Source organism: Lates calcarifer, linkage group LG16_LG22 (genome assembly GCF_001640805.2).
Source record: "Lates calcarifer isolate ASB-BC8 linkage group LG16_LG22, TLL_Latcal_v3, whole genome shotgun sequence".
Classification (NCBI taxonomy): domain Eukaryota; kingdom Metazoa; phylum Chordata; class Actinopteri; family Centropomidae; genus Lates; species Lates calcarifer.
This window is the reverse complement of record NC_066848.1, coordinates 13,376,594-13,448,307: the sequence shown is the minus strand read 5'-3', so window position 1 is coordinate 13,448,307 and position 71,714 is coordinate 13,376,594. Positions and strand designations below refer to the sequence as shown.

Here is a 71,714-nt window from a genome sequence, read left to right as displayed (position 1 = left end):
CAATTAGTCGATTAATTGATTAGTAAGTAAGTAAGTCGACAGAAAGCTAAATGACAACTATTCTGACGCTCAAATGATCATTTTGATAATTTCTTAAGCAAAAATCCATGACATATGCTGGTGGCAGATTCTCAGAATTTCTGTCATAAACAATAGTACACTGAATATTTTTGGATTCTGAACTGCTGAATAAGACATTTTATGACACTGTATTGACTAAAAAATGAATCAATTAATAAAGAAAATGACTGAATAGTTGTTACAATCATGTTCATAACCAATCATACTTTGGTGGCTTAATCCTCTACAGTATGTTGTCACATTGTGCTGTTGTAAAGCTTAAATCCTATGTGAGCTTTATCCTTTGGAAAAAAAAAAGAATTAAAGATTGTTGTGTTTGCATACTGATGGGTGGTGTACGTTACTTTGCATGTCCTCTTACGTTGCTCTGCTCTGAGGGGAATGCTCCAATGCCCACTCTGGTGGTGTACGCCTTGACAACCCCGTAAACCTCCCCGACGTTCTGAGGCGGCATGCCGAGGCCCGTACACACCCCGCCCACCGTGCAGTTGGATGATGTCACAAAAGGGTACGTCCCTGCAATGACACGGGGGAGTGAAGACTGATCATATTTTGTCTTTATACTGTGAATACCGGTTGAACAAACGTGCAACCAAGAAAAAAAAAGTGGAAAGATCTCACCTGGTGCAGAGGTTTTCGTAGCTTTACGCTAATCCTTGCCAACAGTACAAGAACATTTTTAGTGCAACAAAAGAAAAGTTAATCATTATGGGGTTTTTCCCTCGCTATTTTTCTTTGTCTTAGTTTTATTTGATATATAATCATCACAACCAAGGTTCCCATGATTCTTTGGGTGATGCTGCTATGGATTCCAGTGAGTGTGAAGAAAACTTAAAAATGTGATGATACTCAGGCAAGTTCTGGAGTTATAAGGACCTGTCCTTTTTTCTGACTTCTAAACAGATTTATTGGGCTTTTATTTGCACTGGACATCTGAGATGTTGATATCTATGGTGGTGGAGAGGAGGTCCTTGTCACTCGTGTTGTTCATATATGTTCACATCTATCTACGACTGAATGTCAACGTACCACTGTATCCCTTCAGCCTCTGCTGCAGCCATCAACCGCGTTGCCCGTCAAATCAGCAGCAGGTTATTTTCTGAACACCTGCATGCACGTTTGAAAACCCATTTATTTCTACATTTTTCACTAGCGGTAGTGTGGGCTTGCAGTTTTCAGGCAAGGCACTGTGTCATGATAGAATTGGCCGACTAGTCCAGCTTGAACATCTCCTAAAACTGACAACTCTGACCTGCTTCTTCCTTCAATCACTGAACAACACACCTCATTAGACAAATACCTTTGGACACACTAACTGGTTCAAAACCTGCAAATTCACACAATTAAGCAAAATACCTGAGCAGCAAATATGTGACCGAGTTTGACTTGAGGCTAAATGGCTTCTTGATAATTGGTCTGCCTTAAAAGAAAGAACATTCAGTGAGGTTGAAACCAATTTTACCGGTCTGTCTTTTGTCTCACCATACCTGAGGATTTCCTTGAGGTGATAACCGCTTGCAGGCTGGCATGAGCACCAAACCCTCTACCTCAGACATTCAAAAAATGCTATGCTTTAGAAAAATGTGTCTCAACCACTATAATAAAGGCAAACAAGAACTGAGTTTCCACGCCTAGAAGCTGGAAGCTGTCCACATGCAGATCATCCCAGTGTTCAGAGAGACTGTTGTGTAATAAAAGAACAGGTTCGATGCCTGAAGCAGCCAGTGTGTCCATCAGCAGCCATGTCTCCTGTCAGAGTGCTCTTTGTCTAAACGCTGATGTCGTACATGCTCCCAATTTCTAAATAAGTCTGGATAAAAGTGATGATACAGGTGAAGTTAAGGCCTGATGCCACTGCCATGATTTCTAATCAAGTGTAGATACAGCCAGTCAGAGAGAGAGACTGTTTGCCTATCAGTGTGCAGGACACTGTGCCCTGACACTACCACAGTTATTACAAGCATGGTGTTAACCAATGATAATAACCAGCGATTGACTATAATTTAATCTGCTCTGTGCCGTCACTGCTTTCAGTAATGACAGGTCTGGTCTGTTACAGTGACATACTAAAACATCTAAAAGATCAGCAACCACTGAAGCATATTCAGGATTCAGTGATTCTGTAATTCTGACTGCCTGACTGACAGACTGCTGATACAGGGTGCCTTCGTGGTCATGCACAGACAGGTGGTGTTGAGTGGTTTTTAACTCGTGAGCGTGCGCGTCAAGCCTGGATGCCAGAGCACATCAGCAGCAGTTAGCGAACTTACCGTCATTCCTAGTCTGAGCTCCAAGCAGGCTTTTGTAAAGAGCATCACAAAGCTTAAGTGTTTGAGGGTAACATCACTGTAAATGCACTGAACAGCTCTTTGCAAGGGAGATATGACATCTGTTCTCAGGTTAGCATGAAGACGTTGGCTTAGTAATTGGAAAATGCACAGAAGCAAACATGTTAAGAGTAAGTCGTGCTCAATTGCAGCGCACATGCGCATTTGCACATGCGCACACACACTGATGCACTGACCAAAGTCTATGTCCAGCAGCGCCGCGTTGGCTCCTTCCACCAGGATCTTCTTAGGAGGACCATGAAGAGCCTCGTACATGTAGTGCACACCGTCTCTCACCATGGGCTTAATCCGCTCCACGTAGTCCTAAATATCATACAAATGTTACTGCAAAGAGGACAATTTGATATATCCAGAAATATTTTTCTGTTTAATTTATTTTACCTTTAATTTGACCAGCTCTCCCTCTATGTCAATCTCGAGAGTGGGGTACATAGACTTGTACTGCTGGGCCAATACTTTATACCTGAAATGGGTAATATTGATCATTTTCCTCACACTGTCATTCACTCCACCAACTAGCCTGGTATGATACAATTCTACATCCAGTTGCAATTACATTATAAACACATGAGGTTCACACAACAACATATCTTGCCATTTCTAGAGAGTCATTGGTCCATATCAACCACAAGTCCCTGGAACTAAACCCTTGAGCAAAATGGCATTTATGAGGATCCCTGTTTGTGCTCCCACCACATCTTGAGTGCTTTGAGGATTATGCAAACTAGACCAATAATGGAAAAAGTTGTTTTCAGAATGCTATACTGTTTGGTTTGACCAGTGATCCATCAGAAAGCACTACCCCTGGAGGAGGCACTTTTTGGTGTGGAGAAATTCCTGGGTTATATTAAAACCAACTAGCCCCTTGTGTTGTTTTCTGGTTAAAATGCACATTCGTGAGCCCTTAAAAAGGTTCTTGGAAAAGTTCCTATGGTTATGTGAGGTCAAAATGCAGGTAAGGAAAGGGGAATGGAATAAACATTACTCACAGACTTTAATTACTTAGCAATCCTAACTCATTGTTCAATGATCTTTGGATAGCATTAACAGTCTGAGCAAACTTGCTTAAATACAGATTTCAATAGAACCCCAGAGATATAATTCTCCACTATTGGAACAGACCTTTCAGAGAACTGAGTGAAGTCAGCCAGCAGGTCACATATCCTGAGGCCGCTACGTGCTGCCTTGGCCGAGTACACTGGACCAATCCCCTTCTTTGTTGTCCCGAGACTGGGCAGGGCCAAGGGAGGAGGGAGGGAAAAATAAAAATAGAAGAAGCATTAACATGTGATCTCAATCTACAGCGTGCCCTTTTTTTTACAGTTTCAAAGTTCATCATGCCATCACCTTTTTCCTGTGAAACTTCTGGACCCAGGAACTATCCTGTAGTTTAACTGTTTTTAGAGCTGTGCTTTGACTTTAAGATAAAACATGAAGAGGCGACAGTGGACCTTAGACCTTCAATGTCTGATTGAAGAAGCTTTTTCACAGCACAAAAATGGGTGCAAATTACAGTAAATCCCAGACCAGTAAATCAAATGTTCACACTGATGTCTCACTTGAAACTCAGTTGACTTTTTACCAACACAGTATGGTCCCTTGATGCATGACAGAGTAACAGAGAAGGACTACTCGAATAACATGTTAAACTAGTTAACCATTTACATATGACACTCAACATGTACCTCCTGTAACTATTAAAAGGAATGCTTGGCACAGCAAAATGTGCTCACCCCGCATTCAACCCACAGAATGGAAATAGCCAAAGATCCCCTGTGGTTATTTGGTTTCATTATTAGCACCAGTATCCAATCACCATGTGTGTACAGTGCATGAATGAACAGTAAACACATTTTTCACATGTGGAAGAAGCACTCAGATCCTAAGTAAGTAAAAGTACCCATACAAATTACGTTTTACATTCAAAAGTTTACTGTAGTATGAGTATTATCAACTAAATGTACCTAGTTACTTAGTAACAAGAGTACAAGTGTAACTTTGTAGTCAATTTATAACTACTGCTGAAAGATAAATGCAGCAGAGTAAAAAGTACAGGATTTTCCTCTGAAATGTAGTGGAACGGGAATATAAAGTAGCATGAAATAGAAATAATGTATATAATACATAAGACATTTCAAATTTAAATTGCTGCAACAAAAATGAAAAACATACCATTACACTTTGTCAGAGAAAGAATGGATACACACACACACACATGCAGAAATATAATATACTATGTATCTTTAAAACCAATATATATGTTTTCCTAGCACATGTGACACTGATCTTAGGGTAGAGATGGAACCAATTATTAATTAATTATCTCTTCTGCAGTGAAATGAACACATTGTACACTAGGAACAGATATAACTCAATTAGAGCTGCTGTGTTCTGTTGTTCATGCATTTGTAACTAAGGATATTTTATACCTGGTTTTGTTTGTGTGGATGTTTCTATAGCTACTAGAAGAATGGTGATGCTGTGAATGATCTGAGTAATGCATCTACTATCATAAGTTGGCTTCAATTGTTCTTTAACTGTGACCAAATATTTCCAATCTTAGTGGAACTACAGGACTGCAAATCTCTTGGTTTGTTTGTTTTTAGGAACCAGATATGTCCTCTTTCTGGTAGAGAAACCTGAGTTTACCTTTTGTAAATTGCACATTTGACTTTGTACTTTAAAGTCAGTGCTTGCAGGTCGTCTCTTAGAAAATGAGATGGTCAATTTACTTGGCTCTGTAAAACCCATTAGTCACTTCTAATCTTCTAGCTAGCAGCAGTCTAGTTATAAAAAATAAGCCTTCAAGAGTTTAGAGGCAGAAGCCGTAATGTTTACACTTTAATTAAGCCTGAAAGCTGTTAACAGGTACAAACTTTAATGTCCAAGTTTATAAAACAAAGAACACAAGGACAAAACTATATTTTCAACCACATCTTTTTGACTGATAAAATATTCCATAAACCTAGACTGTGTGACGATATTCTGCTCTGATTTCCAGCAGCAGAGCTGTAAATCCACCATCCTGCCTGGCAATCTGGTGGAAGCTTATAATGACTGTGCCATTAAGGCACCCTGGTGAAAATGCATTCTCTCCCCTAACACACACACACATACACACACATGCACACACAGTAGCTGGCTGGGTGTTTGGGGCTTTGGTTGTTGAGCTGGTAAACACAACCCAGCTTTGAACAGGAATACACTCGGCCTCTCTTGAGCTTAATATTGCCAGTTCTCTTCAAGCTCGGCTTAACATTCCTCACATACAAAATGGAGTGGAATAAAACATACTGCATACCATAAAACACACCACATTTGTGTCTTTGTGAAGTCTAAATATCTGACATTTAAATCTGGCATATTCAGTCTCTTAGTGACAAAGCACTGCTTGTCTCTCTGGCTGCTGTTCATTACCTCTACCTGCTCAAGTGCGGCTACACTCTGTCTGCTCTCTGACCTTGATGCCTTCCAGGCAGAGCAGTGTAGAGATATACGTCATACGTCAGTTTTTGGTGACCTAAACTTTTTTATTTATTTATTTTTTTTTTTTAAACAGACCTCTGTAACATTTAAGGTTATTCCCTAGACTTGAACTGCTCAAATTTCAATAAAAACTGTCAACAGGATGTTATACAACATCTGCATTGCTCAATTAAGAGAAACCTGTGACCTCTGTTTTTGGTCTCCACCAACTCCTGAGGGAATTCTCTCACTCTTTATTTGCTAAGTATTCCACCAGCTAGTCTCTAACTGTGTCGGTCCTTGAATGACTTGCGGTAATATTTGGATACCACCCTTATTTTATGTTAATTGTGCAGCCTTTAGCGTATGATATGAGGCACAGTGTTGTTGTAGCATGGCTCTGTGACAACAATAATGAATAATCTAAAATTCACATTATGACACTGCTAACATAAATGTTTTTAAAAAAGCTAACAATCAAAGCTGTGGAATGCAAGAAGTGATTATTATCCATGACCTTCTTTTCTCTTTTGACAAACTAAATATTTGATGGTGAGACAAAATGTGGCTCATTAGGCGTTGCTGGTGACTCATAAGAGTCAAGATAAGTCCGGGAAAATTACTCAACTTATTTCTCTGAGAGACGCAACAACTGATCTGTCATCTCTCTCCATGTTTGTGGACATGGTGTGTGTGTGTGTGTGAGAGAGAGAGAGAGCCATTTTTAAAGCAACACATTTCTTACTTCTTGCCTGCTTGCTCTTGTCTCTGCTGTTCCTGAACGCCATCGACTGCTTGGTGGAAGTCGAACACTGCGGAGGGGGGAGAGAGGGGACACACACTCTCACACACCTCAGAGAAAGCAGGGCTCACGCATCCACACACACACACATTTTTTTGCAGGCATACATTCAAACATTCACACACAGATTTAAAAAAAAAAAAAAAAAAAAAAAGAGTCCAGGGTTGGACCTGGGAGGACTTACCAATATGTGCTCTGTCTGAGATGATCAACCTTTGCTCCCAGCCTTTTAGACCTACACACATTAATAAACTTTGAGTCTCCATACTGTACATGAAAACACAGTCTTGTTTTATGCTGTGTGTACATCACTCACTTTTCCCTTTGCGTTCGTTCTTTTCTGCCTCTTCAAACAGGCCTGGAAGGTGGATCACAACACCGTTGCCTGAGTTAAAAAAATAAATAAATACATAAAACAGAGCAATACTGAGTTTGATGGTTATGTGCAGTACACCTTTTTTATACAAATTCACAATGAATGTTTTAGGGCAAATTTAAAATGATTTACCCAACTTTCTGGCCTGTGAGTCCCTAAAACAAATCTACTTGTGATCTCTCTCCAAATATTTGAAGAGGTAAATTTATCAGTGGAAGAGGTAGCCAGATTCTTTTTCTTCACTGTATCAATACCAAAGTACAAATTCACTCTGTTTTACTTAAGTGAAGGTCATAGAAAGTAGTAGAAGTATCACCAGGAAAATATATTTACACTATCAACAGTAGAAGTGCATACTGTATAAAATCTTACAGAATAACCAGTAACTATAGCTGTCATATAAATGTAGTGGAGTAAAAAGTGCTAGCTGGTAACTGGTTGTATATTCTTGTCCGAATTAGTTGTTAAATGTATTAGCTTCAGTCATTTTTCAAGTAAAAATGGCAAACATTCTCTGATTCAAGCCCCTCAAATGAGAGAATTGGCAGCTTTTCTTTACCATATCTAACTGTAAACTGAACATTTTTGGGCATTTCTTCAAACAAAACAAGGCATTTTGAGGTGTGGCTCTGCCACTGAATAAACCATCAATGAAAAAAAAAAAGGCAGCTTAATCGATAATGAAGACAACTGTTACTGTTATAACTGTGTGTGAAAAGACAGAAGCTGTGTGTCAGATATCATCTGTATGTGACAAAGATAGTCTTCTGTGCTGTAAAGTGGTGATGGGGAGGAGTCCTTTCATTATAACTTGCAAACAGACAAGACCTCAGCTCAGCGCCAGAGGCCATGAATGTACTTTCACACACAGGGAGGAGAATGACAGTGAAATAAACAAAAGCATGTGTCAACTCTGGGATGGTAAATTAGTTATGACAACGACATGAATACAAATAATAAATGTTTTTCTGTTCTTTTGTCTCACTATGGGAAAAATATATTCATCCAAATGTACAACCAAGAGACACCAATAATACTAACTGCTTATCTGTGGCTGCAAGAGCAACACAGATTTTTTTTTGCAAAGTAAACCAGTGCACTGACTTGAGTGAATTCTTTGGCCTGGTGGTGCTTTAAGTTAAATGCTAACGTGCTCATAGTGGCAATGCTAAAATACTGTTGCTAAGCAGGTATAATGTTTAAATTTAAGAAGACTGCACATAAAGCCCAAAGCCGTGGTGGATTACCATCTGGTGCAACCAATGTGGTGGAGCTACCATCCATAAAAATATCCACAAAATTTCCAGTTTGGAAATTTTCAGCTTAGTCACTGCATTCAACAGTTGCTGCCCCCTGGAAAAGTTCAACATGCAGAGCATAAATTAGCTGAGAGAGCAAGTGCCCTCTCAGAGCCGGGCACTTGAGGATAAAGCTTCCATCAAAATGAAAATATTGTCATAAAAATGCTGTGCACAGTGTCTGCTGCTGGGGTTAATGATTGATTGAACAAGAACAGCTCAGAAAACACTTCTTGTGATAAAAAGGGAAGTGAAATAAGCGAATAAGTAGTTGATCATGCAGTTCCTTGCAGTAAACACTATACTTGGCTGCAGTTTAATAAAGATTTTTTGTACTATTTCTCCTATTTCCCTTGTTATTCAAATATTCAAAATAAAGAGATGAATTAACAAAACTAAAACTTGTGCTGAAACACCATTGGTCCAAGTATATGTCATATCTGGTACAGTCTGCTCCAAGTTCCTCTAAGTGTTCGAGCAGAAGAACATTAATGTGCCATATTCCAAACAGGGAAAAAGCAGAAATGTGATTAAGTATCGACAGATCATACATCTATACATGCAGATGTTAGGAGCCAGAAAGAAAGAGTAAGGCACCATTAGCTAATGAAATTACTGCAGATGAGTGGATATAATGTAGCCTGCAGTCTGGCTCTGAGTCAAGCTGATCGCACTCTCGGTAGCAGTCGTCAAAATGGAAGCTGTGACATCAATGACGAGCGCCAAGCTAATAGGAATCTCCACCATTTCATCAAGAAAATGGCGAAGAAAGACGGCCTTGGAACTGTGTGTAACTGTGTGAGAGAAAAATGGTGTGTGTGTGTGTCTGTGTGTGTAAGTGTGACTGTAAGTGTTTCTGCGTGCTTGCATCTGTGCGCATTACACACCAATGAAGGCAGTGACCTTGGGGTTGATGATGCCACTGGGGAGGAGGTGAAAGTCGTACTCCACCGAGTCCACCACCACCGTGTGTCCTGCGTTGTTGCCGCCCTGCAGAGAGGAGACAAGAGAGCTGAGTTGAGAGACAAACAGAGGCACAGGGAGGCATGAGACTAATGGAGGCTCTGCAACTGTGTTTGGCAGAGCTGCAAGGCGGGCTGAATAGTTTGGCGAGTAGCAACAAGCAAATATACAAACCGCTGGCCACTGTCTGTTAGTGCTGTATGTCTGCTACTCTGTGCCGTTGCTTAGAGACTCCTGCTCACTGTGCACTCAGATCTGAAGTAAAGGTCTCGCTCCAGTGTAAACTAACTGACAAATATGGCAACAAAGGAAAAGTACAATAAAGTCCTGGTGCTGTGGATTGAACATAAATCCTTCCTTTAGTCCCTGCCTAGAACCTGTCCTGTCAAGAATGGCTGCTCCTGGCGCCTATGCTAAAAAGACTCTAGGACTGATTGTGCTTCATAGACAATAAATGTCTTATAATTTAGGCTCAAAGCCACCAGCCCTCATCATACTCCAACAATGGACACGTAGCCGGAGGAATAATGGTTGGTAAACAAACAGCTCCAACTGGTTGACAGATGACAAGTTACAACATTTCGCACGACAAGTTAACCATCCAGATATTCGGACAAGTTAGAGAGAGTGTGTAATAACCAGCCAGACAGCGGCTCACTCCTGAACCGTGGCTTTACATTCACATCCACTGCTCATTGGGAACAAAGTTTTCAAACAGGAGAAGACTAAAGACTGTATTTAACACTGACAAGATGTGTTTACTCAGTGCTAATCTGGATGCTGCATACAGGCCTGTGCATGATTTAGCGCAGCTGACAATAGAGACAAAAATGCAAAAGAGCGCATGCAAAAGAGCCCAGAAAAGGGAACAGTGAGTCCACGGATGAGAGAGCCACAGCCTGACCTGCTTACGTTCAGCTTTACGTCAGAGAGGTTGCACTCTGCAGCTCATGAACAGAAGATGATATTAGCAGTGAAAAGAACACAAGCAGAGCACAAAAACAAAGGCGAGAAAGGAAGGGGCAAATGAGTGAAGGAAAATATTTCAGGTATTATTTTTTGCTGCAGTGATAACACAGCTGCAGATCCGTTTGTGCCTCTGCAGCCTGCGTCAACGCTCACTACCTGAGGTGCCATTTCAACTTAGTCTGTCCTGTGACCAGGATGCGTGCTGTAGCCCGTGGATATAAATCAAGCCCCAGCATGTGCTTCGACCGCATGGGGTTATTCCTGGCCACGGCAGTACCCTGAAGGTGGTGAGGGGGAACAGATGGGGGGTGGGTGGGGGTCAGATGCCTCTCCTTTTTAGATACTTTTACGATGCATCCCATCCCCCACAGAACCTAACTCCACTTCTCATACAGTTCCGTGATCCGCCTCTTATTCCCATCACGAGAAACTCAACTTCTGACGTGCAATCGCCTGCTCTTGTACTGTGGTTTGCGCACTGTTGTGGCAGCAATGATTATCCACTGTGTTCTGAAATTGCAATAAGAGGTCCAAAGTGGTCTAAAGTGGGGGAAAAATACATCATTGAAGGGTCTGGTATGACACCTGAATGACATGCTAATACCTCCTTGAGAATAAAGCAAGGATCCCCCTGCTTTGGTATGAAAGGGCAGACATGGGCTACTATTATGGCTCAAATGTCTGGCTGATCCACAGAAAATCATTAATAATTATTGCCCTTGGCTCTGTGGAGCTTTTTGCACGTTTCAGCACATTGTTTTGGTTTCACTTGTCACTGTTCTGGTTCTCTCTCACAATTCTCAAGTGTATGAAATGAATGATAATGCTGCTCCCTGTCTGCAGTAGTCTAGTGATTTATTCTTGTGCGTAGAACACCTTTGTGCTCATTGACTAACAACCAGATTGAATGTCTGTTCATTATCCTGTAACAAACACTGTGTCTCTGAGCAGTAGGGAGCCAATGGTAAAAACAGAAACTGCCTCTTGAATAGGTTCAAGGTCTTAAGTTCAAGCACCGATGCTGGCCAACCACCTGTGCTCTTTAAATATTACCTAAAAAGAAACTGAAGCTACTTTTGTCAGTAATTTCCAGAGGGTTGATCCGTCACTGTGTGGGTATTCCTGCAAGGTGGGTTTCTGTATATGATATATAATGTGTATCTGACCAGAGACACATCAGTGAGCCAATTGTATTGGCTGATTTAAGCTAACTGCAGATAAATTGGTATCAGCCCATACGTAAGAAATTTAATGTAATGGAAAAGTGCTTGAGGTATTTTTCTTTTACCAACATCACCAGAGAGCTCTACCACGCCAATATTTGCAACACACTAGTTCACCGGACACTTCACAGCTCAGTTCTGCAGAGAAGGTCAGTGTTTCTTCATAGTAAGGTGCACTACATTACTTACACTTCTGATACTAATAAACCACGCCCCCTCATTTCTCCTATTTAAGAAGCTAAACAAGCTCTCTCTTTCCTCACTCATCAGTATAAAACGTGCTTGCAGTTAATGTGTCGTTAAATTAGTTAGCTACTAATTTAGCTAATGCCATTGCTTGTCAGTGGAAGACAGCTAATGAGCCATTAATGTATTGTGTTATACTCATTCTGCCTAAATGACATAATGGTAAATGGTGCACTGGAAACACGTCCGATTTTCACTGAAGATATTATACAAGTAGACTGCCTGAAAAGAGTAAGGCTGAGACACAGTGCCTTTTCAGGTTAAACGCTAACCCCTGTAGCTAATGTCTTGTCACATTTCAAAACAGCTGGTTAGAACTGGTAATATCAGAGGGATAATTAGACCTTATCAAAACTTTTTATGTTATGTGTTTCTGTTAAAAATGTAGCCAATATACGGTTATCAGATTTTTTTTTTTAATCCTCACAAATACCAGCATCAGCCTTAAAAATCCTGTATCAGTCAGGCTCCTTTTAATGAACCCTATTAAGTCTCAAAAGATGTCATGCACACAACCTCTGTTTGTACCAAAATATCCAGTGAAACACGGAAATAACCAAGCCTTGGTTTTAGCAAACACGTCTGTAGTAACCCAAGCCCAGTGAAACGAATCTGTGTGTGGTACAGGTGCCTCATAAAGCCATACATCATTACGACACAACACATGGCAAATAAAGTGTCTCCTGGCAGACAAATAGAAAATACTGACTAAGCCCACAGTGTAAACATGACAGGGCTTCTCAGAAAGTTACTCCTCTGGGTAGGACATAACTTGTTGCACTAGTTTCTCAGCCTGTCTGTCTATTTCACATATTGTCCTTAGAATAATGTGCATTATTATCATAGTTCACCACTCAATTCTTTGGTTTCCAGCTGTTGGTTATTTTCTATATTAATTAAGAAATTGTTTTGACTCTAAAATGTAATTTGTAATTTCTCCATTCTGTTTCCTTGTTTAGTTTGGGGAACTAACATATCATCTCCTTTTTTATCGTGGTGAAGCATGATACGGATATATGATATTTCACAATAATGACTACTGACTGTTCTGCCATCAGTGACCTGAGACGTGTTTTACAGCTACACATCCCCTTTTCCACGTAACTCCAGCTGTGACTTCTAGGATCTTGTAGGTCTGCACTGTAAGGAACACCAAGCAAGACTGCTGACTAAGCCTATTTTATAAAAAGATTAACACTATCAGCTCCAGCACTTTACAGCTCAGTCACACATCAACAAGCCCCTAACTAACGTAACGCACACACTATAATGTAAGGAGGGGACGGAGTGTAGGACTAGAGCCAGAAAGCAGGGTATTTTTACACGTCTCCTGCCTTGGCAGGGCTGTGGAAACAAGGACGCTCAGAGACCCAAGAAAATCTCTGTTATGTCAGCTTGTTAACAACAGAAACAACTAATAGTCCTCTGAACTTCACGGAGTGAGCACGAGCAGGCAAAAGATTAGAAAGACTGGATGTATTATTGAGGAGGCTAATTAAGGTGGTGTTAAAGAGGTTATGCTGCAGTTAGATCTGCAATGATAAATGAACTGACAGAAATTAAAAAGAGAGTATGAGAACTTCTCAGTTGTGCTGTGTTGCAGTGATGGCACAATATGTGGTCTACTGCACACAGAGAGACAGAGGCATGTGGCCTATTAACTAATGTTAAGTTAAAAAATATCATATGTGACTATAAACAAATTGTCTTTTGGGCATTTTGACAGGTCAAAGGATTAATCAAAATAAAAGACCAACATATGAATTGATAATAAAAATAATTGTTTGTTGTAGCCCTAAATGTCAGCATAGCTTGCTGAGGCTGATGGGAAGTGGCCGGCCAACAGACAGACTGCCATCCTAAATGCCAAATGCCAAAGATAATTTAGAAACTGTCTCCATTACACAGTTTGTCCAGCAAAGAACACCAAGCAAAATGAAACACATCCTGCTTGGCTCATATAGGGGGGGATCCACATAAAAAAACTCCAATGGATCCCATTTCTCAAGCAAGTTTTGGAATCTTTAAAGTTACCTTTACTGATATTTTACAATAACAGGGTATTAAATGACAAAGTGAAAGGTGGTTGCTACTATAGTGATGACCCTACAGAGAATTATCAGCTGAATCTCTCTCTCTCAGCTTTGTGGTGAGTTTTGGCTCATCGTTTAGCTGTCTGGACCACGCCTTCACTGTTTATCAGTAATATCAGACTTACATTCATCAGGTGTTCGGAAACACGACTCCAAATCAATGACAATGTTGCTCTGTAACTGCTGGATAATTACACACCTGTTTGCTAACTATCAACTTAAAAGGTGTTTCTATGTTGGTGCTGGGTTATTTCTGCAGCCTCCAAGTGGCTGAAAAAAAAAAAATTATGGCAGGTTTAAATTTTACTTTCATACCATGCTGAAATGAATGGAAACCAGTGCTTTCCTACCAACCCAAACTGTATTGTGAATGCAGTAACGTTAAGTATTGACAACCTAAATTTTTGGGTTAAACATAGTTGTAAAAACGTCGCAGTCACCTGCCTTTGCTTTAGCACAGGTCAGTCTGTTTCCATAGTGGGAGGTCTTCCACTACCATACATGCACAGACTCTACAGCAGGCAAAGTGTCAACAGAAGCTCCTGAGAGCCACAGAGCTGTGAGTGTTTGAAGTCCAGGCAACAAAAATAGGAAGTACTCGACATTGCTGCACCAAAACACAGCCAAACTGAACTTAGCTGAGTTGCTCACAATTGTTTTGTTGTCTGGACAAACTACTGCCAAAGCATAAGGTCACTATTGTTTCAAGTCCAGATGGGCTGACTAAATGCACTGTATACAGTTTTACATCAGAGACCAAATATGACCAGTATTCTCCAGGCTGCCTGGAGTTCTGGCTTCTTGGAGTAGATGCGGTTTAAGTATGTGGCTTGAGGCCATCACAGCAGTTGCTTTTTTAAACATTTTAGGCAGTCCGCACTCTGCTGCTTTCACTCACTGTCTCACCCTACACATGTTCAGGGACACCAGGGACAAGGATCCTCTAGTACACAGTGGGGAAACGAGTCTCCAATCCACTTGTTTTTAATGAGGAAACCAGAGTGCATGCAAATTCAGCACAGAGTTGAACCACTGAGCCAACGTTCGCACCAAGTCCAGATAAAGAGCTAGTGGAGGGGTCATGTGGAAATTACTAAAATTACAGCTTGATAAGATAAAACAACAACAATCGTGATCGCACTGTGTCTCATAAGTCCACAGCACCTATAGAGGATTGTTCATAATCAATTTAAGAGGAAACTTCACTGTACACACCCTTTTAATTCTGGGACTAGATTGGCTTTGCCAAGAAGCAACTGCATCTGCTTGTACACGCTGACGTAGTTAAGTATATGTTATCATCATGTACTGTACATACTCTCACTGTTGTCTTGTTTCGTACAATACTCCCTCCCAGTCTGTCTGAAATGATAAGACAGTGTATGTGCAGGCCCTCTAACGCAAGACACTGTGTATAGTTTATACATAAGTGAATACTGGCTTACGTTCAAGTGCAGCCTGCAGATTTAGGACAATACTGTTTTGTATTAAAAAAAACACATATAAAGTGCACATAGTTATATATAATTGTCTGAACTGAGCAGAAATGATGGCCACTGACAAACCCAAATTTTACAAGATATACACCAAATGTGATGGCATTTCTGTAATATTCAAACTCATTTAGTGGTGGACTCAAGCAAGAAATACCACAGTAGTGATGTGGATAATGGACAAATACAGGCAAACACAGTTTATTTAATTCAGCCACAATATAGTTCACATTCTATAACTTTAATAGGTTCTTTCTGATAAGGCTCAATTTGTAATGGGTTTATATGCTGTAATTGATAGACTTATCAATGCTAAAACACCTACTAATCTACTAATACTTTACAGATGAGTTATAAACCAGAACAACTTTTGAGTTGCCAGGTTGTGGATAATCCTCTTTCGACACTTTGTATTTTTAGTTATTAATTCATTAGGGAGACCCCCTCAATTGACTGTGTGACCACTGGAAAAGAGCTGCAGGACCAAAATCCATTTATAAACTCTTTTATCAATGTCATACTAAGATTTAAAACTGCCAATCTGATGACTTACTAAAAGGTGTGAAACTGTAAGTGTTTCTTAATGGTTTCAACTCCGCTTGTAACTGATCTAAAAAGCTTTATTAACCACTAATAAAAGCATTAATCACAAATTATGGACCTTAAAACAAATGATGCCTTATCAGACAGTGGTACCCTGTGATGCAGCAGGATCCTGCAGTAACCACAATCCCGGATGATATCAGGATAAAGTCGACATGACTCTGTATTTAATTAAACTTATCATGTAATGGACTGTTCAGACAGAGTGAATAAAAACCCAAGCTGCTGCCTACATTTAGTCGAGTCCAAATTTTTGCTAGCGAGGTTAACCCACTTCAACGCACTAATGGTGGCCAGGGAAGCCTGGACTGAGGTGATGCACCTGGTCGCCTCAGTCAGGAAAAGGTACCTCTAGCTACCTTGTCATGTGCACGCGACAGGAGACGATTCATCCCAGCATTGAAGGTGTAAGCAGCTAGCAGGAATTCAAGGTGACATTAGCAAAACAGTGACAACAACACAATGACTGATATGCTGGTTAGCTAGCAGACCTGTCGTTAGCTCTCTGGGTCTGACATCTAACTTAACACCGGTGGGGGTTTTTTTTCTGGACGTTACCTGCGGAATTTCCGGTACCTAGCTTAACCAGGAACGGGCGCATAACAAGTGAATGCAGCATGGGGGCTAACCGACCTGACATCTGCACACCATATCCGCGTCTTGTGCCAGGAGATCCACAACTTTTCCCTTCCCCTCATCGCCCCACTGAGCCCCGAGCACCACGGTCACTCTGTTGCCGACGGCCGGTCGAGGTGCCCGTGTCGCCGGGCTGTCGCTGCCGTTCGGGGCCCCGGCGGCTTCCTGGCTCCCACTCTCCGACATGACAGCTGGGTCCCTGGCTGACTACACTGTGCGCCCTTTCACACAGTGCTGCGCTGCTGCACCAAAGACAGCTGACAGGACTGAAGGGGCGCTGAAGTTAGGTTATGGTTCGACAGTTAAGGGAACTATAACCAATAAGGGGAGATTTCACAGTTGTTTTTTCAGCATCTAGACCACATCAGACCAGGTCTGGATCAAGAAATCACCAGACTTATCCTTAGCTGAAGACTGTTTAAAACACAGTTTCAGATTCGTGAGACCTTCATTTTATTTGTGAAAACACAAAAGGGGCCATTTCACTGCTTTCCTCCTCCATCCAGACTACATCAGACCAGTTGTATATTTAAAAAGTTTCAAATTTGTTAAGCATTTGTTATATTTGTGAAATCACAATGTTTTTCCCGTCAACCAGACCACATCAGACAGATTTTTTTCTCTCATCCATTGATCCGGACCAGGTCCAGATCAAAAAACACTGTACAGTACTATACTTTAGAGAAGCTTAAAACACAGCTTAAAACACAGTGAAATCGCCTTTTGGTATTTCGCTTTAATAAATAAAATAATGGTTTCATAAATCTTAAAGCTGTTTTCAAACAGCTTTTATTAGGTGTCACTTAAGTTTCTCTTAACTTCCCCCTTAACTGTCGAATCGTAAACGAACTTCGGAGTCAGTGAAGGCGCTAACTCCACGGCAACGTTAGACGCTATCACAATTTGCACATGCGTATAAGCGACTGTAATTACTCTAAGTGTGAACAGGAAACACTTTAAATTGCATCAGCTTTGTACTTCAGTCAAATAAACCATTTTCAGTCTTAATTAGGATGAGATGAAATGATAAATGCACCTCACATGTAGCATCATCCTGATGACTTCTAAGTTTGAAGACATTTATATTGTTTTTATTTATGTTATTTATTATATATCTTGTTCATATTTTTCTGATTTGTTGTTTAGAGGTGTTTTATCAAATCTGGTTTAATTTTTTTCTGTATGTCAAGTACTTACCACACAGAAAACCTTGAGCAAGGGAAGTTTATTCCATCACGAGAGAACTGTAATATGAACTGAATATCTTTTCTGGACTTTACAAAAGTAGAAATGTCTTTATTTTATTAGAGCCAGACGTAATGTTTACATCATTGCAGTTGCTCCATGATGGTTCATCACAATATTGCTGCAGTAAGATGAATAAATAAAAACATCCACTAACAATTTTTGTATGCACGGTCACACAGAACTTAAGCCTTGGTTTCTGCACATCTTTTCTCTGTTTTATGTGATAAGCTGTGGCGTCACTCCACAGGTAATTCCAGTCCCAACTCACAAGCTGTTTTCAGGGATTGCAGAATGAATGCAGACAAGCAGCTTGAACGTGAATAAAGAGAAGGACATTCATTTTTTAACAGTGTTGAAACAATTTTAATGCCCTTGTCATTTATCAAAAATTATGCAAAACTCCCTAATATGCATCCTTAAATGTGTTACCTATGTTTTGGCAGGTACTGTATATTCAAAAAGTACATTCCAGTATTAGAAAGTACAGTCTAGACCAGCTGTGTATGAAAAGTGCACACACCTACTGAAGCTTTAATTGGGAAAATATTTTAAGCGGTGTGTATGTGTTGTATCTTGAATTATTTGGCTCCCTCTGGTGGTGATTAAATGCATGTAAGTGCCCTGTTGCTCACATTATGCAGCATTATGTCCAAACGGTGCTGCACCTGAACTTGAGTCACTTTAACATCATTACACTCCCTCCTTAACAATGGCTCCATATTAAGAGGTAACATAAAGCAGCAAGCAACATAAAACAATAAAACCCAAAGATTTTCTGAGAGCAGCACACAAAATAATGTTTGTCGAAACAAGAGGAATTAAAGGCTGATGATCCATTAATTCTCAGTCATTATAACTTTTTTCTTTTTTGCAGACTTGTCGTTTCTGTTTGTGTACCTGCTGCAGATGGAGCTGCACAGTGCCAGGTACAGCTCGTGTCACGACTGTCCTTTCATCTCCTTTCAGCTCAGTGTGGGACAGATGGTCAAGTGGGTGGACAAGAGAGAGCGCAGGGAGCAGTGGGCACAGGTCACGACTCAGGCTCCTCTTGAAAAGGGTCTTTTATTAACAAACTGATGTCACATCTGCAGGCTTTTCATACCTGTGATGATTTATGAAAATGGTCAGACAAGGTCTATGTCAGTTTATACCAAGTAGAGGAGTGCTCCAAGTCAAGGTAAAGGTCATAAGGTGGGTTTACCTTGGTGAAAATGTACGGCTGTGTTTGAATACCTGTTTTTATGTGTCTGTGTTTACCCACCCAACAGGCCAATGATGCACTGAACTCTTTACAGCTGATTCACGACCAGGTTGCAGCACCTGTAAGCTGCTTTAGAATCAGGCTGTTTGTTCTCTTCTCATCTGGTTTTCACAGAACTGTCAAAGGAAACTGGGAGTATGGGAATTTAATGTTTGCTGCACTGTTTTATTTGCTGCCTCCATCCCTCCCACAGATCAGATTGTTTGTGAGACCTGTCACCTGCTTATGTCACTTCTATTGTTTGATCGTGAACTTGTGTTGTTGTTGTTGTCTAACAACTGTGATTCTTTATTTGCCGCAGATTCCCACTTTCATTTTAGCAGCTCTCTTAAAAAGGACACAGCACTTGAATACAATACCTGAGTAAATGTACCTATGAACAGATTTGAGGCACTTGTACTAGAGTCTTTTCCTTTCATGCCACTTTCTGAGAAATATCTATTATACTTATCTGACAGCTGGAGTTATATGAAGAGCCTGATAAAATATTATGTTTTATTATACATTTAAAAAAAAACAGTATATACAAATAGAGCTGAAAAATTAGCTGATTAACATAAAATAAACTGAAATAAACTATCGGTGATAATTGTTTTAAGTCACTTTTCATGTAAAATGCTATTTCATGGATCCAACTTCTTAAATATGATCATTTATGATTATTTATTAAAATAATCTTAGGTTAAAAAAAAAACAAGCACTGTGAAGGTGTCACCTTGATTTAGTTGTGATGGCATCTCTCACAGTTTTTTTTTTGTTTTTTAAACTTTTACCAAACACCAACTACATCAGTTAAATTATACTTACACATTAATGCATGAGTACTAATAATGTAATGTTATAATATATAACAGTACATTACTCAGGGCCCTTTTTCTGCTTTAACCTTTAATTCCTTAAGCACATTTACCTGATTATACGTACATGCTTTTTACTTGAGTAACATTTTCAGTACATTTTTACAGACTGGCTTTGGTACTTTTACTTAAGCAAATACTGAATACTTCCTTCACCACTATTCATTATTGGTAATGACATTATTCCTCGTCTGCGCTTAGCTGTGTCCATAGCTGCTGTGATCCGGTAGGGGGCAGCAGATATCTGACATGCGCACTGTAGTTTGTTTGTTGTCACTTCCTTAGCTTGTAAGCTAACAGCGCCACAGAAAACCGACTCCTCAAAACCTACTGTCTAGGGTCATTCATATCTATATAACAGTGATATTAAGATGTCTACCCCGCTGCTTCTCAGGGCTTTCGTAAAGGAGCGACTCACAGCAGCTGCCGAGGAAATATTTCAAGTTTTTGAGAGAACAATAGAGAAATATGAAGAAGAAGCTTCCAGCTCTAAACAGGAGATAGAGCGACTCAGAGGTCTGCTGCAGGAGTTTGTGTCAAACCACAAAAAAGGTCTGTTTTTATCATTGTTATCGTTATTAGAGTTATTATTTCCATCTGTCATTGTCAGGGTAGACTAGAATAATTATAGCTTAGGTTAGAGGTTTGTCATCTCTACATTATAAGTGATTATTTCATGTAACATATGTTGTAGTAATTTTTGTGTTTTTTAATCGCCCTGAATCAACAAGACTGCGGTTTTAAGAATCGAGATAACTGTCTTCTATAAAGCTGTTCGTCATTTTTACTGTAAACTGTAAATGTGATTATTAAAAATCCATCATAAGCAACCAGAGCCAACTTGATATGATTGACAAACAGTGTAAAAGTCGTGAGATCACGATCAAAGTAGCGGCCACTGCCAACTTCTGTATGGCTGCATTTTGGTGATAAAACTGTTAAAGAAATAAGGAAATGAAAGATGCATAAGTTTGAGGTGTTTTACTTGTTTTTCTAGACCACTGTCAGTTGTCAGTCTGTAAAGAGGAAACTCCCCCTGAGCAGCACCACTTTGAGCAGGAGCTGAACCTCAGCATCGTTCAGAGAGACCCAGAGCCTCGACACATTAAAGAGGAGGATCAGGAGCTCTGGCCCAGTCAGCAACAGGAAGAAGAACAGGTTCCAGAGTTTAAGGAGGCCGATGTCTTAGACCTACCTCATTCATCCATCTGGGAGAACCATGAGCATGAGGACACAAAACCGTCTTTGCAACTTCAGTCTCAAAACAGTGACAGCGAGGAGCAGTTTCAGGAGTTGCAAGAAACTAAAATTGTACAGTTCGTGCTACCTTTTGCTTCATCTCGGTCTTCACAAACTCTGACACAGAATGAGGGGATTCAAGGTGGAAGGGAAAATGAAAGACCAGGCTGCAAGTTTAATGTCAATCCGAATGCATACAGAACAAAACCAGAGCTCCATTAATGTCACCAGAGAGTCCACAGAGTTATCTTATTTGAATTCAGTCCCTCTTGACTATCAGTGCTATAGGTGTGATAAATCGTTTTCCTCCAGTCATCACCTGATAAATCATGCTTTTCGCATGCATTCAGAGGACGCTGGTTTTCTCTGTGCTGTGTGTGGAAAGACCTTAGAGTCCACCGAAAGCCTTAATGTGCACCTCAAATCACACAGGGGCTCCAAGTGCTGTCACGTGTGTGGGAAACACTGCAGCAGTGCCAGCGCTCTGGCTGAGCACATGACTAGCCACACCGGGTTGAAACTGCACCGCTGCCATGTTTGTGGGAAAGAGTGCGGCCGGAAAGGAGACTTAAAGATACATATGAGGATTCACACCGGCGAGAAGCCTTTCTGCTGCTCTTTCTGTGGTAAAAGTTTCACCCACAGCGGACATCTGAAGAAGCACATGAGGAGCCACACAGGAGAGAGGCCGCACCGGTGCGATGTCTGCGGCAAAGGATATCTACAGAAAGCACACCTAAAATACCACTTAGGGACTCATACCCAGAAATATTGATTTTTTTTTTTTATCATCCACCAGAGCCCATATTTATCAAACTCCTAAGATTTGCATTTAAAAATGCTCTAAAGAGCCAACCCAGGAGTAAAGACTTTCTTGGCCGAGTATAAGCACTAAGACACATTTATCAGGTGATTAACTACCTAACATTTCAGAGATTAACATGTATGCTCAGAGCAGAAGCAGCAAATTAAAACAGTTTACCCTACATTTGCCATATTTGTCGTTCTTTTACTGAGAGAGATGCTTTCATTCGTTTGTTTGTGTACAATCCTCAATCTCTCCTTTTAAAAATGGCTGAAGCATAAACAAAAAGAAAGCCAGACTGGAGCAGGAAGCTAATTCTGCAGCTGGCATTCACCATAAAAAATCATCATAAGACAATTCAGTAACAAACTGACAAGTACAGACAGTGACACTGCGTGGGAAGTGTTCACAACCAAAAGCAATAAACCAGTTTCACTTGTGTTGTTATTTGCACCCATAAATAAATGGAACATCCTTCCAAGTGTAAATTACTGGCTAAAACTATCCAGTTTTCTTCCCCTAACATTATTCATCAATAATGTCACCAGTAATGTTTTTCTTTAGGCTAAATCAGTCATCTTAAGATTAAGTCTGAGCCAAGTTTAAAGACCTGCAGAGCTCTCTTTAATTTAAGACTGCTTTTAATTAGTAAGAACTTCATAACATTTATTTATAAGGTTGTGAGTGGGAGTAAAAGGGAAGTACTTTTACTTTCACTGTTAGCCGTATAATCAATATGGCCCCTGACGTTTACAATATGTTCCACTTCACTGTTGACATGACCTTTGTTCTGATGGGAAGTCATTACTCATTAACAACTAAGTGGAATGTGCTTCTTTCCAGTTAAGTGTCACAGTTTTGAGTAATAACGCTGCTGTTAACATTGAGAGAATAAACTGTGTCTTTTCCATTATCCCTTTTATTTGACATAATTTGAATGATGTTAAATCTGTGTGTTGTTGTAGCTCAGACTTTACCAAGAACAAACTGGATTAGAAAGCACTTTTAAACCACGATTTGTCAAGTGGAGTTTTATGCAGCAGTTGTGCTGTACAAAAAACCTTTGCAGCTGGGCGCTGAATTATTCAACAGATATTATTCTGCTCTATTCTATTCTAGATAATGCTTTATTTAACAGGTCCACAATTTGTTGTTGTTGTTTCCTGTGAAGAATTATGTCATTTGGCACTAGTTATAGAGAAAAACAGTTTAAACTAAGTATATATGTTGAATTGTATGTTTGCCTTCAGTCAAGTCTGCTCTTTTCTCAAGGGTAGGGTTTTTGCCTTATAAAGTTGATATGGTGAACATTTACACATCCAGCATAAAATTTATGTTTGTTTGAAGTCATGTTTCTGGCCATGTGATGTATTTTAAGTTTCTCCTTTTACTTCTGTTTTGGTCTCCACCAACTCCTGATGGAAAGGTTCCTTAGCTGCCACGTTAAACTTTCTTCACAGCAGGAATGGAAAGAAGGCCGACTCACAGAGGTGAGAAGTAATTTTCTGTGGGTTTGTCACTAAGAGCTTACATTTACAATTATTTGTTAAATCTTTAATATCCACCAGAGGTTACCGTGACAGTTGTGCTTTATTTGCTAAATCATCATTTGTTATTCATAGATTTGTTTTATGCAAACTATCAAGTTGATCCCAGCAGTTTTTCAGTGTTGTTGGAGACATATTTGCATTCGTGCTGCAGGTGAGGCCACATGCACCTGTGAACGTGACTCTGAAAGTGATGAAATTGCAATATATTTATTTGCGTACTTATTATCAGCCACAATATATTTTAGTGCTGATTCAAGCCTGCTAGTGGGATGTGGTGGTTATACAACATGACTGGGCAGAAACAACCTCATGAATGTGAGTAGTTACAATTGGTCTCAGGGTGGAATGGGCAGGGAAAGGGTATCACTGAAAACAATGTAAACTGACATTTTTTGATCCTTGTCAAACTGACCGCAGATCTGTTTTTGGTTAAAAGCTTCAAGGGATTTTTAAAACATGGAATCATCAGTTGCTTCTGTGAATTTTTGGAGAGTCCACAACCAGAGTGGTGATTCTTACTTTGGCGAAAGAAATGAAAACCAAGATTTTGGCATAATTTCTTCCTTCCTGCAGTCTGATGTTCACCTGACTTTGAGATCCAAAAATTTTACACAATGACAAAACCTATCCAATTTAGCCAAGTGGGGAAAAAAAACTTGTAATTTTTGCACACCCTCCCAATTTACAAATTGCATAAGATAATGAAATGTATGTCTGAATGAATGCACGTCTTACCTTACTGCTGAACTTTCAAAGCAAAGGTTGAGTATGCCCCTGCACTAACCTGCAGGAAAGGTTCCACCTGAAGAAAGTTTGATTGATTGTTTCTAGGATTCACCAGCAGGTGGCACTGCAGGAGCTTCTATGTAGCCTATGAGTCTACTCAAACTGCTACTTTCTTACATGAAGTAGACTTTGCCCTTTTTGTTTTTATCACAGAACTTTATTTGTAAGTTATTAAGTATGGTAAGTCTTGCACATGTTGCACAAGTTTGGTTGCAAATTCAGTTCAGAGGCAGCCAAGATGAAGATAGTTCCAAGTCAAAATCTTAAAACTTTCCATTTGAGGGTGCTCCTGCAAGGGTTTTCCATGTTTTGTCAAAAGCTCTCATTCCTCAGGCAGCAGATCCGGTGTTGTTCAAAGACTTTATTTCAGCTAATTAGTTCTCATATTCATAGAACAGCAGCTGCAAAATTATATTCACACATACAGTGTTTAGAGCCACTCCACCATGACTTCTTGGTCTAATGGAGGGACCATGAAGGGGCTAAAAAAGCTCGACTTGGATCGCTCCCAGGTGGCCTCAAAATCTCATGCAGAACAGGAGCTCATTCAGGAATCTCACTGCGTTTGGGAAGCTGCTTCAGGCGATTTAGATTTTAGATTATAAAGCTAAAGAGCTAATCAGGCCTCAGTGACCCTCAAACCTAAAACCAACTGCCTTAATCTGGTTATGCAACCACCCCTAAAAGACACAGGATCACCAGCAAATACCCTCCTGGATGCTTGGGAACGGTTTCCCACATGTCAGCTCATGTCCAGCTTTAATGAGGATTCAATGACTCAAATCTAATCAGGTGATTTGTTTATGAGATCCTCAGCCAGTCTGACCTGCACAAATTGCTTCCAAATTATGAACCAATCTAGCCTCTGAGGTACAGTGTGTCAGGCTCCTGTACTGTACATTCTTCTGTACTTGACCCAGACTATAGCTATACAAAAAACAGGGCAAGAGGTTAATCTTCTGTGGAGGTAAATTATGTGAAACTTACTCAAGGGAACCTGGGGGTGGGGTTTTTTTTTTTATGTGGGTCAGGGTATTTCTCATAGATTAACAAAGGAGTAGAGGAGTTACATTTGGCAGCGTTTCTGTGTATGTGTGTGAAAAGTGACATTTTGCACATACAAGCTGTTACGACAATTTTCCGGCACTCGGCAATCACCAGGAATTCCTCTGGCCTTCGGTTGCATAACTGGGTCATTGAGTTACTCGCCAACACTGCCCAGTAACGTTTCTGCACAGGAACTGGGCCAGCTTGGAGTATTTGGGGTGGGGGTGGGGGTGGGGGTGGAGGGGTCCAAATGTACAGCCAGGTGTGGATGGAAGTAAGTACCAGAGAGGTTTGTGGAGATCTGAAAAGATCATCCTCAAGGGTTGGGTTTGGTGTGGAGGAGGACAGCAAACATCTGGTAGACATCCTCCAGAGGCTGAAAATATACACACACAAACACACCAACAAGCTGGGTATTGGCAGTGGAATTAAATTTTTTGGACGAGCAGAGCATTAATGCAGTTATTTTCATATTGTTTTCATCCATTTCACACATCTGTTTAAACATGGGAGTCAGTGGGAGGAGACACTGTCAGACAGAAATATGAAAGTGATTATTTTTTTTGTCTTTATTAGATGGAAACTCAAATACTAATGAGGATGTCTGTTTTTATTTTGCAGTCCATCAAATCACATTCCTGAAATAGATGTTTCAGATCCATGGTTTAAACTTCAAGACAGTTTGTGGAAAACACAGAGGAAGGCCAGATGATACATTTGCCTTATTATTTTACGTTCTATTGCTAATCCTGGTGTATATAAATAACATGCTGAACCTTTCATTACCATGGCTATTAAAAGCCGAACGAGCGATACTGCTGCTGCTGCTGCTGCTGCAGTTTGGGCTGTGGGAGGATTTCCAACACAGTTGTTTCCTCACATACCCACGTACACTTGTTCTTTAGAGATCTGATTACTGGCCCAAGTGAAGCCTCACTTCTCATCAGTTACCTTATTTATACCCTGTGGTTTACTAAATGATTTTAGCTGGGAACATGATGAAAAATGGGATACAAGATTGTAAAATATCACATTTTTATCTTATAGGGGACCCTCCAAGTAGCTAAGAAGAAGTTGAAAAAAAATCAATAAGAAAGTTCTTATTTTTTGCCACTTCCCATGTTTTTTCATTGCTTCGCACAACTCCTTTCCTCTAATTGACACCACAATTGTGTACAGCCCTGTTATGAAGATGTTATGTTTGGATTGCCAACGCCTTTCTCAGTTATCACAAATTCACAGTAAATATTGATATTCATCTCACCAACTATTATTCACTGAATCATTGTACTGTACTATATATTACTATTACTTGTTTTAAAGCGTTTTTTGCCTGCTGGTCTGTGCTCCCTGATGAACCCTATCCCCTTCTTCTTTTAGCATTTCTGCAGTTATTTGAACGGTTCTGTTATGGCAGACCATCGAAACTGTGCATCTTGTTGGATGAAATACCCTGGCTGATTTTATTTAAATTTGAGTCTCACCTTTTGTGTGTGTGTGTGTGTGTGTGTGTGCGTGTAAAAACGTTCTTCAAACAGGCTGGAGCTTATCTTCTGACAGTGTTACTTCAGTGTAGATACCAAACAAACAAACTGCCTTGTTGCTGCCAAACCTCACGCTGCACACTAGTCACAGTGACACAGTGTTCCTCGTGATCTTCTGACCTTTTGCTCGTCAAATATTTTTCAACCCCACTTAGCTAAACTTTTCAGGATCACTTCAGAGGTCTTTGTTTTGCGTGAACACATCCAGGGTTTTCAGCTGAAAAAGCCAGCAGTAACCTGAAGCATGAGACAGGCCATGCTTACTTTATTAGCATTCCACCAAAAGAACATTGTTTGGACGCACACCCTGGTCACCTTTATCTAAGTGCTGCCATCCAGCCTGCATCCATCCATCTCCAGCACTTAGATGTTCTGCCAGTTCATAGAGCCAGTGAGTGATTCGTTGTATGAGAAAAAAAAAAATATGTTGACAGGGGTAACTCTCTGACTCTGACACATGTTTAGAATTATAATTTAGTGGTTCATTTGTTAAAAACTAACCAGCTGGTCTGCTATTTGTCGGAATCTAGATCGGTCATAGACCCCTTTACCCCTACCCCCCACCCCCACCCTGCAGCCCGTCTCTCTGTGCCAAGTGCACCAATGAGCGGAGCGTTGAGATGAGTTTTGCTGCTGAATGAGAGCGTCAGAGAGAGAGAGAGAGAGAGAGAGAGGCAGAAAAAACACACGACTGCATGCATGAACGTTTTCGGCTTACAAACCGACGTGCCGCTCAAATGTGTTGGCATCGCAGGCCGGTAGTGTGACGGTAAGTCTGTGTTTCTCCTACGTAGAAAGTAAAATAACGGTGTTTCCAAACTGCTGCTGACGCAGCGTGCCAAAAATACTGAGCTGAGGGGAGGGGGGTATTTTCTGCTTTGCAGCTCAACTAACGCAAATGATTAGTTCTTATATATTTTATTATATGTTCAGTAGAGCTGATGGAGCTCTGGCAGAAACCGTGACAAGGTCAAACGGTCACAAAGTCGCAGTGCGCTGCTTTGACGCGACTGGAGCATCACGTCTCCTCCAGTGCTGAAAGTGTGCAAAGCTGATGTGTGGCTAGGGGCATTTACTGATAGCTGTACTTGATAAGTGATATCAGTCAGTCTGGATGCGTGTATGCTGCTGCCTTAGAGGCCTATACTTGGAATATCTTTGTGTGTGTGTGTGTGTGTGTGTGTGTCAGCAATCCAGCATACTATGTTGTTGTGATAGCTGCAGAGGAAGTTGAGGGCTGACCCCTGCTTTGGACTCAAAAGGCTGAGGCTGAGACTTGTACTGAGTTTTGAGCTGAGGCATCACAGCAGGTGACAAGTGTGAGAATACAGATCCTCCTCACACACTGGGGCTCACACACTCCACAGCGGGTGGCAGCATGAAAGAGCTCCAAGAATAGACCCCCACTGAGTTAAAAAACCACTACTGTACTCGTGTAAACACACACACACAATTTCAAACTGCCCTCTCTAGGCAGTGTGCTTGATACAATGTTGGTAGAGTGTGTTTGATAACTTTTGAAGCTGCTTGCTTATCAGCGGTCCTGGGGCTTTGAGAAAGCTGCTATTCTCACAGTGATAAGCTGCTCTGTCGATGTCAGTTTTCACCTGCAGTGAGCGGCGTTAATCACATAAAACAGGAAAAAGTTTGAGATGCTCAGCTCAGGTTCAAGACGCCAGAGTTTCCATCATTAGAAGATTAATAGATAATGATTTTAACAGCTGGTTGACTGGTTTTAAGTGGCAAACTTTACTCAGTTACACTGAAAAATGGAGAGAATAGATTAATCGATAAGTTAATAGCTGTTGTTTCTCTCAAAGAAAGAAGTCCTGTAACTGAGGTCACAGACTGGAGGTTGTAAGTGCCTTCAGCGTTCCCTTAATCTCACCCCAGTTGTACTTTCCCTTTTTGCGGCTCCCTCAAACACCTGATCTCCTACCAGGACCTTGTGTCCTGAGACAACTAGACGACTATAATTAGAAAGTTATATCCAAAAACCAGACAGGGGCAGCAGCATGTAGGAGGGTAATATGATGCACTGGAGCGAAAACCAGGTGACCAAGACTGAATCATCAAAAGCGTCATTGTGTTTATAGCCAGATGCCCTCTGGCACACGAGGGCATGAATACTGATGAATCAAGGAGATTTACTGAGGGCGCAGCAGGAGGAGGAAAGTAGACAAGACCAGACTATATTTTGTAGGGACATAACAATATTTATTTATTATTTTGTTAATCGCTTAGTCTGTCAAATGTCAAAATAGAAAATAAATGACTCATAATGACTTGATTTCAACACTGATATTTTGTATTTTTGTAATTTTACGTGTGCCTACGTGGTCTTGCCAGATGTTTGGTTTGTTTGCAGTATGATGTTTTATCACATGTAAGCCAACCTGAGGCTAAAAGGTGGAGGGAAGGATGGAGGACGGGGCGGTCGAATTGAGAGACCTCCTATAGTCGTCTGAATGAAAATACTGATTTAAAAAATCCATGAGGTAAAATGCTTAGAGCATATTTGCTCAGAAAATAAGTCTTGTTACAGGTCAGTTTACATTAAATACACTGGAATGTGGTCTCATTAACTTTCTATAAGTAAATAAGCTTAGGTTTGTTTTTACATCTTGAATAAAGCATCTTAGACTCACACACACGTATGAGTTTGTTGAGTTTAGAGGTGGTGAATTGGGGTCAGTTTGGCTTTTTATTAGAGGTTACCACAGATTTGTATTCACCACATTACAGTATATTTCACAATGAAAGAATGTGGTGTAATGTTTCTGCATGAAGAGAAGAAAGAAAGACATTTTTCATCAGGGGATGAGATTACACAACTTCCCCATGCTGGTTCAGGGCAACTCCTAGGAATAATCAGAAACATATGTTTGCCATTTTATACTTTCAACTAAAGTTGGAACATCGTCATCTCAAAGAATCTCTGACTGATAGTTGAACTTCAGATTCAGGAGGAATGATGACGGAGAGGCCTCTCAATTCTGTCTGCATGTATTTAGTAGGAGGCTTACAACAATGTTACTGTGTATATCTGTTGAGTTTCTGTGGGAATATGGTGGCTTTGGGTCACTGCCATTTGGACCTGACACTCCCTTACTGAGAGCCTGCAACATCGACAGACTAATGTTCTGTTTGGGGTCATGGCCCATGACTCGATGGTCTAATTTTATGAGACCTGATGATATGGTTCAGCCACATAAAATGATGCATTGCCTTCTGTTATGTGAGATCCCAAATGATGAAAGAGAAATGTCAAATCTCAGTAAAGTACAATGGCTGAATGTTTCTACAATATCCGGCAGCTACAATAAGGTTAAGGTTAGGAAATGATCGTGGTTATGATTAAACAAACATTAATTGAATGTTAACTGCAGTGAGACGTGAACCCCGAAGCATCTCCTGCAGGAAAGTCAGTCGTGCTCCGTGCCCATGCATCCACCTTCCTGACCTCCGCCCTTACTTTCCGTCTAAAGGTCACACTGTTCCTGTGCTGGCACTGAACGCTGGCATTGGACATAAATAATGAGCATAATTCCCAGGGCTGAATGTGCAGTCACATTTTTGGCAAAAGTGTCTGTCATTGTTCATTTTACTCCCAACTTCTTGAGCCTGTCTTAATTTGTCTTGCTGCTGAGAATTACATAGTCAAGATCAGACCTTAAGAGTTGGGAGCATGAATAATTGGAATTTTTCTGACCAATATTGCACTTGTTGATGGAGGTTTGTGGTGAAGAATGACATTAATTATGCCAGGACCTCAGCTTTTTGTGATCTCAGACTATGTGCTGCTGACTAAGCCTCTGCTGGAGTGGTTTTCCAAAAACCAAACAATGGTCAGGTTTACTTTTGATACTGCAGTGTGTTTGGGAAATTTGTGTGGTGTGAGAAAGAACCAAGACCACACACAGAGACTGTGTGAAGGACTGAAACTTAAAGGATTAAAGGCAGTAGTCTTTCAGGTGATTTGGATGCCATGACAACATTTACTGTATTCTGTTTTCTCTAATCTAGGCTAAAAAGCACTATCTATGGGTCAGTTAAAATTCCATGACTGTAGTCGTAAAGAAAGTTCCACTGATTAACTTTATAATTTCAGTCATGGTTGGAGGTACATTTTGTGTATGTTTGTCCTGATTTAGGTCCGCACAGCCAAGATATTTAAACTGTAGGAATAATATTGCTGAACTCCTTGTCAAATAAAGAGCCTGTTGGTTTAGCTACTGTATAACCCAGAGAGGAAATTACATCAGATTCTCTAGACTTAATTGGGACACATTTTTGAGGAGAACAAATTCACAACCAGACATTCGCAACATCTTTTTGAGGTTTGTGGTTTCGTTGTTTCCGACATCAACCTGGCGCAACTGCTTCATTTACTAGACGACCACAACTTAACTTCAGTATACTTGGTTATTCATGCTCCTGTGCTCTGACAAATTCAGTGATCATCTTATTATAGCAGTTCAACTAGAAGCTGACTTGGTTTAAGACCTGGACAGTCTCTGCCACACTCTGCCTAAATTATCATAAATATAAAATCAGCTGGTTTCTTTCATCTTTTCTTTATACTGTCTGAATGATGCTACAAGGCAAATATATTTGATGCTGTGTTATTTAGATTCTAATATTTCACTTGTTTATCTAGACCATATTTAATCTGTCTTTCAATATATTATCAAAACAAATTGTTAAACACATGCTAAGGCAACTGATTGATTAGTCAAGTCAATTAATGAATATATAATTTTATTTTTTCAGTTTCATGGTAAATTGTAACTGTCAGGTTTTAGGACTGTCACTTTAGGCTCTGGGCTAAGGCTAAGGTTTGACTATCTTTGATATAATTGAAAATTATCAGCAAATTTGCTAATAATAACTTTAAAAGTACCCTCTTGACTTTTCATTGTTAGACCCACACTCCTCTCAAATGCCACAGTGTTACAAACTGAGACTGTTGTCTCCAATCTCAAGCTGAGGTCTTTTTCCAAAACATTCAAAAGCTCTTTCAAAGCCAAAGATGACAATATAAAGTTGATCTAAATTGTAAACTATTGAATTAAGTTCCTTCCTCATAAAACATTTGCAAAGCTTTTTTCAAACATTATTGTTAAATCAGCTTGCTCCTGTATTTCTTTTTTGTACAGCACATTGTTGCCACTAACCCTTAATATACCTTATACTAACACCCTCTGCAGCCTGCTGAATATTAAACACAACAGGTTTGCGCTACAGTGCCACCAGTGGTCAGAATACCCACCATTTAACTTTAAAGTGACAGACCTCACTCAAAGAAGTGTCATGTTAACTAAACAGTACTTATCTGCTAATTTACAAAAATAGATTGAAGAGACATCCTGTTGCCTAATGTTAGGCTACTTTGCTATTCTATTTATTGTTATCTGTAAATACCAGCCACTGCAGGTTTCCATGTGTAAACTGAAGTTTCACCTTTCATTGTGTCGTATAATGACCCCAGAGCCACGCGGGGACACAGTGCACAACTAAAAACAACACTGACAACAACAAAGCCACGTCTGAAATGCATTCATTTGACTTTTAGAAGTCTTTTTAGAAGTCTATTGTATAAGAATTGGTTAAAAGTAAAATGTCTGTAATAGTAACATTATAATGTAACTATTTGATCTTACACAGTAGAGATATGGAACTGAACCCTTCACTTATCCATTTGACAGATTTTCATTTCAGAGTGGTGACGCTCACCGGGGCTTGTGGCCTGTGGTGCCTTTCACACGCAGTTGTTGATGTGTGCGTGGCAGATGCATCTCGCTGAATCATATGGGTGTCACACTACCATGTGGTCCTCATGCAGCAAGGGGATCTGGTGACAGCCTCTGAAATTACTTTACCTCAGCCTATAAAAAAAACCCCCCAGCAAACGTTAGGAACAGAATAAGGCCACCTAGATAATAAATATGTTCTCGTCATTCAGGGCTGTTTTTAGCAGATTGTGTATATATTATGTTGGCATAGTCCAATATACACTTTATACACTTTAGCTCTGTTATTGGTCTCTACAAACTCCTGAGGGAAATATTTAGCTTTTTAGCTGCTAAATTCTTCACTATGTCCATCAGCTACTGGCTTATTGTGTCGGTGTTCAACTACAGGTGTTCAGTAGGTTGGCTGCCTGTTTTCATTGGAATTAGTATAGTCCTCTTCAACAATAATAATATGTCTGTATGTCAGTCTGATGGCTTCAACAGATGGCCTCCCATTTCCAGAGAAGTCAAGCAAACAAGTGGAGTGAGTTGCAAACATTCAAGGTTCAATGGACTGGTTTCAAGGACTGGAAAATACAACTGGTGCCGTCTCACGCAGCAGGCGAGAGAACAATTGAGTAATTGGGTACAAATGGGCAAACAGGATGTTAAATGGACATAACCACACCACAGAAAACATGGTAATGGCAGCACTCCAAAATCTTATAAAAATGTGACCTAGCCCTCAGTTCCCTTCGTTTAATTATTTTCCATATGTGGACAGGCCAACAGGATGGCTGACAGCCGTTGATAAGATGAAGGGATGGGCCAGGAAGAGAACTGATAAGGATGATCTTTAACAGAGTGAAAAAGAGACATACATCAGGAGGAGAGGAGTCGATCTATAGATGGTTGTGAGACGACAGCATAGTTTACACAGGAGCAAAAGTATTTTAACAGCTGTCACTGGGGAACTCACTTTTCCTGAATTGATTTAACGGGCGAACATACTGCACATGCACAAAGACAACATATCTGATTGCATGCAAACACGCATACATTCCAGTGAACACATGAACACGTGCACTCACACACACACACACACACACACACACATATGGCAAATCTGACATGTTGTGTATGTATCATGTGTGCAGCAAAGGAATGAGCTGACACACATGAAACCCCCTGAACACATCACATGTGTACAGACTGTACCATGATAAACAACAGCATAACAACCACTAAAATCAAACTAAATTTACTACTGGATGTTTAACCACTGAAGAAATAAATGTTACAGGATTTCTCTACACTAATTTACTCACAAAAAAGTTAGTCAAGAAAGTAGTGTGTTACTTGTGTCATTTCGTGATACTATAGGCTGCATTTCACATTCTGCATGACAATATTATTGTGCAACAGCTTGCGTGAAGAACTATGTTGAAATTTATGACCTTTTTGCGAGTTGCAAAAACACACAACGATGCCAACAAAACAAGCATCAATAAACAGCCAAAAACTAAATAACAATGTTTGATCTTGACAACGTTTAGTGCAGCTGCTTTTCTATTTAGTTAACACAGCAACATGGAGTAAAAGCTCGGTTTTCAGTACAAACGTAATTGGTTGGGGGTATTGGAATGGGATGAAGGAACAGCATTGTCAGTAGGTGAGGGAACAGGTGGCGTAGTAGACTTGCTCTCCACTGTTGAGGGATGGTTTCTCTACTTTGACGTAGATGGCCTCCTTCCTTCAAACCACCTGTCCTCCCCTGTCTACAATATGTATATTGTTGTCATGCATGGAGTGTCCCTTATCCTTCAGGTGTAAACTGTTGAGTCTTGACCTGAAGGGTTGGACGTTAAATGCATGGCCCAACACAGGAACGTAAACCGAAAGGATGAGGGATGCTCTTTTGGGATCAACAAAGTACATATTTTAGACAGGGAGGACCTCGGGTGACTCCAGGCACTAATGACTGTTATTACAGCAAGCCACACTCTTGCTTTACCAAGCAATCACTTGAAATATAGTGAGAGATGTATCTGAAACTCATGGAGCGATAAACATTTCATCTACAAGCTACTAAATCTCAAATGCGTTTGGCAAGGTTGCTTCATTTTTTAGATAATCTTGCATCCAAAATGTAAGCCTTTGTCGACATTTACCGCATACCAAGTTATTGATAAATGAGGAGTGTAAAGATTGAGGGAGTGCAGTCATGTGTTTTTGAGGATTTTGGGTGAATTCCATGAAAACAAAAGAAGAATGTGAGCAACAACCCAATCCTAATGCCACTTGTGAAGCTGTTGGACTCAAACTAAAGTGGTGAATCCTATAATGGACTGTCTTACATGTAGCTTGCATGGATTGAGAGGAATTCCTTGTTCGTGCAGCAACAGATCTGTGGATCAACCATAGTGACTGGGGATTTCATACTAGTGCGTGACCTCTGCAGACCACTTCGCACTCTGTTGGGAATTTGAAGAGGCTCCAAAGGTAAAGATGAGGAGGCATTTCATTCTCACAGGCCTTTTTTCTTTGTTTGCCTGTCTTCATCGCCTCAGTCCAAGCCTTAATCCTCCAAAACGGAGCCATGCCTCACAATTCTTAATCCCAAATGGAGATTTACTTCACTCATTCTGTGTCTCCTGAGCCATTTAGGGGTTGAAGAGGCCATCCATCGGAATTTCTTTTTCTACCGCCGTCCTCTTAAATCTCAGTATGTGGTCAGAAAGCCACTTCCAGCCCATTCATGTCATGCCCTCCACCTCTCCCTAAACTCACCTCTTATGCCACAGACTTCACAGGATATTCCCGAATTAGACGTGTGATGTTTGTTTGCTCATAAACTTGTGTTCTAAAAATGGCAAAAGAATGAACTGTCTGGGGTCAGCAGGAAGTGAAGGAGTTGATGACATAAGATTTTTGCCTGACAATGGAAATGCTTACAACCATGCAACATAAAGGAGGCAACCAGGTTCCTCTTCACAGTGTTTCATGCTACTACAGGGGAAATATGGGTTCGTTAACAGATTGGTTCAGCTGCATGTTCAGCTTTTGAGGATGAAAAATGGCTCCACTGACACTGTGGATGCATTGTCACATGGGTGCTTCACAAAAATCAGTTGGAAGCAAAGATCTCAATCACACAAGCACCTGTTGAGCTACAGTTGAGACAGTTTTCATGGCAGTTCACTTTTGCTTTGCTCTTCATCATCTGCAGTCATCTTTTTCACATTTCCACTCAAATGTCTTCGTGTCTTGCAGAAACCACTGCTGCTTTCACTGTTTCCCTCTATTTTAAAAAAAAAAAAAAAATTTAAAAATTTCCCTTCCCCCTCTGTCTCTTTCCTCTTTCGGAAAAATCCAGTCAAGGTTGTGCCCTGCTCCACTGAGAAGCTGCTGACTGACTTTCCTCTTTGGCAGAGAGTAGAGAGAGAGCAGTAGAAGTTGAGGGACACATTCAACTACAGGAAATACAGACACTGATAGAAATGAAATGCAGTTTTGTGTCTTCACACCAGCAGAGAGAACACACAAGTCCCTCAGTCCTCTGTGGCCTCTCCTTGTTGGGTTTTGGGTCTAGCGAGGAAGCTAAACTAACGTTCCTTCACAGACGATTTCTGCCCAAAACCACAGCAACCTTTTTTTAGACAAGAGGGGAGACAGGGTGTGGATGACTGTGTACCTACCACGACTATATGAGCAAACAGTGGAGACCGACACTTAGTGTGTCCAGACTCATACGCAGAACCAAAACAGGCCGTAAACATTGCCTCGGCGTGGCGGTTCAGACAGGCCCACGTGTTATGATGAAATTATACATTGGTGTCAGTTCTCGCAGACACACATGAAAACAAGCTGTACTCTAAAGGCAGTAGAGGAGAGGACTGTAGTGTGTTTTCCTTGTGTTTTTTTTCAGCCTGCAGGACGTTGTGTTGCATAACAGCATGAACTGATTGCACGGTTTCCAGAGGGAAACCATTTGTTCCATCTCAATATCAAGACTTCAATATTTGTAATCGCTCTTTGCATGGGGAAAACCCTTGATGTTCTCAGCAGTTTTACTGCAGTTACAGGAATACAAAACCCCCTTCAGGCAAGCTCTGTAATTTCTCATGTCCTTCATGTGTTGTTTTGTCCTTGACTAAATGCCATGGACTGTTAAACACTGACAGCATTCAACTTCCGCTTGAATTTGTGTGCAGCATTTGGAAAAAAACATTTTGGTTAAGCGTGAATAATGGAGAAATCACATGATTCTTGGTACAGTTTAAAATGCCTGTAAACACACCATTTCCTCATGTCTATGAATTCATTACTTCTTGTGTCATGCATTCTTTAAAGCATGCTTTCATTGTGCTTTGGGGGACAAAGCAGAGCGCGAGCAGCCTGTGACTTTCTATCAAGTTATTTTGGCCAATTTGATGCCTGAACTGCTACACTGAAAGAGTGTTTGTAGTTGTGTTTGTTCTGTTTGTGGTTTTTATGAACTTCTGTTAGCTCTGTTGTTTCAAGAAGTGACTTCTCTACTCTGCTGTTAAACTCAGGGCAGCAAATTAATTCCAGCAGTCTTCCAGTACGTCAGAACAAAGTGAGTTGAGTTGCCAACAAATTTTTCATAAATAAGAGACGGATTGTCTCATGGTTTTCAGTGACACTGCAGTGGGTCGGACGATAAAATCATCAGTTACTTTGCCTTATTATTACACTGTGGTATCAGTCCCTTTAATCTTTGAGTACATTAAGGCATTGTGGGTAAGGCTGCATTAATGTGATGGATATATCAGATATTTGCTGGATTAGCCAAAAATAGACACTCCTGTTTAAAATGGTTTCTATAGATGGTTTGATTATCCTAATTCCCACATTTAGTGCTGTTTAGTTTAATGGAATTCATCATGGTTCTGTCTGTTGACCATATCCAGCTGGTAACCACTGAATGACAGTGAACTGCACTTATGGTGTTACCACAGTGTATCTCAGTGGGTATTTCTGTTCTGATGCGTCAGTACTGAGATTATTCATAAGAATTGGCAGACTGCTACCCATCCAGAAAGTCATGAGTGGAACGACATTTCAGTGTCATCCCACATCAAATACTACGAAATTTCCTCCGCCTCCTCAAATTACGAGTTTGATGATGCCTTCAGGAACGATCGGAGCTAAATGCAGTTTAATACAACAGCCCTGAAATACATCCTACCTCCATGAAAGTTGTAATGTTCAGTTTGTGTTGAAACTGGTTTAGAGATTTTGTGTTGCTGTTGATTTGTATTGCATCATACAGACAGAGGTTTCTATTGTTTTCCCACCTGATTTTTATCCATGAGAGTAGGCTAAATATATAAATAAACACTTCTTTGTATGCAATACAGTTAAACTGCATCACAGTTAAATAAACAAGAAAACCCTGAACATTCTAAGCTTCCTGAAGGTCTGATCCATCACAGGACTGGTGTATTAGCCTGCATTAGTTTTAGCTGGATGTACCTGTAACTGTGGTGTATACAGTTGTGGAGGAAGAATCCTGATCTTCTCCTTAAGTAGTATATTTTTAGCATGAGAGCATACTCAAAATACCAAAAGTAAAAGTAGTCATTATGCAGAACGTCTCAGAATAATATATTTTATAATATGAATTATTAATGCACTATTTTGTACAGAATTTTAATGTTGCAACTGGCTAAGGTGGGGTTAATTTGAATGACTTTGTATAGCCTACTGCTGGTGAATTCCCTTATTTTATCTTAAAGTACATACCATACTTGATATGTTGATTATATTTTGTATTATTAATATGAACCTGGAAAAGAACTAAAGTTATCTAATTAATGTAGTGGAAAGAACAGAAATTATAAATACCCAAGTAAAGTACTCAACATTGTACTACACAAATGTAAGGAGTTCCTTTCCAGTACCGCATGATTTTATTTAGTCTCAGTCATTGGCACCAAAAAGCTGTTGGAAGCCGCTTTTTCGAGGAGCACGTGAAGGCACCACGTTGAGGGGACTTGAGGGTAGCTGAGCGTTTCTCATGTGCTCAGAGAGGACAGAGTCGATGAGACACAACCAGCCTTCACTCACTGTTATGATAAGGTAGGACATGTTAGTGTGTCTTATTTGTAAACAGTCTTATCTTTCCATAACGCGAGCCTCAATCGCCTGTGGCCGTTATCTCTGTTCAAACTTGTTTTCAGTTCAAAACCGACTCCTCATGATCATCTAAAAGAACGTTTACGGTAACTAGTTACAGATTGCACTCCCCCTGCTCCTCTGTTATATGTCGATTTTGTTTATTTTACTTTGTCTTTAACTATTCCCGAGAAACAAATGTAAGAATGTAAAAATGAACAAAAGGCTGCTATTTTTTGTCATGCCGGAACGCAGCACGCCGCCTTTGTTGACTTGGCGTCCGAGGGAATTAAATTTAGCGCCAACTTGAAGCGTGGTCGTCCAGCCGATATATTAGCTTTACAGTTTTACAGCTTTATTTGGCTGGATATTATAGTTACACTGCTGTAGGCAAGATAGCTCTCTAATAGATAGATCTGGAAGACTTAAAAACACTGTTTGTAAGCTTTAATTTCACTCGCAAACACTTGTTTCAATTTAGAGTAATTGGCTGATTTTTTTTTATTTTAATTTAAAAAAAAAGATTAATCGTTTGGTCAGAAATGAGTGAAAATACATGTTAACTTTTAAAGATTCACTTTACATCAATAATGCGTGGAGAAATGCAACATATCCTTTCTTGGAAAAGCTAAAACTACAAGCATACAAGGCATTTGTGCTTGAAAAATTTCATAAAGGATTATTTGATTACCAAAACACACTCTCTTAATCGACTGGCTCAGCTTGAATATCCATCCTGTAATTGACAGCTAACTTGTCACACAGAAGACAAGCTGTTAATGGGTCACATTGTGCTAAATAAAAGTGAATTTGTGAAAAGTTTTCCCTTTCTCTAATTCTGGGAGAGGACTCTGCCTGTCAAATTAACGCCTTTACTAATATTTACTGTCATAAATTTAATGGAAGTTCTTCAGTACGCACTGGTGATAAATTATGGAGCACATGACTTTTTCTGCCTACAGGAAAAACATGTGCGTGACTGGCAGCTTTAATGAAATTTTCAGTGGTAGCAGCACGTGGTTAGTTACTATGTCATGGGGCATTCGAAAAACTTAGAAACAGAGCCAGTTGAAAGTTAAATAACCGTGTCAGTGATGACTCAGAGCAGAAGTGTGCTTTTTAAGGGCGGCTACAGACTTTACTGCTGCAGTGTGAGTCACATCTGTCCTCACGTAGGGCACCAGTACAGGTCACTAATATTATTTTGTAGTGCAGTCTGGCATCATAGTGAGGGGGATAGTTTTGTAATATCCTTCTAAAATTTATTACAGGATTACTATAACTCCTCTAAATGACAAGGGATTTCTCTGGCTGTATGTGAGTGAGTGTTTCCTGGCTTGCCTCCACGTCACGCACGTGTGCCGGTTCTATTTATCGACTCCCCTGACCCTGAGGCAAGGAGAGGCTTTGTTTTCCACCCAACAGCTGATGGGACAGCAGCGTCAGCCCACCACTGGGCGCATAGGAGCATCTGTTTTATGGGAAGTGGGAAGTTAAGTTCCCCCACCTGTTGAGTTGCTGAGTTAACCAGTGTTACAGTCAAAATGAGGATCAGATGTCTGAGTAAGGCGTTTATCAGTTTTGGCTGGTAGCAACTCCTCATGTGAAGATTAGGCTAAACTGACTCATCAAAAGGAATATGTAAACCATTCCTGCCCCATAGTCTTACTCATTTTAAACCCATCAGTGCTGCGGCTGTAGTGTTGTCATGGTGATAAGTAGAGTTCATCAGTCAGCCATTTATCCAGTCTGCTTGAACTAACTAAAAAGACAGGCAGCTGGAGACGGGCTTTGTTCCTGCTGTCTCTGAGTGGCGGGAAATTATTTGGGGCCTAAAGGGGGCAGGTCAGGGTTAAGACAATAGATTTGGAGACCTTTTATCCACCGACCCACCCACCCTTTCTTGACGTGGATGTATCCAGAGTTTTCCCCCAGGGTTTACCTTTATGCCTTTCTCATTAGTGTCTCACTAAAGTCCCTTTTCCTGTCTCTGTGCCTGATTTACAAAGCATAACAATCTCTGTGGTACAGACCTGTGTCTTGAGGGAAGTTGTCCAAATCACAGACATGTATCATATAATCGGGGTATCATTAGTGAGACCTTAGAGAGAATTAAAAAGTCTCAAATGTCATGTTCAACATTTTCTCTTGCTTGCCATCAGTAGTAGTGTCAGGTCATGTTTTTACCTGTGTCTGCTTGTTGGTTTGGTTTTTTTTATTTGTCAGAAGGATTATGCAAAGTACTGAATGGGTTTGCATCAAATTTGGTGGAAGAATGAAGCATGGGCCAGGGAAGAACCCTTAAAGTTGTGGTGCAGATTCGGTGAAAGGGGCAGATCCAGGAATTTTTAAAATCACTTTCCTTAACATTGTGAGGTAGGGCATTTTTTTCAGCATACCTTGTGGGAGGTATGCTCTGTACTGAGTGCCATTGTAGTTATAAAATCTTTTTGTGACCAGTTGCATGCTGTCAGAAGATACTGTCATACTGGCTTATCTCATATCAGGCTGCACTGACTTTAATTAACAATATCATCAGGAATTTAATAATTCTTGGCTGTATTGCCCCTTAAGTGCAGCTTGGTTTAGTTGGTGAACCCTGCAGAAACCCTGTATAATAAACATAGCTTGTCTGCACTGAATAACAAGCAGAAAACACCAACTGTAGAACTGTAGACCAGATTACATTTGATTACTCCCAGTTGGGGGAGTATTGTGTGGATGGTAATATATAACATTATTATTCATTTTACCTTCTCTGATTAAATGCAGATGCTCCAAGTAAACCTACTCTAGGTCGCCATCTTGGTGTAGGCAGGTCGTTTGATTTCCACTAAGAAAAAAACCTTAGTGGAAAAGTGAAACAAGAACATTTACATTTCCACTTACAGCTGCTTGAGACGTGCAGCATGTGCCAAGCTAACTTCAGTGTTTTTGATTGAAATTCTGACCCCAGCTACACAGAAAATAAAAGCCCTGTCAGTGTTGTTAGAGGTTTGTTTGCGTTAATTTTATTGGTTTCTATGTCTCTTTGTCTGTTAGATCATTAAGATCCCCACAGTGTTACCTAGGCCTGCTGCGTCTGCTTGGTTTGACCCGAGTACCCACATGCCTCTCTGTCCATGTGGAAGTAATGAGGTGACTATGTATTTGGCCACCTGTCAGGATCCTTCTGTTCATTATCTACTTTCCCTGAAAGAAGCTTCGGTTTGCATTGAAAAGTTGTTTAATCCCTTGAGTTTTAGCTATTCATTTATTTTATGTCAATAGGATTTCATCTGGCCAGTGGCTGACATGAAAGGCCTGTGTGGACAGGCTGTTTGAGGGGACGGCTACTGAATGTGAGATCGGCTGCACACCAAACAACAGTGCATGTGTGTGATGGAAAGTTGTGAAATATTTAGGCGGCGTTGCATTCGCTGCCAGGGTGACTGGCAGCTTGAGTCAATCAACAATTCACAGCCTACTTGTATTCAAAAGGCAATTCAAGTGCCCACAAAATGATTGAAGTGCAGATCAGAGGTTGTCAATTTCTTCTTATCTTGCAAACTCATCTACAGAGCAAAGTGACTGAAATCTGTTCCTGGATATTTAGATTTATGATTACTGATGATTATTCAGTGCTTAAAATTAGTTATCACTGATTGTTGCAGCTCTAGATACAATAGTTAATTGATTAAATGAAGGACATTGATCAATAATGATAAAAGTAATTGTTAGATGCTGCTCTAGTTCTTTTTTTGTCATCTTTGTTGTTGCTGTCACTGGTATATTTGGGTTTAGGTTGTCCATCCACCCCTTTCTCATGAATGTGATATCTAAGGATTGCCTGGAGGGAATTTCTTCACTTGGACTCGAGGATTAACTGATTTGATTTTCTCATTCTTGCAAACACAATTTATCAGGAAAGCCTGCAGGGAATATTATTACAACTGGTGCAGATGTCCACTTGAAGCCAAGAATGAACTGATTAGAATTTGGTGGTTAAAGGCCCCCAAACATATTTTTGACCATAACTCAAGAATTTGTGTGCTAATTATGACAGAATTTCACACAAATGTCTAACAGAATAAAATGATGAAGTGATGACAGTCAAAGTGATGAACTTCTCTGTGAGATCCTAGTGTTCTGCAGAAACACCTTTCTGGTCATAATTCAATGCCATAACTCAGGAACAGAAGGGAAAGATTGTGACCAACTTGACTGGTTGGCGGCAGCATACATACATACATACATACATCTTGAAGAAATGTAGGTTCTCAGGCTTGTCATTTTAGAGAAGTGTACATATTTTTTCTTTTAATATGAAGCAACAAGCCACATGTTTCTCCATCGTCTTGTCTCTTCTGAAAATTTTCATCTGCTCTCTTCATGCAGGCCGAGGACAGTCAGTAGTACTGTCCTTGAAAGAAGAGCAGGGTGAAACACAGTGTGAAATAGGAGTCAAGGCTGTAAAAGTCAATGTACTGCAACGTAACTGCAGTGTATTGGGTTCTCTCCGAACGGGCTGTTGAGCAAGCTACATTCTGTGTCTGTGTGTGTTGGTCATTCTACGAACGATGTGTAATTGGAAACTTGATTGTCAGGCACAGATGTGAATGGCATATAAATCACCGCTGTACGGTTTTACGAGTTGTGCATAGGAAGTCTTTTTAAAGGGTGTGATGTCCATGTTATGCTTTTTGAAGACTGATAGACTGAGACATTTAGAGGTTTCAGCATTGAGTCGGACTAATTCTGCTGCCTGCAGATTTAGACAAAACAGGTGAACACTGAAAAGAGCATAGTGTGCAAAACTGTGATATTACATTAAACTGTTACTGCTGCTTCTGCTGCATAAAAACAGACACTTTGAAGAGATGACACAGTATTACACCAAGGTGAATTTCACTTTGTTTGTAACCAGGGAACTTATTTAACTTCTATATCTTTTTATAACAGTGTAAACAAGATATAAGTGCAAGATTTAATTGCAGAAAGGCCTTTTTGTATGGCTTTTACTGCCCCCAGTATACAGCTAGTTTTCTGTGCTAAAAGCTAGTTAATAGTGTTCAGAGTGTGTCCCATTTGTTAAATAATTAGATTGGAAACCAGCAGGTCTTTGGAGGCTGACTACCAGGGCTGAGAAACTCTGGCTTTGGAGATAGTTTGAGCTCTGCTATGTTCAGCGGTGTACATTTTGAGGTTGTGATCATACAGGATTTTAATTTAATTTTAATTTTAGGACCAAACACAAAAACTCTTGGCACGAACTTGGCTTGCCTGTAGGAAATGTTCTGATTAATATGGAATATGTCACCACTGATTGTGTAAGAAGAAATACCTCCCTGTTATTCATTTACTCTGCTTAACTCCTACCATGGCCTTTCAGTCTTAATACTGGGCAAAGAAAATGTTATGACTTTGATAACAATGTTCACCTTCCATAAGCACTGAGAAAAAACTGCGAGGAAAGGGGTTAGTCTTCCTTCCCTTCATCATATGACCAACATCAAACTATTTTGTGTGTCAGCCTGGGAATAAAGGCAACCCTGTTAGAGAAGTATGCATGTGAAACGAGAAAAATGTACACCCGTCCCTATCACTATGTCAGTGTTGATCACATTAAAAAAAAATAAAAAATCACATTTCTTTTCTCCCTGGCTGTCTCCTGATTTGTGTTGTCCATTGTCCTGTCACTGCGGTCCAGACTGTTGGCTTGGGCAGGGCTGCAGACAGACGTGACACATGGCGTTACCAGCCACCTTTTTTCACCTGCCAGCAGAGCTTCACTGGGAGAGTGTAATGTGCAGGAGGTTCACAAAATCTCCCCCTAGTGCCACCCCTACACTGTGCATGCAATCTGGCCAGCCAGTCTACGATACAGTAGAAAGAACATCAGTGCGAGTTTTTAGGGTTGTACTGACTCAGAATAATGTCAGTCAAATTGTATTTGGCTGTTCAATATGAATATTAGACTATTCGCTCCTTTTTAAAAATAAATCTAAATCATCTTGGCTCAGTCATGAAATCCTACTGCGCTGTGGAGTGTCTCTCCTGCAGGGCTGCTGACAGTGCCGTCAGTCAGACATCAGATCTGAGAGTATTGGAGTTGCACTGCTTTGACCCACACTGTCCAGTGTCACTCTGCCTTTCGTTTCCAACACCATCTCTACCTCCATCACAGTTTTGTGGTTTGGTCACTTAAAGACAAGACTCAGCATGCCCTGGGAATTTTTGCTTATGTGCAATCTGTTCATCCAGGACACACTTTTCTTTTTAAATACATAAATTAAACAAAACAGAACACCCTAACTCCTCCTCAACACGCTCCTTTAAAATAATACATGCAAAACAATCAGTAAGTTAGAAGCTGCCCTAATAAACCTAGATCTGGGAAACAACATCTACAGCTTTCAGCCAGCTTGGTCCATCTCGTTACTTTCCGATAGTGACTCAACACTCTGAAGAAGTAGCGCTGCTCAGAGGACACATTCTAACCTCTTGCAAATGCAACAATGGTTGAAGGTCTTGGCAAATAACCACCACCCGCTCCTGTGGAGAGACAGAGTTTGGTGGCTGAGAAAAAATACAAATAGCCCATTTAAATCAGAGGAGTGGATATAGAGTGGATATGTGGATGCCTTTGTGATGATAATAAAATATGCCAACTTTGTTAGAAATGCTGTTGCTTTGAGTACATAACACAAGGTGGAATAGAGTTCAGTAATCATCTGACCAACAGCAGATGCTTTTGGAAAACACAGTGTACTGTGTTGTAAGAAGCCTGAATCAAGAAATTAAAATGTAGTTCTTTGTATGCCCTGTACTGTATGGGATTAAAAACAAATCAGTGTGGTGTGATTTGTCAAGTTTTTCAAGTTAGTTAAAATTTTGGGCACAACTGTGACCACTTTCCCAATGAGATGGTAAGCAGTCTTGTCTAAACTGCCCCCATTTGGCAACATTTTAACAATATGTTTTACCTTGACATTACAAGAGGAAACAATAAATCACGCTTTTTCCATTGGAGTGCTGATTGTTAGAGTTGGATGTCGCTAAGAGGTCAGCTAGTTAAAGTGTCAGACCGATGCCAAATTGGAGTTTTGTACAACTCTGCAGACTGCAAAGTGCCTGCATGAGTGTGTGTGTGGTGGGCACCATGTCAGCACCAGGCAACTCATGCCAGCTGGCTCATTTTGTGATATGTTAGGCTGAGAGAGAGATACTATACAGGAATCTGGGACATGACTGAGCCAGTGTTTTTTAAACTTAGCAGTGTCTGTAATACTGCTGGCTATGTTAAAGTTTGGCCTGACTGAGTTGTCCTGTGGAATTTGACTGTGTCATGACAACCAGTGGAAGAGAGGAAACAAAGAAGACAGGAGTGTAAAATACCGATCTGGAAATGAAACTCTCAAAAGGCCATTCAAAAATGGCTGAGGCTCGTGTATATAAGAGGCAGGGGGAGTTGAATACTGCTAGTTTAGGGTTTAGGGTTTCTTGACATTTGAGATAAAGTCAGATAGCATAAGATAGATAAAAACAGACTTGTCAGGTGTATCTCTAGTGTATCAACTGTGTAATGCAAATGCTGGCATTGTTGTATCTATTGACCAAAATATATGAATACATCAGTGATGGGCTGATGTTGGCTTGTTCTCATGGTAAATTTCTGTGTAAGTGAGCACATACGGACCTGTTGTTATCTAACATACAGTCTTGCATCTGTTTGTCCCATCTCACATGCCATACAGTCCTCTCTCACAGACAGTGGTTTCTCAGTTAAGACTCCAGACTCAGTCAGTCCAGTATAGTTTAGATGCATGATTCTTAATTGGCTATAGTGTGTGTGTGTGTGTGTGTGTGTGTGGCACTCTTCATATAGAGTAGTCTCTGTCTCTTGCTGAGGGTATACTCATGACCAGCCAGATCAGCCACTGGATTCATCATGTCTGTGAGCAAAAAGAAGCTAAGCAGAGTTCTTTGGGAGTGCTGCCAACAACAATCTATTCAATAGGGGATAAATCAAATCATACACGCTGGTCTTATGTTTACTTAATATAATTAATAAATGGAATCAAAGCATTTCCTTACACAAAATATTTGCAAAACAGATGTTCCTTAAATGTCTGCATTGTTTTCCCTGTGAGAAGCCGTTGACAGGAAAGTGTATTTGCGTGTGTGTGTGTGTCTTCATGCATGAGAACAAACAAAACAGGGACCCACTCACAAAAAAAACCTTGGATCCATAGCCCTACAGGCCTTCAAAAACCACACAGCGTACCTCTTCAAAACTTCTATTAGCTTATTAAGAAGGAGGGCCGATCTATCAGTACATTTCATTTATAGCTGATGTATTTAAGTACTCGTGATCCATGTATTTACTGAAACAACCATTGCCAAACTTGTTGTTTAGCTTGATTTGATGCCAAAGTGGTCTGTGTTTCTTAAGGAGGAAGCATCTTGAAGAGAAGTTATTCTGTTTTGGCAAAGGTGTCACACAGCTATCTGAGCACATGTCTTCCATCAGATCCAGAAGGAAAAGATGCTAGGAAGGAGGAGAGCAAGAGCGTAAACAGTGTTGAATAAGCTAAGAGTGGAGATGAGAGCAGAATAGGAAGAGGAGGAGAAACAGCAGATGAAATGAGGTGAGAAATTAGTAGACTGAAGGAAACACGGGGAAATGGAGGGAGAAATTAAGAAAATGCTGGGTGTACAAATTGAAAAATGAGATCATGCGATGAGCAGAACAGATGGGAATGTTAAGACATAAGACTCAAGAACATTGTGTTCTAATACAATTTGAATAACAGCCCTTCATGCTCCCTTCTTAACTGTTACATTTGCTCTTTTTTCAAGCTTTTTTTTATCTCACATGATTGTCCAGTTCTAATGGGAATCTTTACAAGGGAAACTCTGACCACTGTACTATTTATCGTTTGCTTGAAAAGACAGAAATCTGGGCGTTGACCTCTATATGCCGGAGAGCCTTACACCAAATGTGAAAATGCGTCGGGAGGGTTTGGGTGGGGAACAGGGTGTTTTGAGGTAAAGGGAAGAGGGAGGGATGGACACAGAGATGCAGGGGCAGGCCTAATGTGCAGCAGATAGCGGGGTGTCAGCCTACTAAACCTCTGTATGGTATAAAATGAGGCATGCAGAGCTTGTTTGGCCTTTGCATTAGTTGTGCATCTGACCAGAGGAAGCAGGAGTCTTTTTTTCTTTTTTTCATTGATTGAATTCTGCTGTATGTAAGTTTAAAGAAAGTGATTTTACTTCAGAGTTAATGAGAGCAAAAGATGTCATGTTTTTCCTGTGTATTTTATACTTTGTGCAGCATGTCTTGTGAGTTTCCTAACTGTTGTGCAACTTTACCACAAAGTGGTAAAATTGAACTGAATCATGTTGCATGTGCATGAGTGTGTAATCATTTGTGGCTGATTTGTCTCACCAATATCATTACCAATGTAATTACTAAGACAAAACACAAAGCTGAGTTGTGTCTGTGTCATAAAGTTTGATGTTTTCTACCCCAGGTTTTGACATGCAGCCATAAAATGTGGAGCAGACTGACAGTTTTAACTTAACTGTTTTAACTGTATGGTTTTACTGTTCAAATGACATTATGCTGTCTATTATTAAATTGCTGTGTTAATCCATATATGGCATAGTGGCATGTTAAAATCTCTCAGAAGGGAAAGTCAGATAAGAATGTTGACAAGCAGTCTCAATATTTTAAGTGCTGAAAACGTGTTATCTGTGTATTTCAGACCTGGTGCTACGCAAGTCTGACTGAACCCGTGCCTCCACCTCACTAATAACCACCATGACGGCCAACGCACCTCGAGACAAGTAAGAAAAAATAAAAATTCTTTTTTTTTTCTAAAGGGGGGAAACTGTTCTTTTTCAGGCTTGGTGAAGACTGATTTATGTGAATATGTTGTTTTCATTTTCTGTTTCCATTTACGTTCAAAATGAGATTTGGACGTGATCCAGTGAATACGTTGTCCTGAATTGTTTGTTGATAATAAGTTGAATGGCTTCATTGATGTACTTTCATGTGAACTTCCTTTTGTGTCTTTCCCAGATACAATGCAGTGTGGATCATTTTCTTCATTCTTGGTTTGGGAACCCTCTTACCATGGAATTTCTTTATGACAGCAACAATGGTAAGTTAACATTTTAGCACAATTGTGGAGGAGTTGTGAGGATGCAGCCAGCCCTTGGAACAACAGGCAGACAGGAGTGGAAGGAAGTTAATTAAAAGCTTGGGCTCCACTTAGAGGAGGGTCAGCTATCTTAGAAAAATAAAAAGTGTTTGTTTGCATTTCCTTCCAAAAACCACCTGGTTTCACTTAGGGTGGCTAACCTGACTCCATCTGGGTAGATTTCCATGGTAGTTGTCTAGCCTCTCTAATCCCCAGCCATTCTTTTTGAGCATTAAAGAGTTAACTTCTTAAATGTGGAATTTCATCTTAATTTTCCTGGGGGAGTAAACATGGACCCACCCTTAGGGGAGATTTTTGTTCAAGCTTATATAGCTTATAGTGCTTCTTTGTTTTGAAAAGGGAAAGTTGGCGAGTCAGTTTAATGAACACATCTATGCTGTGGCTGTATGCCTACAAATAAGACAATCTGTAAATCAAACATTTTCATACCAGCTTTACATTTTTTATCTATTAAAGCTACAGCTATCTTTGTGTTCTGTAAAAGTGTGTTGGTGAGATGTTTGAGATGTTTCATCCACGCAACCCCCTATTTTTTTTTTTATATATATATATAGACACAGTTCATTAAGTACACATCTCTGACACTTACAACAGCAGTCCTGCAATAAATCATACATTCATAAAGGCTCAGTTGTCATTTAAACAGTTTTGGAGAGGTGTTGATTCAATTGTATAATTTGTGGTGTATTGATACTCAATGGCTTATTTTCCTTAAGTGTTACATTGTGAAACAAACTGTATGTCTCTTACACGTCTGCAAAGTCCATTCAAATTCTTGAGGTTATCATTAGCTGCAACTGTTGAGTTGCAAGAGCTGTTAACCATAGATATCATACATAAATCCATCTGTCATTTCTCCCCCAGTACTTCACCAGCAGACTGAAGGACCCGCCCACTGACGTCCTGTTCAATCAGACGACTAACGGGACTGAAGAGGACGGCGATACTCGCAACGTGCTGGAGTCAAAGTTTAACAACGTGATGACGCTGTGCGCCATGGTGCCTCTGCTCATTTTCACCTGCCTCAACTCCTTCATACACCAGAGGTATCCACTGCTTATCACGTAGATTTATAGAACCTGCAGTCTCGTGTGTTGCATGTACACTTCTCCACATAGAGAAAGCAATGAGTTAAAACCCAAAGGCCAAAATATATTCCTGATCACATGATCATCAGCCTCTGTAGTCAGTTTGCTGTTCTTTTGAGGTGGTTATCAAAATTTGGTATTTGAGGCAAATTCTACACCTTTATTTTCCCGCTCTTTCTGCCTCTGTTGGTCGTAACATGATCCTGTTATGTGAATGTATATCTGTATGCCTGCAGTATGTTTGCTTTAATTAGAGTCGGATTTTGAAAGATCTGGGGTGGACCCTGACCACGGCTGACTCTTCCCCTGCACAAACACACCCAGGAATGCTATTTATGTTCTCTACCCCCCCACCCCTTCTTCTTAACCTCTCCCTGTTTCGCTTCCAAACTTTGTCTCTACTCTTTTTCTCCTGCTGCCCTTCTCTTCCTCAATATGCTCACTTTGTTTCTGATGACCTTTTTTTTTTTTTGTCATGAACAAATGACTGCCCTTTTGGATATGACACAATTTCTCTATTTTCCATTGTCTTGTCTGTTGGAATGACTTCAACTTCTATTGTGATCTGAAAATATTTCTGTCCAACATTGAATCATAATCCATCTCTCCACATTCCCCTCTCTTCTTTCCCAGTTTTTCTCCCGCTGTCATTTTCCTTTTGAATACCTCTATTATTTTACGAATATACGTAGTTGGATATTTGTTTGACTGATGTTTTGGATTGTTTGCGTAGTAGTGGATGTTTAAGTTTTATTTCTCTCTGTTGTTTTCACCCTGTGCATGTCTCAGGATTCCTCAGAAGCTGCGGATCTCTGGCAGCCTCACAGTCATCTTTGTGGTTTTCCTGCTGACAGCCATACTCGTTAGGGTGGACGTGGCCCCGCTGCCCTTCTTCACCCTCACCATGATCAAGATTATCTGCATTAACTGTGAGTTTCTAAATACATATGTAATAATAATTACAGATCCCTCACTTCATTCATTCAGCTTGGCATTGTGTTCATTAGCCAGTGTCTTGTTGTGTCATTTTTCCATCTCACAGAAACAAAAACAAACAAAAAACACAAACTAAACATCACAACCCTCATGTTGGTGGCAGCTTTTGTCGGCCAGTTGCTCTGGACTTTATTAGTGTTCCTCTACCTCATTTCCACGTTGAACTCATGCAATTATCTCCACGTGTCTTTGATCAAAATCACCTGCATCCACTGCGTTGGGGAAAATCCCTCTCATATGGATGCACCCACATGCTGTGGTATCACACAGAGCTTCACAACACAGTCTGTAATCTCACTGGGTTTGTTTATTTACAATGACTCCATGAGCAGCAGGGATAAGCTCACCCCCCTCCTTACCCCTGTTGGGCCAGTCCTGACCCCCAGATCCTCATGGGGAACAGCCCATCCTGTTTGATTTAGAGGGGAGGATGCTGTGACCTCTAAGCTTTGATATCTACATTGGCACATTCCTCTTAGAGGACACATTACAACATTTCTGTTGCTAATTAAGCTTCAAACTTGCAGTATAAACTCTTGTAATCCACTGGTGTGATGCAACATTGTATGACTTATTGGCTTTGTGTAAAGTGAGAAACCGAAAGTAATAATTACATAACAGTTATGTAAAACATTCAATTTGCTCCATGTTTTCAGAAAGGGTGTCATCTCTCCCTGTTAATTTTCTATGGGCCTCTTTTTCTGATGCCGGGGGAACATCATGTTTGTTTTTTCTGTGACTGTTTAAAGTACACCAATTCTTAAACATCCTCATCTTGTTTTCTCTGTCCCTGTGCAGCGTTCGGGGCGATTCTTCAGGGCAGTCTGTTCGGGCTGGCAGGGATGCTGCCCGCCTCCTACACCACTCCCATCATGAGTGGACAGGGGCTTGCCGGCACCTTCGCTGCTTTCTCCATGATCTGCGCACTGGCCTGTATGTCTCACAAGTACTCCCTTCTTTAGTATTGGCACAAAAACACAACAGACCTACCAGTACATTAACCTTTAAGGAAGTAACATCAATAGCATCAATTAGGAAGTGTTTTTGCACAACACAGTTAGAAATATGACTTTTCATATCTTGCACAATATGTAATTTGATCTACTAATATAATACTGCTCAATAAAGTTGTGAGTGATGAATTTTGTTTAGATAAAAGGCCAGCCAAAAGTTTGAGTTTGGCCTCCAACACGGAGTTAATTCTTCAGAATTCCCTTTGGCACTCGAGAGCTTTTTCCACCAGATTTGGCTTTTCTCAGTAAATATGACACATCTCAGGTTCTCAGTGCATGCGACTGCCTTAACATTAGCTGATGACGCTATGAGGGTGAATTATGGAACGTGCTGTTCAATTTTATACTTTTCGTTCATTACGTCATTATCCATGTTGTCGTTAGGAATCGACAACATATATATATACATATATACAGACGCCCATGAATACACACAAATATAATCACAAGCATGCTGCTAGTACTAGATCATTACAGTGTTTGTATTTGTATTCAAAATGCTACAGTATGTAGCATACAGTCCTGCCTTGTGTTTACTTAATACATATAATAATATATACTAATATATTCTCAATAACTTGAGTATTGATAAGCAGATATTGCTTTAGATCTTTAAGTTGATGTTGGTGCTTGAGTTGCTGGTGGTTCAGTCTCAAACACAGCAAACTACTATGTATAACTATTTTGACAGTCCTCTTTATTTATGTATCACCTTCCATACAAACATGAAGGCTTTAGTGCTTCACATAGCAAACTAGAACAACAAAAGAAAGTCAGAAAAATGAAATAAATACAAGGGATGAAAATAGATATGAAATCCAGTGGCTAACACGTTAAGACTAAGGCTATAAAATTACTCGATTACTCCAACATTTGCTGGTTCTACCTCCAGTGTGTTTTTAAAATAGGAGTACTGACTGAAAGAAACTTCACCGGATATTTGCCTGAGGCTGTGGCACACAAGAAAAACTGCAAAGTTAAATCAGCTGATCTTTTTGATCTTCTTAAAAACTCTAATGACTCTGTGTGTCATATCTTTGTCTGCAGCTGGATCGGCCCTGCAGGACAGTGCCTTTGGTTACTTCATCACAGCCTGTGTTGTTATTCTCCTTGCCATAATGTCCTACCTCATTCTGCCCAGGATGGTGAGACCACATACTCTCTACACTAAGTGTTGTTTTACATTAAATCAAGTTAAATAGTTTCTAATGATTTCATCATTAGGTATTTGTCTTATAACCACTTTCAACTATTTTGCACCCATTAACATTTTGGACAGCACTTTGTAGAATTGAGATAAGTGCTGCGAGCGTCTACAGTCTGTGAGGGGATAAAAAAAAAAACCATCTGGCATTGTGAGAAATTGCAGCATCTCAGGGAACATGCTTATCTTTGCTCCACTGGCTCAGTGGACTGATTATTATTGTTGTTGTTGTTCTTGTCAACAGGAGTTTTTCCAGTACTACATGGAGAATAATGGATCCAGAGCTGCTGCTGCTGATGAGGAGAATAAGATGGACTTACTGAAAAAAGGTGAATGCTTAGACATTCAGGATCCAGTTTCCACAAAAATGAATAATTACAGAAGTTGAAGCTGTGGACAAACATCATTGTTGTAGTCACCGTGTAGTCTTAGTGTTTCTGTTACACCCAAAGCTTTGCTCTCTTTACTCTACACTAGGCTGGAAACCAAAAACCCATTCAATGTGTTTTTGGTACAGTTTGTGTTTTGGTGACAGCTTGACTGACCAGTGTGACCACTCTGGTGCTAATTGCTAGTGTGTGAGAGCGTTATGGGAACCCTGTGTTGTATCACATTTGAAATCTACACATGCTAACACATAGGAATGATGGTCTTAGCACCATGCATCACTTAACTGACTTGGTAAAGAGCTGTTTGTTTGTATATTTCTCAGAAAGTCCAGCAGAGAAACGACCGGTGGTGAGTCTAACGGAGGACGAGGCCAAACCCAGCGTGTCCGTGTTTAACATCTTCAAACAGGTGAAATTACTGTTGTGTAAAGCAGACTATAACCAGCCCCTTCCTCTCACCTCTTTTCATTTTCCGCCTTCCACCTGTATGCCAGCGATTAAACTGGTCACACATTATTGATTAAAGTTCCTCCTGTGCTCTCTAATCAGATCTGGGTGATGGCTCTGTCAGTGTGCTTCATCTTCACCGTCACCATTGGGACTTTCCCAGCCGTGACTGTCGAGGTCAAGTCCACAGTAGCAGACGGAGGCGCCTGGGGTGAGTCTCCATTTCCTCCCTCTGCATAAAGCTAGTGAGCCAGTAACTTGCTAATCTGACTTTTGAGAAGGATGACTGCCAAGTTTTTTTTTTCTCCTTTAATTCCAACATTTATTCCCAAACTCACAAGGGAATGAACTTTTTTTATTTGTTTCCTAATGAGAAGACTGTAGTCTGGGAAAAGTTTTAATCCTAACCACAGACAGAAATAGGGGATGTGTGAGGCACGAATATGTTGGAAGGCTGCTTCTTACTTTACTCTATCATCACACAGAGGCTGTGTACAAGGCTTTATTCATCAATAAGACAGCAGCCTGTAAAAATACTGAAATTAGTTCTAATTCTACATATATCTTTTTCCTGTTGGCTTACAATGTAGCTCAAAAACATTACTGCTAACAAAACTCTGCCTCGTGGAGGCTGTGGTCTATGAGGGAGTGTAGTCAGCTTGGATTCACACGACCTGAAGTCACAGCGCAAAAAAAAAAAAAAAAAAAAAAGTATCAAAACAATAAAGTAGTTTGTGTAGTTCCTCAGGATCTTTTGATACTTTCAGTGCTATGACTCTGGGTCAACACTGGGATCCCCAGCTGTGAATCCTAAACTGTCAGCAGCTGCCAGGCCTCCACAGAAGATAAAACTACAAACTTTCAAGCCTGCAGAGGTTGGCTATTTGATGCAAGTGTGGTTTTCTCTCAAGCACAGACATCTGGAGTCTTGGTGTTGTTAACAGCAGCTTGTTTGTTTTGCTCCTTTTTTAGATACTTACTTCATCCCTGTGTCATGTTTCCTCCTCTTCAACTTGATGGACTGGGCTGGCAGGAGTCTGACGGCCGTCTGTATGTGGGTCAGTAACAAATAAGATGTTTTACCAACATGCTCTCATGGTCTTTCTCACCTGTGCTGGAGAGTAGCCTGCGCAGCACAGGGCTGGTCGGCTCGTCAATCAGATGTCATGAAACAGGTCCTTGCGCGCAGATGTTGGATTTGGAAGACCGGGCGGGTTTGGGCTAGGGATGCACAGATACCAATACCAGCATCGAGTATCTGTCCGATACCGTTCCTGTACTCGTACTCGTATTCATAAATGTGTCCCGATACTTCAGCACCTGATCCCACTCAGTCAGAGAGCAAGGAGGAGCAATGTCGGCGGTGTGGAGGTATTTCAAAGTGGATGATGGTGACAAAAGTAAAGCGGACTGCAAATTATGCTCTGCAAAGTTGTCAAGAGGAGGGACGAAAACGAGTACTTTCAACACAAGCAATCTGATAAAACATCTAAAAAACTAACACGGTGCTGAGTTCAAAGAGTTTGCTAATAGCGGGCTATATTTAAGTGAAATATGTGGCAAGGCTGTTTGTTAAAGAAAAAGATGCAGTTGAATGCTAAAATGTCAATAACAGTACTTCTATTTGAGTAAAATGTGTGGCAATGCCATGTATATACAGCCAGAGAATTAAACAATATCTGATGGAAGTAAAACACATTTTCAAGTAAATGTAGTACACAAAGTGTAATGGCATTAATAAGTACTCATATTGGTACTTGGTATTGGCAAGTACTTGTACTTGTAATTGGATTGAAAAAATGTAGAATCTGTGCATCCCTAGTTAGGTTTCCTGTTTAGGTTCAGACGAACTTTACTGGTTTCACAGGCGTGGTCTCAACTAAATGTCAAGTTCCCTGCAGGGGTGGGGGAGCCTATTCAGGCGAATTTCAGTCACAGCTTACTGTAAGTCTCAGATCTTTGTGGATAAAGGCAAGCTCAGTTGGCAAGGACCATACAATACTACAGGAAGATATTGTACAACTATGCAGTAATGACAGCAGCGCTTTGACTTCGCCACCTCCTGTAAGCAAATCAATCCGGTGACGAAGCTCCTGTTTATAGACACTTTTCCCTTCCAGAGTCCATTTAAAACGACAACATCAAAATATTTAGTGTGATCTGTTGCTTTCTGGGGCTACAGACGACAGAACCCACTTGTTGACACTTTAATGGAATACTCTGGCTGCATTAGATGTTTACACTTTAAAAAAATCACTGAGCCATGAGTGGAAGGTTTTATTGAGGCAAGTTTTGCTGCTGAGATCAGATGCTAGTTTTGGAGAGAAGCTGGCGTGTGTGTGTGCTGTGTACAGGAAGTGGTTTTGGCTATGATGTTGGTGATGTTGAAAGGTTTTGGTGCCATCTCCTCTAACATGAACATTGGTAGCTCGGAGGTTATTGAACTACTAAAAACCCCCTACGCCTTGTTCCACATCTGAGAGTGGTGTCTATGGTTATGAACATATTTCTTACTTTTTTCTATTCTGCTGCAAACTTTAATAGATTATTTTCAGTTCATAGTATTTCCAGCTGTCTAGGGTTTTAACCACCACTTGGTTATTCATCTGCCATTCAGTCTCAGTGTGACTCTTCCTGTATTAGGATGTTGTTGAGGATCTTCTCAGTCAGATGTCTCTGTCAGATGCTTGCATTCAACTCTTTTAGATTTATATAAACTGTCACTTGGCATTATTTTTTATTCAAGGAACTGAGTATGTCAGGCAGTCAGCTTTGCACTAACACAGTATTCATCATACTAATATTTTTCCTATTTTGTCTTTCCGGACACCAGTTGTAAAACTTTGTCCACAACTCAACAAATTAGCGAACAAGTCTAATTTCCTGCCACCCACAGGAAATAATGAAATTGAATCAACACAGTCTGACCTACACTGGAATGCAGCTTCTTATTAGTGCAGATAACAGTAGTCAGCTGCTCCAGGATCATGTGAGTTTATTTATCATTGTCGGACGACACTGGATCCTGACGGTTTCCCCTGAGGTGCTTTGTGACTCCAGGTTCTTTTTGATCAGCCATGTCTTTTGCTTTTGGTCTCCCAAGTTCCAAATGTTTGTTAACCCAAATGACTGGCATGTGAGAAGTTCAGGAAATGTTTGGCAGTTTATCTTGCTAAATAACTTTAAACGATTAATCAACTATAAAATAAAAACACCCAAAAATATGTTACAGGGTTGAAGTTAAGAGTTCTTGTCTGTCCTTAATGTTCCTGTGTTTCTCTCTCACTCCAGCCGGGTAAAGACAGTATCTGGCTTCCTGTCCTGGTGGGTTTACGGGTCGTCTTCATCCCTCTCTTCATGCTGTGTAACGTCCAGCCTCGTCACTACCTCCCTGTGCTGTTTGCCCACGACGCCTGGTACATCATCTTCATGATCTTCTTCTCCTTCTCCAACGGGTACCTGGCCAGTCTCTGCATGTGCTTTGGACCCAAGTAAGGACAACTACACTCACACACAAACACACTCAAATCTCTGACTAAACTGTTTGGTGGCTGTGTTGTATTGTGGGTGATGTAGGCACCGGGTTTTGACAAGGAACTGGGAGTAGTCTTTCAAGTGTTGGGCTGGAGCCCGGAGGAGATTTGCCTAGCTTATCATAAAGACCAGAGGCACGGGGAAATAGCTATTCTGGCTCTCATCAAAGCTCAAAAATATTCCTACCAGCACCTCTAAAACTGAAATAATAATGTGTAACGTAAGTCCATGCACCAACAGAAATGTAAAAACAGTTTATAGTTTTAGAGGGAGTGATTCCTGAAGTAAACAAATGGGATAAAACATATAAATTACTGAGCTGCAGATGTGTTGGTAGGCAGATTTTGGGGCTGTAGTGAGACACAGGCGCAAGAGTTTTACCACTTGTCCTTCAGGAGAATACAGTTAGTGTTAATTGCAGCTAAATTAAATATCATATAAAGACTAGAATATAAACCAGAATAAAATATGTAGTGCATTTTATAAAATGTTAAACAAATGCTGAAAACCCACCTAGAATCTCACATAAAATAATGTGCATGAATGACTCTAACTCTAAGAAAGCATATTTCTCATAATGTTCAACTACTCCTTTGAGTGATATATTAAGTGTTATATCTCTACTCTACCACAAATGCTATTGTGTTAAATGGTGAACCACTCATTCCTAATGACTTTTGTCCCCCTGTTGTCTCCGTACAGGAAGGTGCCGCAGCATGAGGCAGAGACAGCAGGGGCCATCATGGCCTTCTTCTTGTCCCTCGGATTGGCGCTGGGCGCTGCAGTGTCATTTGCTTTCCGGGCCATGATCTAAAAACCTTCAGCAGAACCTTCAGTAGATGTAGAGTAGACCATCCTGCCCTTCCAACAAACTCTCCCCGTCATGATCCTCAATGGGAGAACCTCTCAACAACTGGACTAGCCACGCTCCTCTGCAGCAGCCTCTGGCTAAGCGGAGGCAGCACAGCAGACCAGAGGACCAGAGAACCTCGGTCATCTGAAACGTACAGCAGAAATTAGTCTCATTCAGCCGTCATGGCAAAGATATAAGATGAAATATTGAAATATGTTACTGAATATTTTTAAATTTCCTCCAAACTCCACAGCTTCTCCTGTTTCTGGGAGATGTTTTCCAATTGATGTCACTGATCAAAGAGGCTGTTTCTCTGAGACAAAGAGTTCAGAGTGCAAAACAAAAACCAAAAGTGTAAAAATTCTTCTACAATGAAGACAGCCTGTACACGCACTATCCTAGAGCGTCATTTATAAAACGTTCTTTTGCACAAATTCTAAAACAACTAATGATTAAATGTTAGATCACATAAATGAAGTTAAAACGGTCACATTCTTGGAATTAATATGAAGATACAGTGGTGTGTAAATAGTCTTAACACATTTTCATACATGAGGCTCTTGGATACTGGTGTTTGGTTCATCAACATGAACCATTACCTTTCACTCATCAGGTTATAAACTGTGATCCTCAACGTGACATTTTTTTTGCACATCAAAACATGAACATTACATCTGTCTGGACTGTTGCAGCTTTTAACTCTGATCAAGCCAAAAACGCAAAGACAACGTGGGAAAATGATGAACTTTGAAGGGAGGTCGTGACCCGTGAACCTGCTTCGCTTGCCTCAGTCTACTTCAATGTCAGCTCGGGTCAGTAGTGTTTTTTAAGCTTCCTCATGACAAAATCGGTTCTCAAATTCTCAATGAATGTAAAGATGGACGAAATCCTAAAGACGAGGTTTTAATCAATAATCTGGGCCATTAACTGTCTGGAAGCCTTTCCCCCTGAATATTCATTGTTTTCGTAAATTTGTCTTTGCTGTAGTTTTAGATGAAGTTTTACTGCTCTGTCGGTCTGTTTTATCTGAAAACATCCTCCGTTAAATCAATTTGACTTGATTCACCAAATGGAAACAGACGCCACATTTTCTGTCTAGATTTCCAGCCCATATGTGAAGTTTCAACTGTTACTATGTCTTCCTGAAGTACTCGAGATTTTACCGCAGTGTATTTTGAACGCAGCAAAAAGCTGTCAGTAACTGAAATGTGCCATTATGAGTGAGTGAGGTTAGTAGACTTTTTAAATCTTTTAAACTCTTTGGTTTTGTGCCATTTCCCATTTAACGTGTTCATGGAAGGTTAGGTTTTATACCAGAAGTAGTTTTTAGTAGTTTTTCAAACTCTGGCAGAGTTTTTTTTTTATGAATGGGGTGATAAAAGGCCATCTGCCTGTTGGTGTCATATTTTTGTCTCTGCATTTTTGTGGCCTTTTGATGCTTTTTTTTAAAAAGTATGCTTTAGTTGTACACAGTATTATACATAATATCAGCTGTATACTTCCTAACAGCCTGTTTGTTTAAAAGCACAACGTTGGTCTGTTCTTCTGTACAGTGTTTTGTTTGGTTTGGGAGTCTGGTATCGACCATTAAAATGTTACTTATATTGCAGCTTAAAACAGTTCTGTGATATAATAAAATTGTGTATTTTTAAGAATCTGGCTCCTCCTGTTGGTTGTTTTTGGAAATGCGCTGCTGACAAGGTTAAAGATGATGATGGCAATGGAGAATTTTGGCTATGTGATGTGAAACATTTGGACACAGTGGCTTTATCAAGTTAACAGGTCACTCTGCTGATCTACGAGAAGGAGTCTACAAAGGGAGAGGATGAAGTCCAGAGACTATCGGCAAAGACACACAAATGGTGCAGAGGCCTCGCTGGATCTCCCATTTATCAGCTGAGAACCCAAAGCCAGAAGACGGCACACGTTACATAATCAACAAGGTAAATGAATTGTATTAATATGTAACCACTAGCCAGTTCTCAAGTTCTCAGCAGTGGAGTATCAACTGGACTTATTCCCTAATATTTAAGTGTTGGTGAGATATGTGCCTGGAAGTGGAAGTAAGCCGGACTTTTTATTTAATTCACTAAGCAGGTTTTTTTTGTTGTTTTTTTGTTTTGTTGCTGATGGTTCCTTCCTCTTTGTTAATCTCTGGACTTCATCCTTTCCAAATTTTAAGAAAGAAGATGTTTAAAATCTGAAAGAATAGAAACAGATCTGGTCTTTGGTGGTTTACTGATACTGGGTAACCACCTGTTCATCTGGGAACTACTAACGACTATCATACAAACTATTACAATGTTGCCAGAGGAAACGGCTAGCTACAACTAAGCATTAGTAAATCAGATTTGTGCTCAGTACAGTACGTTCCTCTGCTGCTTAATTCATGTGAACGTACAGAATTAACCAGCTGTGTTCCTCAGCTGACATTTTTTCCCCTTCTGCTGCTTCTGCATGTGACTGAATAATGCAGTTAACTGTCCAAAGGGACACACGGAAAAGCCTCAGTGTCAGTCGCACAAAAATGCAGCCTTTCCTCCTCTTTCTCTGCAGCTTCTCTGTGACCTTTATGAAACAAGGGCCACACTGAGTAACTCTTCACTCTGCTCAGAGAAAGCTCTATTTCTCAGTATTGGCACTATGAAATGTAAGAATTTAACACTGAATTAAAGAGACCAAACAAGGGTAACACTCTACAAACATGTAATAACGGTTTATAACAGACTGTAATGTAAACTAACGGCTTTAATATATTTTTTCATCCATAATCTGTTTATACCCAGCCTCTGCTCATTGTGTCCACAGGTTACACCTGTTTACAAATACATGAAAAAATACATCCTCTACCTTTAACTACAATATAGTGTGTTGTAAACCAGTTATTACATGTTTATATAGTGGTTATAAATGCTACATATGAGGACTTTAAGTGTTGCCTAGAAAAATACTAATTCCGATTATGTTATACTCCATTGCTTAACACACTAAAATATAAAATGTATAAATTAAACCCCAAAACCAACTGACATACAGTACAAAAACAACAAAACAAAACTTCAATCAAAAACCAAGGACGTCATTTCTACGTCTCCCTCATTTTTCAAAATGCTATTTTTGTCCCCCTTCACTCTTCCTGTGTTATTGTTCCACCTGTGGTGCTGGGGTCAAACTAAATCCTATAAAACAATGCTACATTGAACGATGTTAAAATAACTCTGAAACAAACAATGCTTAAATTAACAAAAGTAAAAAAAAAAAGAAGCTCTATTAAAAATAAAGTGCAGGTAAACATGAGTTTGCAGTATCACAGTCAATCCAAATACCATTCCTTGCACCCGGTGATAAGGTTGCCCAGCTTCTTGTCCAATAGGTTTATGACAAAATACAATAGCTCTAGGTATTTGTTCTCCTACCCTTTACCCCTTAAATCAAAACAATATAAAAGCACTGTGCATGATAAAAGGTTTAGCTTACCCAGGCCACCAGGTCACAAGACAAACAGTTTGGGAGCAGCACACCTACAGGTTAAGAGACACAGAATGGGTTTTGACTTTTGCCTTATGTGTTTTAAAAAAGCAATGGAGAACACAAACAACAAAAGAAATGATCTCTAAGGAACAACAAAAGAGCCAAAAGAATTATATTGATGATTTATTCTTAAGGTAAACATTTTATTCAAAAATAAATTACCAGAGATATCTTTAAAAGGCAGACAGACATCGTCTCCAACCCACTCGTCACAAATCAAAACAGCTTCCTATCAGAATCCAAATATTCACACGTTTTTATTAACATCCATCCTCATGAAAATGAGAAAACTGATGTAAACCCTATAGCAGCAACTTATCATTCTTTAACAAACCAGACTGTTAAGTTTGATCAAGAAAAGAAAGAAAACAGCCACTGTCAACTGATTCACTATAAAATGTATACAAAGTTTATTTAAATATTTAATCCAACATACATGCCCGATTCTGTAATATGTGAACACAGAAAAAGAGAGACTGTACAGTACGAGACTGGTGCTTGAGGTGAGAAATACTGTGGATGGAATCAATGCAAAAGAGCTCAGACAGATGTGATGCAGCTGTTAATGTGTTAGCTAAAGTTAAAAAAAATAAAGGGGCAGGTTTCTTCATCAAGTCAGGTTCCTGTTGTGGAGGAATCACATTTTATCAAGCTGCTTTTGGGAGACTCAGCTCTGATGGAGGACTACATAATCCTATGCTTCACTGGAGAAAGGATAAGAGTCCAGTGATTTTGATTTATTTTCAGAGAAAGGAAAAAAAATGTGCGGATAAAATAATCGATTGTCTGTTAAAGGAACAGTTTAACATTTTGGGAAATACGCTTGGCATGTCTGTCAGTTTAAATATAACGCTGCAGTGGGCAGCCAGTTAGCCTAGCTTAGCATTAAGACTGGAAACACAGAGAAACAGCTAGCCTAGCTCTGTCAAATGTAAGGTATGCCTACCAGCACCTTTAAAGCCTAATAGCACCTTTTATCTTGATTGATTAAAGTGTAAGAAAAAACCTATGACTCTGCATGATTTTGTTAAATTAAACAAGCAAGATAAAAAAAAATGCTACTTAGCTGGTAGGCATATTTGTATTTGATTTCTTTTTACATTTTACAGAGCCAAGCTAGCTGTTTCCCTGTTTCCACCCTTTATGCTAAGCTAAGCTAACTGGCTGTAGCTTCATATTCATCATACAGACATGAGTAGCATCAATCCTCTTATTTAACTCTTGCCAAGAAAGTGAATAAATGTCTTGTATTCCTTTAATTGGGGTTGAGCTATGAAAGATCTACATCTCCCCAAAATACCCTAAAAACATGACTCAAACATACAGTCTGCAGGTCCTAAAAATGTGATGCTAGTGTGATTTAATGAAAGGCAGTGGAAGAGAAAATGGTCAAAATGTCAACCTCCCTGGCTAAACGACTTTAGCTGTGCTCTAAAAGCTCTTAGTTAGCTAGATGCTACAGTAGCTCTTAACACCATGCAGGAGGGCCAAACACTGGCACAAAGACACTAAAGGCCAGATAAAACACGTCAGTTCGAAAATAACAACAGACCAAAAATAATAATAATAATAATAATCTGAGCGGCCTGAGGCTTTCTACAGTTCTCTTCTCACAATCACAAAGTATTAAAGGGAAAGACAGATGTGTACAGAGGGTTTATCTAGAAGCAACCTGAGCCCAGTTTGATTATGACAAATGTTACCTGGTTAACGCACCTTCCAAATTTAGTGTGAAAAAACTGAATGAATGGAGGCAGGCAAGTGAACTACTAGTATATCAGAAAAAACAAACAAACAAGTTTTACTTGATTTCCTGCACTCATCTCTTCTTGTCAGATTTATAGAAGGAGAGATCAATTTAGAAGAACAGAGCAGGCTGGAAATTAACAGTTAAATTAGCCTGTCCAGCCTGTCCATGACCAGAACAGTCAATTTACTTTCACTTCAGTAGAATTAATAAAATAAGTTTCCTGATTTACTGAATTAACCAAAAAAAAAAAAAAAAAAAAAAAAAAAGATAGAAGATAGAAAGAAAACATCACCTCAGTATTAGTTTTCTCAGTCGATTAGTCACTTGTGCTTGTAGGAAACGTTACTCAACAGGCTGAAGAGAAAGTAAGCTGAGCTCGGAACTGTCCAGCCTGTAAGACAAATCGATTAAATGCACAGAAAAGTGTTCAGTTTGCATCCACTGTTGATAACAGCTGCCCACAGCGGTGTCAGTTTTCCCTGAATTACAGCTCAGTCCTGAAGTGCAGTCCGGTACCAGCAAACCTGTGTGTGTAAGTGTGTATGTGTTTGTGTCAGCCTACAGTGCGGCATTAAAACATCTATCACAGCGTGGCACACAGGAGAAAGATGACCTTCCTTCAGGTCCTGTTTTGGCAAGAGGCGACGCTGCCGGCTTCTCTGCTCAGTCCTCTCATGAACATGGAGTTTCTGCTCTGAGGCACTGGGGGGCGATGAAGAACAGGACAGACGGCGAGCCTACAGGTCCACGCTGCTCATGAAAGACGGGTCAGTGATGTGATGATTGTGGGGGGGGGGAAGAGGGGCAGCTTTGGTGTTGAACTAGTTCCACAGTTCTAGGACTGAACACATTGAGCGAGTGGGCGGGGGTAGGGGTGGGGGGCGGGTAATGAACATGACGAGGGAGAAAGAGGAGGAGGAAGAGCGTCAGTGAGTCTTTAACTTGGTGTGCTGCGAGCCCTGTTCTGTCAGGCTGGCTTTGATAGAGTTAACCACCGTCTGTCTGACGTTGTCTTCCATATAATGTTCACTTAGCGGCTTCAAAACCTGCAGCAGAGGAGAGAGGGCAAAGGACACAAAAAGAGGATTTTGTGTGAGAACAAATCAAGTTAACTCATTTAAAAACAGTCTATAGAGGGGACAAAGAAACTGAAAAAAAGAAGGTTAGGGAAGAAAAACGTCTAAGGTAAAATAAATGGAACAAAAACAGGATGTAGTCCAACATGCTGACCAGACAAGCAATCTTCTCGAACAAAATGAGCCACGACACAACTGAACAAAACCTCTTCAACTGAAAAGACCATTTAAAAAAAAGGAGGGTCACCATCCTTTCCACATTCATCACAATATAAGATAATTAAAAACCGTTAGAGCAGGCTCTGTGTCCTGGAGATCCTGAGATGATTCTGGCCTATCAGTGTTCAGAGGATATCTGTGTCCACACCAAGGGGTTAAAGTGTAAGAATCCAGCACCATTGGACTGAAAATTAACAAAAAGGAAGCCAGCAGAAGTTTCAATATGAGAAATAAGTTTAACAGTCTGTAAATCTGTGGCAAGCGGCTAATTAGTCTTCTTGTAGTTGTTGTTGAGAGGAGTCAGAGCTCTAAGTCCAAGTGTCGCTCCCGAAGGCAATGAAGGGAGGAGAGAGGCGGGCCACGTCAGGCGGCTCGTGACAGGCTCCAAAAGTTTGGAAAACACCTGAGAGGACAGCAGGGAGGAACGGGAGAGTTAAACAAGGAACAGGGCTGACTGACAGACACTGGAGCAGAGAGAGGACAAAAGATGAGAAAGACAGATGGAGAAGCTGAGGGAGAGAAAAAAAAAGGATACAAAAGTATTTTAAAAAAAGAGAGAGAGAGAGAGAGAGAGAGGAGACAGGGTATGTCCACACTGAGGCAATTAAATTTGTAAACATATTTCTTTCCAAAATGGTGTCAAGAGTGTGTAAATCTGAAAATGGTGGCTTGGTGTTTTCATGTGTATGGGTTTAACAGAGTTTCCAAAACAATGGGCCAGCACAGTGAGTGTCAGCAACTGTGTGATAGTAAAGTTAAGATGAGCTTTAGTTGCCTGTGATCGTTCGATTTTAAAAGCCAATATAGATGAATACACAGAATAAGGATTTAATCAGTGCAGTGGGAATGACTCCTGCTTAGCATGTAGTGTTTATGGTTGCAATTAAATCATTGTTTCATAGTTGTTCAAAAAAAATGTAAATCAGAACAAACGTATAATGATTTTAGCTGCATTTAAAAAAGTATAGGTGACCACAGCTTAATGTGGACATACAGTAAAAAAGGAGGTCTAATCTTGAACCACACATATAACAAGAGTATAAGGGGATTAGTAGCAGGAGGTAGAGGGAAAGTAAAGAGAAAGGAAATGCAGGAAGTCGGGCAGGAAGACAATCAGAGAAATGGGAACCAGCACCTCTCACCTTTCTGACAGTCTTCTGTAAAGCAGGGGAGGTGGAGAAGAGAGACAAAAGCAGAGGAAGAAGGGAGAAGTCAGGGGAGACATGGGGTTGAGTTGTGGTGGATCCAAAACACTCCGTAAAGATAAGAAACACAAACACTGTTCACATGCTGACTTTACATTTGTGGTCAACAACTGAACAAAGAGTGAAGAGAGAGAGAGAGAAAAATAAGAAAGTGGTGACAGAGTCTCAGCGCTGAAAGGTGAAATGAAACAATGGTTCTTTAGACATGGTGAGATGGATGACGGGATGTGGCGGACAGAAGGAATGGGAGGATTCTTGTCCCTCAACACCTAGAAATAAAAAGGCAACAAGCGGTGTGACGGAGCGGCTCCGTCACTGACGGCGGGGAGCGCACACACATGTACCGGCATACATACACGCACACACATAAAACTTCTGATCCATCCCGTTTTCCCTAGTTAACGAACTTTCCAATCAGTCAGTCATGTTCCCATTCTTGTTGAAGTAGAGCGACCAGGGGTGCACACTTGGTAGTTCTATGTCTCTTCAAACATACATTTACACATGTTACTCACCGGCGGCATATCAGTCGTTCCGGTTGCGGAGCATGAGGCGGCAAAACGGGGGCATAGCATTTGCCGCTATTATATGCCATGTTCTCGCGGGGTTTCGGGGTCATGTGACCAAGCTGATATATGTATTTCTGGTCTTCGTTTATTTTCTCTGAAATTTTCCAGTCCTGCATTGTGGATGAAAGGAACTGCATTTATAAAAACACAGTTAATTTTTGTTTAATTTAGATTTGTGTTGTGGAGCCTTTAGAGGCATTGTTAGAGGAAAAAATGTGTTTTCCTATTAATTCTGGAGCCTGGAAGGAGGGGCTATGGGTTTATAAGGGGCTGCTGTGGCCCAGGGAAGGGAGTGCTGGTTTGGTTACAGAGGAGGTAACAACCTCCTCTCATGCTTACTGAGTTACTGTAGAACTCTATTCAGCTTAACTTTTTCTTGATGTTTTTTTTTTTTGCATTGTTTCTTTGGTTGGTACTAATTTTCGCACTGTAAAAAAATTATCACTACTTGCACTTTGGGGGGGGGGGCGGCAAAATAAAGCATATAAGAGCACCATATTATCTTCTGACTACGCCTGTGAGTTTTTCCCGGGATTTTTCTTTTTTTTCTTTCCCTTACCTCCACCATTTTTGGATTTTGGGGAGGTTTAAGAAAGAACCCCGTGACAGATGGTGTCAGAAGTGGGATGGCTAGTCGCAAGAAGATAACCTGCCTCCCTAGGCGGACGGGGCTGCGTTCCCAGCAGCGGGCACAGCTGAAGCAGGCAGGAGCAGCGGCAGAGGGGGCCGATCCAGCGTGGGAAAGTTTACTTTCATCAACGGAGGAGGAAGAGGATCCTAGGCCTGGCCCCTCATCTTCAGGTGCAGCAGGGGGAGAGCTACTGACCCTGATGAGAGACTTTTTGACGGGGCAACAGAGGAGGGAGGAGGGCCTCCTGGAGGAGCTTCGCAGTCTGAGGATGTCTCTCCAGCCAGCAGCCCAGCTACCACAGGTAACTCAAGCTGCTGCAGCTACAACTCCCAGTACAATGACTGCAAGTAGTCCCAGACTGGACCTGCCGACCCCAGCACCTCGCCGCCAAATCAATGTGCCACAGTCATCATCATTTAATTCAATAGACTCTGACACAGACACACAGTCAGGACTAGGACAGAGGCCCAATCCTGGACCCCTGAGGCCCATGATGGCAGAGCCAAAAATCCCTCCATATCAAATGGGTGAGGACATTGAGAACTATTTAATGCGCTTTGAACGTATTGCAAAGACATGGAAGTGGCCGGAGAGTGAGTGGGCATGCAGACTTGTTCCCTTGTTGTCAGGGAAGGCACTGGAAGCCTACACTGCAATGGATGAGGAGAGAGCCCACTGCTTTACAGATCTCAAAGCAGCACTGCTGGCCAAGTTCGACATCTCCCCTGAGACATACCGGCAGCAGTTCAGGGCATCTACTGTCCCACCTGGTGAGACGCCCACTGAGACCTACCACCGCCTTAAGGGGCTCTACCGACGCTGGATTCGACCAGAGCAGCACACCAAGGAGGAGATCGGTGAGGTGTTCATCCTGGAGCAGCTACTGCGAGTGCTTCCCAGTGAGGTGAGGACCTGGGTGAAGGAGCATGAGCCAGCTGAGGGACTTGCGGCTGCCAAGCTGGCTCTGCAATACCTCAACGCTCGTAGAGGAGGACCAGCTACCAGATCCACTGGCGCACACCATCGTTCATCACTCCAGATACCACAAGCTAGACCAATGAGAAAGGAGAGCAACCAGGGCCTTCCAGGTATTCCCAACACTGCCTCAGGCCAACGACCACCTGGTAAGGACCTTGTTTGTTTCTATTGTCAGCAGCCAGGCCATAAAGCGTCTGTATGTCCCATACGCACAGCTAAGGTCACAGGGGCTTGCTATGCACCCCGGCTGGAGGTGGGGCCTGCAGGAGGCCAAGAAATGGGGGTGCAGCGTTATAAAACTGTGACTGTAAATGGCCACCAAATTACTGCTCTGTTGGACACTGGCAGTTTCATGTCACTGGTAAAACGCAGTCTGGTGCCAGTGGGCAGTGTGGACTACAGCAGACAGGAAGACATTTTGTGTGTCCATGGGGATAAGCATCCCTATCCCAAAGCAGACCTAACTGTGACCATTGATGAACAGCCTTATCTGTTGACTGTTGGGGTGGTAGAGAACTTGCCGGTTGATGCCATCCTGGGGTGGGATTTACCTGTACTTGTGCATTTACTGTCCGAGGAAGAAAACAGAAAAGAAATACAAGTAGAAACAGACTCAGAGAAGGAGGGGGAAGTTAATACAAATGCTTCTTGTCCTGTGATCACTCGAGCCCTAGCGAGAGCTGGTGTCCAACCACTCCCAGACTTGGACAGCAGTCTGTGTGAGGGGGGGACCAAGGGGCCAAGAAAATCCTGCCGCCAACGCCGTTTTGAAAAGCAGCTAAGGTCATCAGAACCTAAGAGAGAGGGTTTGCTGTGGGAAGTACCTGAAAATATGCCTGTGCTACAGAGGGAGGATGAAACTCTGAAACCATTGTTTGCTAAGGTGGTAGCAGAGACAGATGGAAAATGTGTAGGGAAAGCCAAGTTTATTATAGAGAAAGATGTGTTGTACATACTTGAGGAAGGCCACAAACGTCTGGTAATCCCTATAAGCTGTCGACCACTTGTTATGCATTTAGCACATACACTCCCATGGGCTGGGCACCTGGGTCGTAACAAGACACATCTACGCACAAGTGCACGCTTTTATTGGCCCTCCATGTACACAGACATTCAGAAATATTGCACTACATGTCCCACTTGTCAGAAAACCGCCATTCCCCGCAAGTCAGATCGAGCCCTCCTGCAACCACTCCCAGTAATCTCCATTCCTTTTCGCCGGATTGCTATGGACATTGTCGGCCCGCTGGTGAAGAGCAGTGGTGGTCACCAGTACATCTTGGTGGTATGTGATTATGCCACCCGGTTTCCAGAGGCTTTTCCCCTGCGCACCATCACTGCTCCCACTGTTATGCGAGCTTTGGTGCAACTGTTCTCTAGAGTGGGGATACCAGATGAGATTTTGACAGACCAGGGAACTAACTTCACCTCCAGACTGTTGCAGCTTCTCTACAAAGAACTTGGAATTGCAGCAATCAAGGCCACACCATACCATCCACAGACCGACGGCCTTGTTGAAAGATTCAATCAAACCCTGAAGAGGATGCTGCAGAAGTTTGTGAATGACACAGGCAAGGACTGGGACCGCTGGCTGCCTTTTCTGTTGTTTGCATACCGAGAGGTTCCCCAAGCCTCAACAGGCTTCTCTCCATTTGAACTGCTTTATGGCTGGGATGTACAGGGCCCATTGAATTTACTGCAGAAGTGCTGGGAGACTCCTTCCCCCACAACCACCGAGAAAGGTATTGTACCTTTTGTTCTGGAAATGAGAGAACGGCTAGCAGAATATCTGGAAGAGGCAGAGGTCAATCTGCGAGAAGCACAGAAGGGCCAAAAGACCTGGTATGATCAACAGGCAAGGCATCGCGAATTCCAGCCTGGCCAAAAAGTGCTGTTACTCCTTCCCTCCTCCAGCAACAAACTCTTGGCAAAATGGCAAGGGCCATACACCATCAACCGCAAAATGGGGCCAGTGACTTATGAAGTTCTGCATCCAGAAAAGAAGAAACCAAAGCAGATCTACCACATCAATCTGCTGAAAGAATGGAAGGAGGACCCCATCCTGGCTCCAGCACAGACATTGATGGTGAGGAAGGTGGACCCTGAGGAGGAAGTGGAAACAGAACTGGAGGCTCTGACCAGAACTTCTCCCCCTATGTTGGCCCATCTTACACCAGAGCAAGCTACACAGCTCCTCCATGTCTTTCAGGAGACCTCTCAGCTTTTTGCGGCGAGGCCAGGAAAAACGACACTGATTGAGCACATTATCCGCTTAAAAGATGGCCGACCCATCCGCCAGCGTCCCTACCGTGTCCCACAGCAGCTGGTGGAAAAACTTCATCAGGAGGTGGAGGAGATGTTGAGACTTGGGGTGATTGAACCTTCTACCTCTGAATGGTGTAGCCCAGTGGTCATTGTGTTTAAGAAGGATGGCTCACTCCGGATATGTATAGACTTCCGGAAACTCAACTCCATCTCAGAGTTTGATGCCTACCCCATGCCCCGAATCGATGACCTGCTTGAGAAGATCGGTGCTGCCAAATACATCACCACCCTTGATCTGTGTAAGGGGTACTGGCAGGTCCCACTGGAGAAGACATGCCGGCCCTACACAGCCTTCAGAACACCAGCGGGACTCTTCCAGTTTACTGTAATGCCATTTGGCCTACATGGTGCTCCAGCCACCTTCCAGAGGCTAATGGACAGGGTCCTTCAGGGTTGCGACCACTGCTGCGCAGCCTACCTGGATGATGTGGTGATCTTCAGCCACACCTGGGAGGAACACATTCATCACTTGTCTCTGATCTTGGAGAAGATTCAGAAAGCTGGACTAACTCTCAACCCCTCCAAGTGTGAGTGGGCACGGCAGGAGACACGCTACCTGGGCTATCAGCTTGGGCGAGGGGAGGTGCGGCCACAAGTGGATAAGTTGGAGGCTATCCTAAACTGCCCTCGACCTCGCACCAAGAAGGAGGTACGGTCCTTCCTGGGGTTGGCTGGTTGGTACAGGAGGTTTGTGCCCCCAGTTTGCAACTATCGCAGCACCACTCACCGCGCTGACCAGCAAAGACCAGAAAAACCCGGTTATCTGGTCAGATGACTGTGAAAAGGCCTTCTGCTCTCTTAAAGCATGCCTGTGTCATTCACCGGTCCTCAAAAGTCCAGACTTCAACAGGAGATTCCTGGTACAGGTGGATGCATCGGCTGTCGG

General features: G+C 41.0%; 4 protein-coding genes across 8 annotated transcripts in view; 2 read left to right on the top strand and 2 right to left on the bottom strand.

Moving 5' to 3' along the window:
- The window catches only part of adss2 (adenylosuccinate synthase 2), a 21,483-nt gene extending 4,642 nt beyond the window's left edge, over positions 1 to 16,841 (bottom strand). The window contains exons 1-9 of the mRNA XM_018697033.2: positions 16,594 to 16,841; positions 9,258 to 9,360; positions 7,013 to 7,081; positions 6,881 to 6,931; positions 6,640 to 6,706; positions 3,552 to 3,659; positions 2,811 to 2,892; positions 2,606 to 2,732; positions 443 to 597 (exon numbers count right to left, since the gene is read on the bottom strand). Of these exons, the coding sequence (XP_018552549.1) occupies positions 443 to 597; positions 2,606 to 2,732; positions 2,811 to 2,892; positions 3,552 to 3,659; positions 6,640 to 6,706; positions 6,881 to 6,931; positions 7,013 to 7,081; positions 9,258 to 9,360; positions 16,594 to 16,782 (951 nt within the window). The 5' untranslated portion in view covers positions 16,783 to 16,841. The remainder of the gene's footprint in view (positions 1 to 442; positions 598 to 2,605; positions 2,733 to 2,810; positions 2,893 to 3,551; positions 3,660 to 6,639; positions 6,707 to 6,880; positions 6,932 to 7,012; positions 7,082 to 9,257; positions 9,361 to 16,593) is intronic.
- Positions 16,842 to 20,237: 3,396 nt separating this feature from the next.
- On the top strand, positions 20,238 to 23,356 carry LOC108897427 (uncharacterized). Its single transcript, XM_018697039.2, has 2 exons — positions 20,238 to 20,514; positions 20,960 to 23,356. Exons 1-2 carry the CDS (start codon positions 20,334 to 20,336, stop codon positions 21,421 to 21,423), a joined length of 645 nt encoding a protein of 214 aa, XP_018552555.1. The 5' UTR covers positions 20,238 to 20,333; the 3' UTR covers positions 21,424 to 23,356.
- Positions 23,357 to 27,551: 4,195 nt separating this feature from the next.
- Positions 27,552 to 60,199, top strand: LOC108897417 (equilibrative nucleoside transporter 1). Of its 4 annotated transcripts, none has more exons than XM_018697026.2 (13): positions 27,552 to 27,702; positions 48,562 to 48,643; positions 48,879 to 48,960; positions 49,885 to 50,066; positions 50,898 to 51,037; positions 51,903 to 52,037; positions 53,165 to 53,262; positions 53,566 to 53,650; positions 54,034 to 54,119; positions 54,260 to 54,368; positions 55,130 to 55,215; positions 57,449 to 57,648; positions 58,394 to 60,199. In XM_018697026.2, exons 2-13 carry the CDS (start codon positions 48,618 to 48,620, stop codon positions 58,503 to 58,505), a joined length of 1,341 nt encoding a protein of 446 aa, XP_018552542.1. In that variant the 5' UTR covers positions 27,552 to 27,702; positions 48,562 to 48,617; the 3' UTR covers positions 58,506 to 60,199. The 4 variants fall into 4 exon arrangements, with proteins under 4 accessions (XP_018552542.1, XP_018552539.1, XP_018552540.1 ...); XM_018697023.2 differs by lacking the exon at positions 27,552 to 27,702 and adding an exon at positions 38,642 to 38,773; XM_018697024.2 differs by lacking the exon at positions 27,552 to 27,702 and adding an exon at positions 47,896 to 48,042.
- Positions 60,200 to 64,064: 3,865 nt separating this feature from the next.
- Positions 64,065 to 71,714, bottom strand: part of LOC108897386 (atlastin-2) — a 22,361-nt gene continuing 14,711 nt past the window's right edge. For both annotated transcript variants that reach the window (XM_018696984.2, XM_018696985.2), the window contains exon 14: positions 64,065 to 64,871. In XM_018696984.2, coding sequence (XP_018552500.1) covers positions 64,752 to 64,871 — 120 coding nt within the window. In that variant the 3' untranslated portion in view covers positions 64,065 to 64,751. The remainder of the gene's footprint in view (positions 64,872 to 71,714) is intronic.

Excerpts from the sequence above, each read along its gene's own strand:
- LOC108897427 (XM_018697039.2), top strand. The coding sequence starts at position 20,334 with ATGTCTACCCCGCTGCTTCTCAGGGCTTTCGTAAAGGAGCGACTCACA. Across the intron at positions 20,515-20,959 it reads TGTGTCAAACCACAAAAAAG|ACCACTGTCAGTTGTCAGTC; the intron begins GTCTGTTTTTAT and ends TTGTTTTTCTAG.
- LOC108897417 (XM_018697026.2), top strand. The coding sequence starts at position 48,618 with ATGACGGCCAACGCACCTCGAGACAA. Across the intron at positions 51,038-51,902 it reads CAAGATTATCTGCATTAACT|CGTTCGGGGCGATTCTTCAG; the intron begins GTGAGTTTCTAA and ends GTCCCTGTGCAG. Across the intron at positions 55,216-57,448 it reads TGACGGCCGTCTGTATGTGG|CCGGGTAAAGACAGTATCTG; the intron begins GTCAGTAACAAA and ends CTCTCACTCCAG.